At 45.5% G+C, this 72,089-nt stretch overlaps 1 protein-coding gene across 1 annotated transcript; it reads left to right on the top strand.

Moving 5' to 3' along the window:
- The first annotated feature begins 18,617 nt into the window (after positions 1 to 18,617).
- On the top strand, positions 18,618 to 37,162 carry LOC146855979 (ranaspumin-like). Its single transcript, XM_085653930.1, has 10 exons — positions 18,618 to 18,763; positions 21,787 to 21,836; positions 23,123 to 23,188; positions 23,890 to 23,964; positions 24,559 to 24,612; positions 26,378 to 26,443; positions 28,360 to 28,410; positions 32,637 to 32,660; positions 33,859 to 33,934; positions 36,947 to 37,162. The coding sequence occupies exons 1-9, from the start codon at positions 18,715 to 18,717 to the stop codon at positions 33,931 to 33,933; spliced, it is 510 nt and encodes a 169-aa protein (XP_085510056.1). The 5' UTR covers positions 18,618 to 18,714; the 3' UTR covers position 33,934; positions 36,947 to 37,162.
- The last annotated feature ends 34,927 nt before the right edge of the window (positions 37,163 to 72,089 follow it).

Raw genomic sequence — 72,089 nt, 5'->3', positions numbered from 1 at the left:
TCTACTGGGAGGGGTCACACTTTCCTCAGGCAATAAAAAAGCGGATACAACCAACCTTTTCATTCAGTCCTTGACAATTACTTTGTGAAAACAGAGAATCCCTGAAAGATGGTGCCTGACCTGATGCCAGTGGGGCAGAAATAAAAACCACAAGTCAGTGACCTTTTTGGAGTCCTTCATATACCTCACCTGACGACTCTGATGCTGGTGAGGGCACTAGTTCAACTTTAGACTCCAATAGACTTCCTCTCCAACCAGCCAGTTTTTAGGCAGAGCCTGCGGAAGGGGGAGAGGAAGGGAGAACTTCCAGTAGGACTACCCAGAAGAATGGCAAACTCACTGGAAATTCTAGCAATGGGGACATCCATAATAAACCCCACCAATAGGAACAAGAACAGAAACCATCCTGATTTTCATCCTATCGAACCATGTATTGTCATCCCATGAAATCAAACTCTTGAGTAAGGGTCTGTCTTTTCTCCCCGCAGAATACAGTGATTTCTTTGGCCTGCACAAAGACTTGCTCAAATTCTTCAGGCGCATCAGACTCTGGCAATATTTTTCTAATAGATCCAATGATCACAATACTAACCGATTATCCTTCCATCCTCCCTCAACCTTTCATCCACTATCCCCCCACCATGCCACCTGAAATCTTGGCTTTTGAGAAATTGATCCTACTAGAGTTGGTGCAAATGAAACAAGACTTTGAATATGTCCCATACAACTTACCCCTATGTGAAAAAAAGGACCCTTTTTGCAGGGCCATCCCTAAACTTTTTGCCTTCCCCCTGTATTTTTTCTGACCAGTTTGTGTTGGTTTTATGACTCTGGGCCCTTTACCACTGCTGATCAGTGCTAAAGTGCATATGCTCTCCCTTTGTAAATATGACTATGTGAATTGGTATATCCATGATTGGCTTATTTGTTTTACCTGTTAGTCCCTAGTAGCGTGGGCTGTGTGTGCCCAGGGCTGGTAAACCAAATGCTGCTGGTGGGCCTGCAGCGCTGGTTTGCGCCACCCACAGAAGCAGCTTGTAAAGTGTATCTCAGACCTGCCACTGCAGAGTCTGTGTGCAGTCCAGAACTGCCATCTTGGCTGTGAAGTGCACTCACTTCCCAGCCCCTGTACCTTCCCTTGGCATCATGTAAGTCACCCCTATGGTAGGGTGCATTGTATGTATAAGGTAGGACATGCCTTGGTGTGTGTAGCATGTCCTGGTAGTGAATTACACCCAATTTAGTTTTTCACTACTGCAAGGCTACCTGTTCCCCATAGGCCAGAATGGGCAGTTTTGAGTATTACATTCTATAATCCTAACTGACCCAAGGAACATGGTAGAAAAACGAATTTAGTATGCCTGAGCTCAAAATATTAAAATATATCTTTTAGTGAAGTTTATTTTTATATTCCGTGTTTGAAAATACCACTCTTAAAAAGTAGGTATTTTCTTGCCTAAGCCTTCCAGTGTGCTCTGCTGTTATGTGTATTAACTGTCTGGTTTTGGAGGGACAGGGCAGGCTGAATCAGACCTGGGTTGAATAGAGAGATCTGCATTTGGAGCATGGGGAGGGGTAGCTCCTTGACCTGAATAGTTCTATGCCTGGCAAGGTGAATGCTGGCTCCACCTCCTACTGTGCGTCTGATGCCAGACCCCCTCTTTCTGAAAGGAAGGATGCAGCCTGGTAAACAAAGTGCTCCAGGACTGAGCAGAACTGGTTCTGGCTGGGTTCAGTGACTTGTAGCTTTTGAGAACAAAGACTTTTGGGGTATAAATATCTGTGCTGAAACCCCTACAATTTGTATTGCTCTTGGACATCAAGATGAACCTCTGTCCGTGTAACTGAAGGAATCTGCAGGAGGTGACTATCCTTGTGTGCTGTTTCTTGGATTGGCCTGCAGTGGTTACCATTGGACTTGGAAGAAGAGGGAAAAGGACTTTGAGAGAACTTTTATTAATCTTGCTAAAGCAATCACCCAAGGGCTAGGAGAGAGCTAGCCTCCTGCCGAAGTCTCAGGCACATCAGACTTCCCCACCAGCCTCCTGATTTCTCCCAGCGAGGATTTCTAACTGCAGGTGAGGCTCCTGTGAGTTCCAGGGCCTCTAGTTCTACTACAGAGAAGAGACTGCTGAAATCGTTGCTAACGCACGTTTGCGAGCCGCCGCAGCTGTAAGAGCACCGGAAAAACATTGGGCTGCTGCCGCTGAGTGCTTGCAGCCAAAGATCATCGCATCGCATGTTTGCGGGCTGCCAAGTGCTCGCTAAATCCAAAGATCATCGCATCTCACGTTTGTGGGCTGCCAAGTGCTCGCTAGCCCCACAGATTATTGCATCGAGATCATCGCATCACGACATCGCAGCGCGGACGCCGGGCGCCATTTCTTCGCATTGCGACCCGATCGCACACGCAATAGGATCATCACCTCGTCTCCTCCCTCGTGGCAAGGAGTCATCGCATCAACGGCCTAGCGTGCAGAAGTTTGTCGCCTTGTCCCCACACGCATCAGCAGATCGGCGCATCGTCTCCTCCCTCGCAGTAAGGATTCATCGCATCGCCGGCCTCGTGTGCAGAAAATCGTTGCTACAGCTTCTTTGCGACCTTTTGGTGGTTTTGCTACGAAATCTAGGTACTTTGTAAGTAAAAGGGTCGCAGAGACCACTGCTTTCAACTGAACTCCTCTTTGCACACTTTGAACTATTTTTGCAGCATTCCAAGAGTAATCCTGTTTTACAGTATTGTGGCTTTTTATCGTTATTGGTCTTGTGTTAAGTCTATATATAAAGATACTTATTTTTTAAAACTACTTGTGTGGTGTCCCTTTGTAGTGTTCTTCACTGTGTTACTGTGTATGGTCATAAATGCTTTACACACTGCCTCTGAGATAAGCCTAGCTTCTCGTGCTACGTTACCACAGGGTTGAGCAGGGGTTATCAAAGGGTGTAGCCCTCTTACTCTGACTTAGGAAGAAGGGTCCCTACTTGGACATTGGCCAGCCATTGCCAACCAGAGACCACCATTTCTAACATCCCTTAAATCTAACCATGACCTGATCATCAGGTTCACTGATAAGGGAGGCTAAATTGTGATCCTGAACACTGACAAGTACAGCACAGTAATATTAAAACAACTAATCACTATTCTCCATTACCATCTGATCCCGTACCAGAAATCCAATCACAAATCATTAGGTTCACCAACATGGCCATGGAGCAGTGTATTATTACAACTAAGGAGCATCCCTTTCTTAATAATACCCACCCATGCACTCTGGTGATTTATTTCTTACTAAAAATACATAAAGACATGCTGAACCCCCCTGGATGGCCAATTGATTCCCAGTGTAGTTCGGTTCTTGAACCCTTGGGCAAATATATTGATTCCTTAATCAAGGAATCTGTTCATCTCACAAGTCCTTTCATCAGGGATAACAGGGACTTAATCTGTCAAGTAGAGGACAAAGACTTCAACCCCGATTCAGATTTTATTGTGAGACTGGATATTAAATCACTATACACCAGCATATCTCAGCTAGATATCCATCCATCTATCCATCTATCCATCTATCCATCTATCTATCCATCCGCCCACCCGTCCGTCTCTCTATCTATCTATCTATCTATCTATCTATCTATCTATCTATCTATCTATCTATCTATCTATCTATCTATCTATCTATCTATCTATCTATCTATCTATCTATCTATCTATCTATCTATCTATCTGTCTGTCTGTCTGTCTGTCTGTCTGTCTGTCTGTCTGTCTGTCTGTCTGTCTGTCTGTCTGTCTGTCTGGCGGTCTGGCGGTCTGGCGGTCTGGCAGTCTGTCCGTCTGCCTATCTATCAATCTATCTAGTCGTCTGTCCGTATATATGTATTTACTGAAAACAAAGGTTAAAGTGACATTATAGTTAGGAGAAAATGTAATTTAAAAGTTCAAATGTGAGCGATGTAATATGTGAGATCATATATGAGGTGGGAAGTAGTGCATGGCAAAAAGTAATTGGGTTTGAATTACAGCATCAAACATTAAAATTGCATAATCCAGGAGCTAAATTAAAATGACCATGAATGACATGCAAACAAAATACACAAATCCTAAAAAATAGTGAAGTACCTTTTTGGTAACTTAAAAATATGTTAAACAGGTTTGACACTGGATTACCTAGACATTCCTGCATATACTGTATGGTTAGCCGCAACAAATCAGTGTGCGTTTTATCTTGAACCAATAAACTAGATAATTACAACTTCCTCTAACTCAACCATAATTAATCTTTAATAAACGATATGAGCATATTCATACTTGTCTCTTAACATGGCTAAATTCGTTTTTCTTACTTTGCCTAATGCTTTTTCCAATCCTCACTTTGCCTGTATTTTAAATGGTTGATCACATTTTTAGAGATGTCCTTGGTTGCTTCAGAAGGTTTCTAACACACCTAAATACAGAGCGACATCTAAGTTCTTTGCACTTTGGTGGAAAACCAACCTAGTCCCAACCAATGGTCATCGAAAGGTGAGCAGGTTCATCTTCCTGTAAATGCCATACTGCTGTGACGAATCAGCAGCCTTTAATTAATTAAATGTCGATCTGAGGGTAGATGACTAACCCTAGACTAGTGGTGTATTTGATAATTTCCAATAATCTCCCATTGTGTAAGGACGAAAACAAACCAGCCTGCAGGGTGGTGGGAGGGTGGAGCACACATTATCTAGTATTTAACTAGCACAGGAGAAAAACGGACCCCGTCAGATAGTATTTCCCCATTTTACACTGTTTCCTAAAGATCTGTTTTTTAAGGCAAACAATCTGAATGCATTCAAATATGCTTGAGTTACATAACGTGTATGGGGAGTGTGAGCCACACCTTTCAATGGAGTTGTTTTAAGAGAAGACTAAACGTTCTCTCTAGAATATTATTTATTTTAAAACAATTTACTAGTTGGCTCATATTGAGGCATACACATTCCTAGCTTGTCTTTGACAAAGCTCAATTTTGAAAATGTAATATTTTTTAAGGCCATCTTCCAGAATTTATCAAAATGTTAAATGGTGCATTTACAGAAATACATTGAAAATACTACTTTCAACTTTGAAAGTAAGGTAAGGTTCTTATAGCAAAAACACAAAATGGGGCAAACCTTGTATTCCTTTTTCCTTGAAGAATTGTTATCCTTGTCATCAGTATGTGTTGATCGATAACAGTAGGAAGTGTTTTTTTTTTTGCCAGTAACTATGGCGCCGTTTGATTGGTCCTCATGAAATTTTAAAAATTAGTACAACACTCAGTTCAGCTGCTGTATTGAAAGTTTTGGGGTGAGCTATCAAGCGGGTGCCGATAAAAAGGGGGTCCCAAAATGCATTTTCCCTATGTAACTTCTCTTAGGGATTTTAGAGTTACAGCCCAAACCGCTGAACGAAATTACACCAAAGCATGCACAGCAACAGTTCCTCGCAGGGCTTGGCTTACGGCCAGGCCCTGAGCACCACCTTTACATGCGGCCAAATAAAGATGTGCTGCAGAAGTGACCCACCTACCACAAGTGGCTAATCCTCACTGTCCATGCTCCTAGGCCTTGTGCAGTGGGGATTGTCAGAAGAGTCTGGCCTTCTGTCAGGGGCTATGTCCCCCACCCCTGTATAAGCAGACAACCCCTTCTGCATACTGCTGTGTGCAGCAGGGATATGTTGCATGAGCAAACTATGCTCTACAGTTAGTCCACCCCCACTAAACAAGGCCTATAACTATGTGCATAGGGGTTGGTCACATGGTCTAGCCTCAATGGCTTTCCTATATTTGCAGTGAGAATCTGCTGATAACGAAACCCATCCTCCACAGACAGCATCCAACAAGGGTTGGCCCTAGAGCTTGGCCTACTGGCAGGCCCTGCAACCCATGCTCCTCTAGAAGAGATTCCAGTCTTCCCCTATCTCGACGACTGGCTGTTGAAGGTGGGCTCGCCCCGGACGGTCGTCTCCCACCTCCAGATTACGGCCGACCTCCTGCATTTGCTGGGGTTCTCCATCAATGTGCTGAAGTCGCATCTGATTCCCTCTCAGAAGCTCCTCTTCATCAGAGCAGTTCTGGCTACGACGCACTTTCGAGCCTATCCTCCCGAACGGCGAGTCCAGGATATTCAGGCTATGATTCCTATCTTTTAGCCTCTGTCCTGGGTTTCGGTCAGGATGACCCTGCGGCTGCTGGGCCTCATGGCCTCCTGCATCCTGCTGGTCACTCATGCCAGATGGCATATGCGGGCTCTGCAGTGAGACCTGAAGTTCCAGTGGGCGCAGCATCAAGGGAACCTGTCCGATTGCGTCCAGATCTCAGAGGGCACTGCACAACAGCTGCAGTGGTGGCTCATGAACCGGCATTGGGCCAATGGCAGATCCCTCTTCCTTCCCCAACAGGAGCACACAGTGGTGACGGATGCTTCCCTCCTGGGATGGGGGGGCTACATAGGAGAGATGGAGATTCGAGGCCTCTGGTCTCCGGCGGAGTCCAGGCTCCATATCAACTTTCTGGAGCTTCGGGCGATCCGACGTGCACTGAATGCATTCCTTCCCTCTGTGAAGGGGAGAGTAGTGTAGGTGTTCACAAACAATACCACCGCCATGTGGTACTGCAACAAGCAGGGCCGGGTGGGGTGGTGGACTCTATGTCAGGAGGCTCTGCGCCTCTGGACATGGCTGGAACGTCAGAGCATTTCCCTGGTGGTTCAACACCTCGCAGGTTCACTGAACGCCAGGGGAGACAAACTCAGCCGCAGGTGCATGATGGATCACGAATGGCGTCTACACTCGGACGTGGCACAAGGTCTCTTTCAACAGTGGGGAGAACCTTGGTTAGATGTATTCGCCACTGAAGAGAACGCGCAATATCAGCAGATCTGCGCGTTGGAATTTCCAAGGCGGCACTCGCTAGGCTACGCTTTTCATCGCGAGTAGAGTTGCAGTCTGTTGTACGCCTTTCTGCCTATACCACTTCTGCCCAGAGTGCTGAGGAAGATCAGGCACGACTGGGCCCAAGTCATTCCTCTAGAAGAGATTCCAGTCTTCCCCTATCTCGACGACTGGCTGTTGAAGGTGGGCTCGCCCCGGACGGTCGTCTCCCACCTCCAGATTACGGCCGACCTCCTGCATTTGCTGGGGTTCTCCATCAATGTGCTGAAGTCGCATCTGATTCCCTCTCAGAAGCTCCTCTTCATCAGAGCAGTTCTGGCTACGACGCACTTTCGAGCCTATCCTCCCGAACGGCGAGTCCAGGATATTCAGGCTATGATTCCTATCTTTTAGCCTCTATCCTGGGTTTCGGTCAGGATGACCCTGCGGCTGCTGGGCCTCATGGCCTCCTGCATCCTGCTGGTCACTCATGCCAGATGGCATATGCGGGCTCTGCAGTGAGACCTGAAGTTCCAGTGGGCGCAGCATCAAGGGAACCTGTCCGATTGCGTCCAGATCTCAGAGGGCACTGCACAACAGCTGCAGTGGTGGCTCATGAACCGGCATTGGGCCAATGGCAGATCCCTCTTCCTTCCCCAACAGGAGCACACAGTGGTGACGGATGCTTCCCTCCTGGGATGGGGGGGCTACATAGGAGAGATGGAGATTCGAGGCCTCTGGTCTCCGGCGGAGTCCAGGCTCCATATCAACTTTCTGGAGCTTCGGGCGATCCGACGTGCACTGAATGCATTCCTTCCCTCTGTGAAGGGGAGAGTAGTGTAGGTGTTCACAAACAATACCACCGCCATGTGGTACTGCAACAAGCAGGGCCGGGTGGGGTGGTGGACTCTATGTCAGGAGGCTCTGCGCCTCTGGACATGGCTGGAACGTCAGAGCATTTCCCTGGTGGTTCAACACCTCGCAGGTTCACTGAACGCCAGGGGAGACAAACTCAGCCGCAGGTGCATGATGGATCACGAATGGCGTCTACACTCGGACGTGGCACAAGGTCTCTTTCAACAGTGGGGAGAACCTTGGTTAGATGTATTCGCCACTGAAGAGAACGCGCAATATCAGCAGATCTGCGCGTTGGAATTTCCAAGGCGGCACTCGCTAGGCTACGCTTTTCATCGCGAGTAGAGTTGCAGTCTGTTGTACGCCTTTCTGCCTATACCACTTCTGCCCAGAGTGCTGAGGAAGATCAGGCACGACTGGGCCCAAGTCATTCTTGTGGCTCCGGACTTGGCTCAAAGAGTTTGGTATCCCGAGCTACTCAGTATGACCACCGATCCCCCATCCAACTGCCTCTTCGGGAGGATCTTCTGTCACAGCAGCAGGGGACGGTCCTCCACCTGAACCTGTCCAGTCTCCACCTCTTTGCATGGAGATTGAGTGGCGGCAGTTGATTCCTTTCGACTTGCCTCCTGAAGTCTGTGATGTCATTCTGGCAGCCAGGCGTCCCTCCACTAAGTTGGTATACGCCTGCAGGTGGAACAAATTTGTGGCATGGTGCACAGCAAAGGCTGTAGATACCCTTTCTGCCCCTCATTCAGAAGTCCTAATGTTCCTTCTTTCTTTGGCCCAGCAGGGCTCTACTCTGGGCACTTTCAAGGGCTACCTTTCTGCTATTCAGCCGTTCTCCGGCTGCCTTATCAGCCCTCTCTTTTCAAGTCCCCTGTTGTAAATAGATTCCTCATAGGCTTTGCTCATCTTTTCCCTCCTATTCCCTTCGTAATGTCACAGTGGGACTTGAACCTGGTTCTCACATATTTAATGTACGCTCCCTTTGAGCCTCTTCACAACTGTACTCTTCATCTATTAACTTTGAAGACTGCTTTCCTGGTTGCCATCACCTCTGCCAGGAGAGTGAGTGAGCTCCAGGCTCTTTCTTGTAAACCTTCTTTTCTGTCTGTCCATCCGGACAAGGTTGTGCTCAGAAAACATCCATCCTTTCTGCCAAAGGTTGTCACTGCCTTTCACATCGGGCAGACAATCACTTTGTCCACCTTCTTTCCGCCTCCGCATCCATCCAGAGAGGAAGAGAGGCCCCACCGTCTGGACCCAAAAAGTACGCTCTCATTTTACCTGAATCGCACACAACAGTTCCCGATGGATGACCAGCTCTTTGTTGGCTGCTGTTGGACTTGGCCCTTTTTGGCAGGTTCACCCCTACACTTTTTGCCTTAACTCTTGACATGGTGTTGGTGGTTTTAGGCCTCTGGGCACTTTAGCACTATGGTCCAGTGTAAAGTGCGTGCGCTCTCTGTGTTACATTTGTAAGGCTGGTTCCCCTGATCAGTGCGTGTCAGTGATAATTCCTGTTATGAGAGGAGCAGTGTGGTCAAGTCTGGTATGTACGAAATTGTGTGAATAAATGCTGCGCAATGGTGTGCGCAGATTTATTGTGGTTATTTTAGAAATGCCACTTTTAGAAGTTGCATTTCTGAGTGCTATGTGTCTGCCTGCCTGATGTGAATTGAATGTCTGGCTTGTGAGTGACAGGAGCTGAGAGGTGTGGGTGGCTCCAGGAGGGGCAGGATGAGTCAGCACTGGGCTGAATGGGACACCTGGACTAAGAGTAGTGGGAGGGGTAATCCCCTGACTCTGAATAGGATGGTGCCTGCCCTAGTGAATGCTGGTTCTGCCCCCTGTGGTGCGTCTGATCACCTAGCCCCCACCCGACAGAGGGGAAGAGGAGCTTGCCAAACAAAGTGCTCCAAATCCCCCCTGAACCAGTTGCATCTGGTTCCCCCATGCCCTGCACTCTACACAAAAGAAATGGGTGTATAAAAGTAGGGGCTGTGACCCCATGAAGATGTTCAGTTCTGCTTCTGTTCTGCGCTGGGGGCCTGCTGCTGCTGGGGACCAGGAGGATCCTCTGCAGGGGCTTACCTCCCTGCTGGAGGGCCCTGTGTGCTTGCCTCCCTGGGCTCAGCTATGCCCCATGCACCTAAAGGAATTGCTGGGACCCTTTGCGCCCTGTGAGCGCTTTGTTTTTAATATGCAAGGACCTTTTTACTGCATTTTTGCGCCCTGTGAGTGCTTTGTTTTAAATTCCCCTTGACAGGGAGCATGAGGGCTCCGCAGCGCTGAGCTGCCCCTGGAGGAGGGAATCCCTACGTGGCTGTGAGTAGTGGGTGCCCACCCCACATGGCCGCTTTTTGTTTGTTGTTAATGCGGGTGCCCACCCCGCGTTTATTGCCTTAGCGGGAGCCCACCCCGCATTCTACTGTCAGGAAATCACTGCCGCGGCCCGGTGCGACCAGGAAGACAGCCGCGGCCGCCTGACTGTGGGTGGGGCCTTGTGGGCGTCACTTCTGCCTTCCCCCGTCTGGGAGAAGGTGACCAGAAAGACCGTCGATTCCTCGTGGGGCTCCCGTGAGCAGAGGGAAGCCCCGCGCAGGCTCAGAGAAATCCCAGGAGGGGGCCCGGGTGAAGTGAGGAGAGGCCCGGTCCAAGGTCGGCAGGGCTCTCATGTCTGGAGAGAGCCCCGCATGCTGCAAAGAGGAGCACGAGAGGAGAAAGCCCGCGAGGAGTGGGGGCTCTCCCAAAGCACACCGCAGCCAGCCGCCTTTAAAGGAGAAGGCACCAGAGGAGGAGTTCCCCCCACAAACCGGGAGAGTGGGGGATTTTCCATTGTACCAGTGTTTGTGTCGATCGAGGCACACTGCCAGTCCTAGTTCCAGAGCAGCCCTGCCTGCTAGAGGGCCGCTCCAACGATGGGCACTTTATTTCCAGGCACAGTGACAGTACCGATTTGCTGAGCGGACCCGCCGTTGTGCCCGTGCCCCTACCAGTTTGGCCAGTTTCTATAGCTGCCCCGCTTGCTAGAGGGCAGCTGCAACATTTTGGGGGCAATTTGGTTTAGAGAGGCCCAGTGGGGCTGAAGAGGCACAGATGTGCCAGGCCCCTTTACTTGGCTAATTCACAGCTGCACCGCACCAGGGCAGGCAGCTGCAACGTTTTGTGCATATTAGTCAGAGGGCCATTTGTGTAGAGTCCAGTGGAGGACTTACGGCACAGTCGTGCCAGTGCCTTTCCCAGCTGCACGGCAATTAGCGTCAGCTGCAACGTTTGGGTCTGCGCACTTGCGCACTTTTGATTCTGCTGCCTTGGCAGCATGCACTGACTCTGGGACATAGGGCATTTGAGCCCCTTTGACATGGCCAGTTGGACAGGGGGACTGTTAGGTTTATAGGGCGCAAGGCCCTAAGGTGATTTATGTGGTGCTAGGAAATGTGATTCATTTACTATAATTTACGCACCCTGATTTAAGCCTCTAATTGTGGTTTTATGATTGTGAGGTTTTGCCTACTGTGTTTATGTTTGAGTTTATTCTCTACCGTGATGTATGCCTCTAACTGTGGTTTAGGTATGAGGTTATTTGCCTACTGTGGTTTATGCTAGTGAGATTATTCCCTAAGGTGATTTATGCTTAGGAGGTTATGGTCTAATGCGTTTAGGCTTATGAGAAGATTGCATAATGGGTTTATGCTGGAAAGGTTGGCGCAGAATGTATTTCATGCCTAAATGTGATACTTTGCATAATATGGTTTGTGTTACAGGAGGATGCTGAGTACATTGTTTGCCAGTAATTACTGGTTCTGTTCCACGTCTATTATATGTTCTATATTTACTATCTTTACTAAGTAATGGTTTTGACAGTGGCCCAAGTGGCCCTGTCATGTGTATATAATCCCCTGTAAATATTGCCCAGTGCCAGGTGGCACAGTGTATAGTGTTTGATTACTATTCGAATGTGTTTTATGATAATACAAAGGCTATTTTTGATATATCCTTGTGTGGTGCCCCTTTTGTGGTGTGCCTAGTATGTTGTTGCTGTGTGTGTGTTGCGCAAAACGCTTTACACATTGCCTCCGGGATAAGCCTGACTGCTCGTGGCATGCTACCAAGGGGGTGAACAGGGGTTATCTTTGGCGTGTAACTCCCTTGCCATGACTAGAGTGGTGGTCCCTGCCTGGCTTTGGTGCAAGCCTTAGCCAACCAGAGATCCCATTTCTAACAGATACATAGGCGAGAAGAAATGTTGGGCCATACACAAGCAGACTATCTCCCGATGGGTCATCTTGAATATAAAAGCTTGTTATTCTCTGGTGAAGAATAAGCCTCCGGTGGGGCTGCGCGCCCATTCCACCAGGGCGACGGCTGCCACTACGGCATTGGGACGTGGTGTCCCCTTACAAGACATCTGTCAGGCAGCTGCATGGGCCTCGATGCACACCTCTACTAAGCACTATTGCCTGGACAGGCAAGTCCGGAGAGACGGCTTCTTTGGCCGTTCTGTTCTCCGGGCCCACAACCAGGGTTGGTATTGCTGGGGTATCTATTCTAAGGTAAGGAATCTATCACTATGTGTTTCTTTCAGATGAACAAGTTACTTACCTTCAGTAACAATATATCTATAAGAAACATTAGTTAGGAATAGATTCCTTACCGCCCCACCCCTCTTCCCCGTTCTGCGAACTGATTTCTAGGGTTAAGGTCATCCCTTTCAGGGCCCTAGTTTCAATGCACCAGTGGTCAGTGTCTTGCATGGCTCTGCGTTCCTGGTGCGGAAAGTCGTGTACAGAACTGAGGTCAGTGCATGAGGGCTGCGTCTAAGTAGCTGCTGCGACATCATCTTGGCGACCACGACGCCAACGACGGACGCGGAGCCGCACGAGGCCACCTTCCGACACACAGGGGTACTGCTGATGAAAACGTTCCGGATCCAGTCTGACGCCTGAGGGTAATTCTAAGGTAAGGAATCTATCACTAACTAATGTTTCTTACAGATATATCGTTACCAAAGGTAAGTAACTTGTTATTAAAACTAGTCCAAACTTTTTTATGAAAATGTTTCTAAGTGTCAAATTTGTTGAATTTGCCAATTTTTGTTTGCGGTTGAGTGAAATACTTTGATTTAATAGACCTTGTAAATTCCATGTCTCCAGAACCCTCCAGTGGATCTTTTTTATTGTGGTGTCTATAAATATTTGAAAATAAAGTCTATGTTTATACATTGGTGTCTGATTTCCTTAGTGTCCCCTTGATTTATACTGCAATTGTTTTGTTGCTGTTTAAATGCTTAACACTTGTTACTTTGTGTATGCTTTGCTGCTCAGAACCACAGCTACCAAGGGCTGAGCTGAAGGTTTGACAAATTGTGCCTAAGGGTCGTAATGGAGTTGGTAAGTGTAAGTCATGGTGAGGTCACACCACCACCACACCATATAATACAACTCATTTCCCATTTCCTCACAAGATCTTTTTATATTTGTTAGAAATGTGTACATTCAGCTAAGTCAAAGTGTTTCTTTGAATGTTAGACATAAGGAACCTGATTTAGACTTTGGCTGGCAGATGGGATTTACTCTAACAGGGTGACAGAGTAAAGTACTCCGTCACGCTGATGGGGTACCTGCCTGCTAAATTTTAGAGATGTCCGCTGGCCCAGTGGCAATCTCTTGCATTGGCAGGATACGCCATCATGGCTGTTCTTGTGAATTCATTGAAAGTTTGAAGGATGGCCTTGTCAAGTGGATGGAGCCGTATAGCAAACTTTCAATATTTTTTTTATATTTTCAAAAACAAAATCCCAAAATGGGATTTTCGTTTTAGAAAATAAAAAAAAAAATGATCCCCTTGCCATGGGGGATTTTTCCTGTGGAGGTCATTTTGCAGTTTTCACTGCCCCTGACATGGACAGCCACACTTGCCATTTATTTGCCCACTGTAACTAAGACGGGCAAACAAATGGCCAACCCTCTGATGGCTCTTACTCTGTAGTACCGTCGGAGGTGCATGTTAGTGATGGAGACTTAGTAGTCTCCACTGTCGAAATACTGAAGTTCTGTCCAACTCTAAATGAGGCAGGTGGAGCTTCAGTTTGGTGGAGAGGGTAATGCGCTCCTTTGTGACAAAGACCCTCTCTGCCAAACTTTAAATTGGTCCAAAGTCTGTTCTCTTATGATTATTATGTAGTTTCGATTTTTACTTTGCAGCTGAGTTTTTATGCCTCTCCAAGCTTTGACAATGTTATTGATGAATCTCTTGTATAAAATAACCCTTTAGTGCACACGTTTGACTTCTTTAGAGTCTCTTCTCTCCAGATTTTTCCTGTATGAACAAAGTTATGGGCTGTGCATCAATACTGCTGGACTCGTAATTTTAACTTGGGCTCCTAATCATTTGCACAGAAATCTAAGTTCATGACCAATTCAAAATGAGGGCTTTATTGTTTTGTGATCACTTTGATTTGAATTATGTCATTTGAATGAAATAATTTGTAATATTCACTGTGTACCAAATATATCAGCCCCACATTCCTATCTTTGCTGGCTTGCAAAAGAAGGATAAAGTTAAAAAAAAAATTGGATTTAAAGGCTATCCACATACATTGTCATTTGGATGCTTTTAGGAGAGCATTAATGTTTCCCACCTGATAAATGTCTCAGATCACTTGCTGCCCTAAACCTAAAGCGTGCAACTACAGAGGGGATATATCATCCAAAGAAGTTCTTAATTCTGATTTTTCATTGTGCCACCTGTGCTCCCTCCCACACTCCTTTTCACCATAAAACGTTTTGGGGCACGTTCACTATTATTTCACTCAACGAGGCACAGCGATGGAACTTGCCGCTCTGCGTTGGAAGAAATTAAGCATTTCTGTGCTCTCCTTACACTGGAGCACAATGTGCTGCTTAGAGCCAATGCAGGCACCCTTGCAATCAATCAATCAATCATCGTATTTGTATAGCGCGCTACTCACCCGGAAGGGTCTCAAGGCGCTGGGGGAGAGGGGTCCGTTACTGCTCGAAGAGCCAGGTCTTGAGTTGCTTCCTGAAGGAGAGATGGCCCTGGGTCAGCCGAAGGTGGATGGGGAGGGAGTTCCAAGTCTTGGCTGCCAGGTAGGAGAAGGATCTTCCTCCGGCGGTGGCTCTGCGGCAGCGTGGTACGGCGGCGAGGGCGAGGCTGGACGAACGTAGCTGGCGGGTGGGCGTGTAGAAGGTCAGGCGGTTGTTGAGGTACTTGGGGCCCAGGTCGTGAAGAGGTGGCCGGAGATGTGGCTGTGTCGGGGGAGGTCCAGGACGCGTCGTGCGGAGGCGTTCTGGATGCGTTGGAGTCTTTTCTGAAGTTTGGCTGTGGTTCCGGCGTAGAGGGTGTTCCCGTAGTCCAGTCGGCTGGTGACGAGTGCCTGGGTGACCGTCTTCCTGGTTTCGGTGGGGATCCATCGGAAGATCTTACGGAGCATGCGCAGGGTGTTGAAGCATGATGATGAGACAGCATTGACTTGTCTGGTCATCGAGAGGGAGGAGTCCAGGATGGTGTAAGGGAGCCTGTGTTATGGGCAGGATTGTTTTTTGCAAGAAGGGCCACCTTCCTGCATAAAAACAATCCTTAGAGGCATTTTCTAATTTCTATGAACATTGCAGAAGGCAGCACACATGGAAATAGGAAGTAACGAGGAGAAATAAAGATATTTCGCCTTGTTACTCCTCTTTAGGGTATGGGCACCATTTGTTGCTCAAACCCAGGTTTACAAGCCTTCGTAAATCTGGGTTTGTATCAAAATACATGGCAATGACCATGCTCCACCCATGAAATGCCTTCCTGATTCAAATTAAAGCAAGGGAGCGCTATGCCATGCCTGGCAATTTGTTGCATTTACTAACCCATGCAAAACACCTTTTCACGGCTTAGTAAATGCCAAAAATTATTTTGCAACGGAGCTGCGCCACAAAAGTTACACAACCTTGATAATAAATCATAGTAAATGTGGGCCTTTGTGTTTTCTCTCCTGACCCTGGGATTCCCTCAGTAGAACAGGCTGTCTGATTTAAGGCAGGATCTGCTACCCTTGAAACGAACAATGAAAGCAGTGTCTGTCCTCTTATTGCTGTACATGCTGCCTTGAACCAGGGCCCGAACCAGTTCTGGATAAATAAATAAAAATCAAATATCCAAATGTGTGCTATTTGCAATAAATTGTCCATAGAACAAAGCATAAATTATCAATGAGAAAATCTTCTTCACGTAATCTAAGACGGTGGCACGAGACCAGATCCTTCCATATATTAAAATCTATTATACATATAATATGTGTATGCTCTTAATATGTGATAAACATATACATTAAAGTTACAATTATGATATGAATGAGAAATATTATAAATTTGAATACAACCAAATATGCAGATTGCAATATATTCTTTTTAAAGTTGTTGCTTTAGAAAGAGGTCTGCAAGACGTGTTATTATATTTATTTTGCTATTAATGTTAAACTTTGCCAACATTTTTGACTTTACAATACAGTTATAAAATACTCAAGGAGTGAGACATTTCCTCCTCTCTGATAAAACACTACTGAAAGCTCTGTAGACAAGTTGGTTTTTAAAGTCTTGTAATGCCTGGGATAAGTTTTGGGTTCATATCCAAGAATAAACTTTGTTATAAAACTTTCGATTAAAACATGTGGTTGAATTTAATATTAGTAACATTATTGGCTAGTTGTAATTCCTTCTTTTAAAGCGCTTGCACTATTGATAAAATGTAATGATAAAACCAGTGTATTTTCCAGTTATGCCCTTAAAATACAATACAATTGTTTGTTTAAATGTTTTTATATTAGAATTAAGAAATATTGGTATCAAATATTGTCTCTTGTACAATTGTTTGTTCATTACAATGATGTAGCCAGCATAGAACGTCGTACTCAATGGCTCTATTCCACGGTCCTTCAAATTGTAAAAAAGAAAAATATAAAAGTTTGAAACCTATAAGAAATATTTTTGTTTAGGAATTTCCTGTGGAGTCCAGGTACAATTGCTTATTCATGGTATATATTGACTGTAAATACTTAAGTTTTTATATTTTGATGATTGATCAAGGTCCAATGAACAATTACCTATCTTAATAGTCGTTTTTATAAATAATGAATGTTCGGACCGGTCTATCTAAGAGATGGCACATATCTGGCAATTTGTATTCAATTAGTAAAGAGCTAATCTTATGATTGACTAAATATTGCTACGTTTCAATTGAAGTGCTAACTTCTTTTTAAATTAGATTTTGTATTGGGTCCTCATCACAGGTCATGCTGTCACAATCATATTTGATAATATTAAGACTATTAAATGCAGTCAGTGAGAGCAGGACCAATTCAAGTCTTCAATGACACTGTGGCATAGAATATCTTAGGTTTAAGATACTGTGAAGATGCTTTTTAAACAATGTCTCAAGTTTAAGTGCAGTCTGTTGTTTAAAGGCCAGCGATCCTTATAAAATCAAATAAATTAGCTCTGCTTTTGCAGCTGTAATAGTTGGGTCGATGGCCCGACACATTTCTTGAAGAATCATTCAATTGCTATAGAAACCTTTGTCGATTTACTCAATAAACATGTTATGTGAAGATTAAAATTCAGTTTCTTGCCTACTTCAACTCCAAGTTTTTCGCATCCCATAACTTGTTCAATTATGTTGTTTTCCAATGCCCAACTAAACCTTGAGGTAGTACATCGAAAGTACATTTATTTTTCTGCGGTATATCTTAAAACTTTACAAATTATTAGAACATTTTAGCAGATTTAGCTGTTGTTGTAAACCAATTTGTGTGGAAGCTAGAATTAGAGATGTCGTCAGCATATGCTAAATGACTGGCAGGTGTACTTGCAAATTTGGCGGCATTGACGTCGTTATATTTCAATATATGCAACAAAATATAAAGTGAAAACAAAAGACATGCGGGGACAAGCCCCTGTTCTAGACTGTTGTCTTTTGGAATATTTGGTGGAAGTCGACTACTGTCTGAGAGTTTCACCTCGACCCAGGCGTCAGTGTGAAGTTCCACTAATAAGAAGCGAGCATGTTCGATTCCCCTTGACAGTAAATTAACCCATAGCTTATTACCGTCCACTCTGGAGGCAGTGGAGTAATGTTTGTAACACACGAACAGCTTCCTGTCTTTTATTGTTAGAGCCTTATTAGAATAAGTGAATATCACCAATATACCGTGGAAAGTTGAGTGAGCAATTGCCTCTGAAGCCCGTTTCATGACATTTTAAAAAGTTATTGTCCGAGGCTCACTTGGCCACAAACAGTTAAAAGATGTTTGGAAAATATGTTTCCATCAGGATCGAGAAGGGGAACTGGGCGCTAGCTCCTGGGCTTCGATGTTGGTCCGATGCATAATTCTTGTCACCCAGAGAACCTCTGTGCATAAAGCACCTGTTACCCCGAGAAGATGTGGGTATCGCTCATCTCACACTAATATCCTGTAAGCACAGCAGGCATAATGCACTGCGCCTCAGTCAGTAACATAGTTTATGCAAAATGACGGCATTTTTCTTAAAGAGTAATTAATACCCTTTCATCCGCTGACGTTCCTTTCATCTTTGTGAAGACGATTGTGGAACAGCATTAAAACATTAAAAGGAAGAGAATTCAAATGATTTTTTAATAGTACAGTGCCAGATGGAATGCCCACATCCCTGTGCCCACATTTATTTGAAAGGGAATATCAAACACAGAGATGCCAATCACTACTTTATGTCAAACGGAGAGGTTTGAAGAAAGAAAACACTTGAATGACCGTTTCGCAATCTGTGTGCCAAGAACTAAGTGAAGAAGGGCATTCCTGGTGTGGCTTGGCACTGGCGGCGGAGTCGAGAGGTCTCTTCGGGTATAAATGAAGGTGACCTCCAGGGAGGGGTCCATCAGCACTCGAACGGGGCCTGCAGCTGACGTCTTGAGAGAAGCCTCTCGCAGCCATGAAGTCCTCAGCCGTCTTCCTGCTCGTGGCCCTCGGCATCGCTGTCGGTGAGTATACCTGCTTCACCCCTGAGGAGCTCCAGAGTATATCATAACGTGTTTATAATATCTTTGTGCTCGCGCATGTTCATGTACTTTGACATCTCGTCGCGTTTTGTAAGACATGACATCGAATGTGAGCCTTTGTATAGAAGGGACCTAGCCAGGAAACAAGAGTGTGGAGCAAAGGGCGAGAGCCTAGGGGTAGGATTCAAGTCCATGGACAGAGACGTGTAATGGGTGTATTCCTACGGTGTGGGGGAATTGTGTTGCTTGAAGAGAGGGGGTTCAGTTTCTTTCTGACCCACATACTTAGTCTGTGCCCGGTTACTGTACCTGTTGCATAACTGTATTACTCAAATAACCACACACTTTCCACATTCTTGTGTGGGGCCATCTGCGGGCACCTCAGCTGCAGCAAACACTGTGTTGGGAGACAAATCCAAGGGAGACACTCTCTCGAGAGAGTGTCCAAGGCAGCACATGCCAGAGGATGACGTTCAAGAGTGAGTGGCCGAGCAATACGGGGCTGTGTGCTTAGACTGCCTCATATGATACCAGAGTGTTTTAGACATTGAGTGAGTTTGAAGCCCTTAGATATGATCATAAAGTTTTTATCCATGAACTGGTACCACTGGTACCTCGCATCAAGGTTCGAAATGTAACTCACATAGGGGACACCTTAATTTAACCTCAATGGCTAGTTTTTGTCACCTTGACTCCAGCAAAACTATGAATATATCCATTAAGGTTCATGCATGGATGTTTCTGAAGGACGTCAGTACAGATATGATCTTTGAAGCCATGGTCTCTCTGCAGGTGTAGCAAGTCAAGTTCGCTTCCTGCCACAGATGAGTCTTCTTGGGACAAAGAATAAGAAGAACACAATTGTAGGTTAATGTTCCGATATCTTCCACCCCATTCACATGGCTCAGCGCAAGCATTAAATGTCAGACCAGAAGTTGAAATGGTTAGTAACATCACATAGTTTTACAGTTTTGCACTACATCTATATGTTGGAAAAAACCAAGTTCTCGTTTGCTTTCCCACTGCTATCAGAGGGAGTGAGCTTCACTAGAACTCTCAACACATCCATCCAGTGTGCAAGATTTGAGAAAGATCTATAGAGTACAATAGGAAATGAACCCGGTTTATAAATGTGCATATCAGTCCTGCCTCCACGAGTGGGTACATTTCTACTCCCATGCTGACTCGTGGACTGTACATTACTGGATGTTGTGCACCGTAAGTGCCTCACGAGGCAATCCGTTGAGTGGTGAGTGGGCTTTGGAAGCAAACAATGGTCTGTTAACTGCCCACACAAAAGGGTCACAGCACTCTACGGATGAACTCACACCTGGGTACTGGTGAGCAAACCATGGTCTGTTAACTGCCCACACAACAGGGTCAGAGCACTCTACGGATGTACTCACACGTGGGTACTGGTGAGCGAGCCATGGTCTGTTAACTGCCCACACAACAGGGTCACAGCACTCTACGGATGTACTCACACCTGGGTACTGGTGAGAGAACCATGGTCTGTTAACTGCCCACACAACAGGGTCAGAGCACTCTACGGATGTACTCACACGTGGGAACTGGTGAGCGCGCCATGGTCTGTTAACTGCCCACACAACAGGGTCAGAGCACTCTATGGATGTACTCACATGGGGGTACCGGTGAGCGAACCATGGTATGTTAACTGCCCACACAACAGGGTCACAGCACTCTACGGATGTACTCACACCTGGGCACTGGTGAGCGAACCATGGTCTGTTAACTGCCCACACAACAGGGTCAGAGCACTCTACGGAGGTACTCACACCTGGGTACTGGTGGGCGAACCATGGTCTGTTAACTGCCCACACAACAGGGTCACAGCACTCTACGGATGTACTCACACGTGGGTACCGGTGAGCGAACCATGGTATGTTAACTGCCCACACAATAGGGTCACAGCACTCTACGGATGTACTCACACCTGGGCACTGGTGAGCGAACCATGGTCTGTTAACTGCCCACACAACAGGGTCAGAGCACTCTACAGATGTACTCACACCTGGGTACTGGTGGGCGAACCATGGTCTGTTAACTGCCCACACAACAGGGTCACAGCACTCTACGGATGTACTCACACCTGGGTACTGGTGAGCGAACCATGGTCTGTTAACTACCCACACAACAGGGTCACAGCACTCTACGGATGTACTCACACCTGGGTACTGGTGAGCGAACCATGGTCTGTTAACTACCCACACAACAGGGTCACAGCACTCTACAGATGTACTCACACGTGGGTACTGGAGAGAGAGCCATGGTCTGGTAACTGCCAACACAACAGGGTCAGAGCACTCTACGGATGTACTCACACCTGGGTACTGGTGAGCGAACCATGGTCTGTTAACTACCCACACAACAGGGTCACAGCACTCTACGGATGTACTCACACTTGGGTACTAGTGAGCGCTGTTCTAAATGTGGGTACATAAATTGTAGTCTTTAATGGGAGGTGCAATCTACATCCAGTGTTCACCACTTTGCGCACTTTCCTTTGCCACCGTCGGCCCTATGGCGTAGCTAGAAAGGTTGCCGCCCGTGGCGATTTGGGTGTGCAGGGTAGGCAGACGACAACGAGGGAGGGAAAACTTACCCCTCGCCCCCCCTCCCCTGCTCCCCCCCACCCCCCAGGTACACCACTGCCTCTATTTGCCGCACTCCCCGTTGCTCAGAAACATTTCTTTTTTCCTTTATTTTTGGTGAAAAAACGTTTGAACCGCTGTTTTTGGATCCACCATACTTACAATTTATATGCGATGACAGTATTATGTGTTTGTGGTACCGAAGTAAAATATAGTTTGTTTATAATTAAAGGTCATTCTGGAATAATCTATGATCTCTTCTTACAAGTTATTGACAATTGTCTATCAATGTTTTAATTGCAGCACATTTTTCTAGTGGAAACACTGCTTGTTTGGTAACCACATATATTAAAATATGTTCTTTAATCACTGGGCATGTTTATTTTTCTTCAGCTTCTGCCGCACCTGGCCTCCCTCTTTCTGAGTGTCTCAATAAGCTTCTGGTGAGTTTATCATTAAGGGGGAGAAAGCTGGAGTCTATTGAAGGGTTTTCCTACTTGTAGCCCAAACACCCATTATTGTTAAGGCATGTCCTGTACCCTACGGCCCTGATGGTGGTAGACTAGGGTGGGGTATTTCCACCAGATTAAGTAAATTACTTCTATTCCATGTTTTCACCCTAGAAATGAAACATTACATGAATGTTTGCGTTTTTTACCATACCAAACGCAATACAGTTTGGCCTTTTACCAGATCTTTTAATCCGGTAAATGCCATCAACAGTGGGGACTGATAACTATTGCATATGTTAGAATACCAACCCCGGAACTAATTCTGATTTGTGGATTTTAACCTTCACTCATAGCCAGGGCCTCTGCCTTAAAATTCCAGTCCCGCCTCTGCAGTGGAATATCACATCGCATAAGGTTCTCGTTTTTATATCTCATTCATTGGCAGGTATGTTCCACGAGCAAGAATCTTTGAGTTTCGGCTGGTACAGTCTTTTATTGTAAGGTAGCAACACTGTTGTGTCCTTCTCATTAGTGACGAGGTGTCCAAGCTGCATCCAACGGTGTCTTCCTCACGTCAGACTATAGGTCTAAACATATCAAACTTGCTTACATACAAAGAATTAAGATAATAAATCCATTACATTGTGGTTTCATGAAAATTGAGAATGGAATGAGCCCTCCAGAATCCACAATGGACACCCTTCACAGGGGCATCATAACATCTACGGGTGTTAGTAGAGACACACCATGGCCCGTGCAGCTTCGAAAGCCTCATCCTTACACTGATAAGTATTAGATACCCTATTGATCTCAGTGTCAGAGGGGCTCTCCTCGCGGTGCCACAGACCCACAGGCGGAGGCAAACAGATGTCCACTTGGGTAGAGTTCAATGTCTATTGAGAAGGTGTCGCTACTTCTGAGAACATTGGTAATGATTCTAAGTTCACTGCATCACCTTCCCTAGGGAGGTGGGAAGCCCATGAGATTACAGGTCAGTCTGTGACAGGTGAGTTAGTGCAGCTGAACATAAAACTGAGACTCAAGAACCGAGTAGGTAAGTCAGCTTTGATGATTGAGTGCTTCTAACCTACTCATGCCACAGTATTTCTCATCAGTAGGACTAGAGTCAGATGTATCTGTATGTATAAACATTCAAATGAATGGGTGGCAGCTAGGAGGTGAAGCCTGAGGGAGCAGCATGTATTGTCCTTTTAAGTTCTCACTATTGCCAGCACAGCAGTAACACACATGGCTCACTGTCTTTCTTTCTCTCACAGGAGAAAGATCTTGGAGAATTTCTGAGAAGCGTGCAAGCTCTTGTCTGCTCATATGACACCTGCCAGGTACTGCCAAAGTATTAGTCATGCTCTGAGTATTGTGTTAGCTGCAGCTTAGGATGACGTGATGCTGTCAGTCAGCCCACTCTGTCCTTGTTCAATTCTCACCTCAAGGTATGTGAATGTTGTTTCACCGTCCCCTCCCGGAGTTCCCCTCAGTATCCAGTAAGGGACGTGTCCCTCAGAACCTGTGAGCGATGTTGGTCTCCTCTCTCTAATTTCCCGGGTCCATCTCTCCCTGGCTACCATATTCCGCGAACAGCACATCAGGGTGGAATGAGAGCTTCCAAGTGTCCCATCAGTGGCGCTTTCCTGAGTGTCTCTGTGCACACCGGTGTCAGCAGGTATCAATGATCCACCAGGTATCTCTGCTGCCTCCTTGACTGCGTGCGCAGTCTCATACAAGAGTCCTGCATGAGCACCTGGCTCGCGTTGACAGTATTTCTGCATTAGCCATTACCGTAATACCTCATGCAAGCATCATTTCCTCTGCGACATTCTCCAATTCTGGCCCTCAAGGATTTCATTATTCAAAAAGTTCAAACTTTGTGACTGAAGCTAGCATATTCTTAGTAGAAAGAAATACAGTTTTTACTTCCAAAGAATGGTTTTTGTAGTCTTGCACTTATTGTCTCTCTGTGCCCTATTGATTTGTACCAAAAGCTCCATTTAGTTTTTCTCCATGATTCTTTTTTATTTTATCTCAGGACAAGAAGGGAACAGACAATGAGTGCAGTTTGCAGGAATGGGAAGATCTGGCACAGAAAGCAAAAGAAGTGCTGGTGAGTGTGTCCTACCTTGCTCGTCTTCTATGTTTGTCTTCAAACAACCTGTCCCTTTCCAAGAATCCGAACATTTTAATGAATTCCTTTAATGTGCCCCTACTAACCGTGGGTTTGCACAATGGTGTACAATGATGCTGTTGAATGTTCGCACATACATGTTTGGACTTTTACGGTTAATATGATCATAACACGTGGTTGATTTTTCAAAAACACTTTTTCTGAACATATCTTAGTGCCAGGCTAGCCTGTAGAAAACTGTCCCAAGTTGTGGTGAGGCAGAAGCAGAGATCTAGATTGGGGTGCCACCATGCCCACTGGTATCAGAGGTTGGTGCCTGAGTGTCCCCAGCTGTTACTGGGGTTAAATACAGACTCAAGGGAGAGTCTGGCGGACAGAGTCCAAGAGTTGCACTCAGCTAACAGTGCATTCTACGCTCTGTGCACGATTAAAAATCGTATTGATCTGTAATAAACGAATGCTATTTAAAAAATTGACTTAGTAGGGAATCCTCGTAGCCTTTAGCATCTTTATTTATTTAAATTGTCTTGTGTATACTATATTTATATTGTACGTTTTTCCTTTACCTTTTAGGAAAGAGCTGGCTGCACAGTTGATGAAATTCTGCTCGGTGGGAAAAAAACTGTGGTAAGCAGTAGCAGTTTGTTTGTTTTCCCTCTTTTGCTCTCGGTAAATATGTGATGCAGAGACTTGTGAAAGTCTGTCCCAGACATTCACTCTGCATGCAAGTGTCATGTTATTGTCCCACCCAGGCACACTCTTTCACCACATGAATGATGTTAGTGTCTGGTTAACTCAGACACTGTGAGGACACTTGTGTGACAGGTTAGGCATCTCTAAGCTGATTCAAACTAAACACCTTTCAAACCAAGCTTTCTTAATCAATAGTTAACCGCAGGTGAAGTCAGATTTCGGGGACTACAGAATATAATTATCCCAGTGGTGCAAACAACGAGGCAAACCCATATTTTCACACGGTTGCTGCTTGCATCATTGTGACGTGATCAAAGTTCTAGGGAGTCCTTTTCTTTTCACAGTTTTCTTTCCGGTATCACGAGAGGACTCAGACGCAACATTGTGTGATTTGCATACAGGCATTATGCACATTTACCAGCAATTTAGATACTCATTCTTGGTGCTGAAGCCTACACAACTACATGTCTGAGAGTATTTAATACTGTGGGGGATGGTTATGTGCATTCAATGTATGAAGATGCACATGGAAGCAATAGTATAAATCAGGGCTCAAATTACGTACCAAAGATGGGTTTTCCCATGTTATAAAAATTATCTTCAGTGCTAATGAAGCCGCTAGCAACTGTACCTGTAGGATAGGATGAATATTTATATAGGATAGGATGAATATATATAAAACGCACTAAAACCAGGTGGTGTCAAGGCGCTGTAGATTGGACTCAGCTCTTCAACACAGTCCAACACCGTATCCTCGCAGGTCATGCCATGCGTCACCCCAGATGACTGACTGCTCCTTGGAGCCGGACACCATATCACAGTACGCCTTACCACACTTCACAATTAAATGTGTAATCAATCAATCAGAACTTGTAAAGTGCACTAATCACCCCAAGGGGTATCCAGGTGCTTGCGTGAGGTGGAGTTACTTGAACAACCAGGTCTTGAGTTTACTCCTGAAGTCAGAGAGGGAGGTAGAGGTTTGGAGGTGGATGGGGAGTTCGTTCCAGGTTTTGGCTGCGAGGTGGGAGAAGGAGTGTCCTCCGGCTCGGGTATTATGGATGAGGGCGATGGTGGAGAGGGCCAGGGTGGCAGACTGCAGGTGTCTGATGGGCTGGTGGAAGGTCAGGTGGTCGTTCAGGTACTCTGGTCTAGTGCTGGGAAGGGCATGTAAGCGTGTGGGAGCAGCTTGAAGTGGCATCTCTTCCTGACAGGGAGCCACCGCAGGCTACGGTTACGGAGTCTGCATCCCCATTTTGCCATGGCGTCACACCCCATATGGTGTTGTGCTGTCCTCATACCTTGACGTCTCACAGCGTGCAGAAGGAAAGCAGAAAGAATGATAGCAGATCCATACATTGCTACGGCCCTGTGTCAAACAGGCCCAAGGTTACATAGATAAATTGTTCTATGTGGTAAGTGAGCAAACACTTCTATAAGATGTTTAACCAATGCCATGTGCAAGAGAAACATAAACACTTTAGTACTTGAGTTTTCGCTTTGCAGCACAGAACAGATTAATGGACAGGAAACATTTTTGAATAATAATGGGTGAGAACTGCACATCTAATAGGATTGTACATCTTCAACTAAGCAGCAGCTATAGTTGCAAGTAAAGTATTAGTTAATATTTCCATGTGGTTTTGTGTAGATGCTTGTTATGTAAAGTCTTTCTAATATATTATAAATTCCCTTCCAGGAAGAAATAACTGCACAAGTTGGAGACCTGATTAAACAACTGCAGGGTCCTGTCAGAGACATCCTGGTAAGATCAGCTGTTTAGAATCAATGACTGTTTTGGAATGTATTTTCTCCTTATAAATACTTGAGACTATATACTGCATCTTATTGTCAACCGGTAAGCCAAGGACAGTACCATGTGAAAGTCTAGAACCAGGGAGTCTTTCTCGTGGCTCAATGGACATTCTCCATGAAGTGGCAACAACCTATAATGACTTAATGGTATTCTTTTGATTAAATCGTTATCGGTGCCTCACTCCCCCTCCCCACTTTGCATAACCAGCATTGATATTAAAATGTGACATACTGCAGTTTTGTGAGCGTAAACCAAAGTGCTCCCTACAGACCATTATGATCCCTGTGAAAGAGAGCTGTCAGGGACCCAGCCCCACCAGCGCTTGCCAGCATCTGCTACAGGAGGACAGCTGTGCCTAGCAGGCTAAGGCTTGGCAGCCAGGGAGCCATTCCTTGCACCCAGTGCCCCTGCTTCACAAGAAAGAAAACACTTTAGATCCAAAAGGTGAATGTTATCAGGCACAATGTAGATTCTCGAAGGACCTTCATTCGGGGTTTAAAAAAAACATCTGCACATTAGTATTTTACAGCATCAGCTGGGATTATTATGTATACACGTATGTATGTGTGTTGTATTTGTATAGCACATATCATATGTGTGCGTGCAATCCTACAGCTCATCTCAGTAAAATTCTGTTGACAAGTGTCTAATATTACAGTGATTTAAAAGGTAAAATGATAGTTTAAAGCGTAGAACAACCAACACAGGTCCTTGCACAGAGCTTTTCCTGTGAGTGGAAGCGTTTTACTCGAGGCCTTGGTGTGGCACACACTTCCATTTCCAGCAATAACACACAGATACAAACAGTTTTGGGAGTCAGGCTTCTGTTCGTGCTCTGGCAACAAATGAAGGGGACATGAACTATTGTTTGAAAAGGGAAAAACACCCTGGTGTAGCCTCTTCTGGCATCTAGAGTCACGGGTTCAAATGCAAGAACTCTTTCCAAGGAAATGAACTCCTCTGAGACTGTAACGGCGCCAGATTAAGAACTAATACATAAGGATCCGTAGAACAAGCGGCTGAGTGCACATCTCTAATGCACACATCGTGCAGCACAAATGTTGTCCAAGACTGCGGAACGCACAGGCCCCGCACTGACTAACGGGCTGCATGTGTCGCAGGACGGCAGAGTGGGCAGCACAGGGGCTGCATAGCACTCCCTGCATGCGTAAGTCTCACACGTGCACCTGGGAGGAGAGGGTGTTTATTGGGCCGTTCCCTGTAAGACTATCTAAAATGACGCGTTTATATCTTTAACAAATGGTCTGGAATATCACAGATTACACCAGCACTCACGCAGTGCAAGTGTATTATTGCTGTGCATGGCAGCATCAAGGTAGGGAGGATTCATGCGGGACGCATGTCTGCTTTAGGCCCCTCCCTATGGCTGCTGCTGTCAGGCCAGGAGTAGATCCTGCCTCTTTGTGAGTCTTGGATATGTTCACGCTCCTGGGAGGTACAGTGGCTCTTACCTTTCTGCACACGTGCATGTGCTCTGGGTGTGCACACAAACATGCACTGATGCCTATTTGAAATTCAACAATTGTCAGTTGCAAATGCGAAATGTAAAATGAGGATAATATTGATAACATTGTTGTTAAAGACTTTGAAAATAAAGCTGTATTAAAATATCTTTTTAATCTGTGAACCAGTAATATTTCTTACCAAGCTAAAATGGCAAAGATAAAGAGAGTACACCTTTTTCATTTCAGTTTGGTAATCTGCTTCTAATATAAGAAGTCACATATGATGAAATTAACTATTGCAAATTCTAATCGCGTGTGACATTTGTCTGCTGCTTGTTCATCTTCTCCTTGCAGTTTATTATAAAAGTATATTTCACTAGTTTTTCAATTGTCTTTTAGGTGAAACTTGGTCTTGAAGAACCGGCATTTAAATTAGTGTGCGGTCTTCTGGTGAGTGATTCGTTTTTAAGTAGCCCAAGGGTGCGTTCTGGTATTTCAGAGCCTTTTGTTATGTTGTGTTATGTTATTCAGATTTAAATAGCGCGCAGTTACCCAAAGGTGTCCTGGTGCTGGCGCTGTCCTGGTGCTGGCGCTGGCTCTGCCTTGGCGCTGGCACAGTCCTGGTGCTGGCACTGGCGCTGTCCTGGCTCATTCAACCTCTTTGCAAGAGCAGAGACCCACTAGTTCTCTCCTCTGAGCATGTGGCTTCAGATTGTATTCTAGTAGCCTGTAACACAACAGCTTGCACTCAAACCACATTTTTAATCTTAAATCTTGTTCTTTGCTTGCCAATAAAGCTAAAAAGCAAAACAGCAGTGCACAACGTCCTGTGGAATCTGTGCATGATGCATTACACGCAAAATAGTTTGTTTTAGTACCTGTAGGCATCATGCACATTTTTCTTAAAAATAAACATTTACATATGCACTGTGCGCAAGTCGTAAATTCCAGACCTTAGAATAATGTATAGGGCTCTGATGTCACGTTTTTCTCTTGATGATGAGCAAACTAGCATGGTGGAGTGTTCTGCCATGCAATTCATGCCAGGTTTTACGTGGCAATCATTGTGCTGGCAAACACAGTGTGTGTTAGACCTGACAGCGTTAGGGTGGTCTTCCCACCAACGTTTTGCTTACCCCTTCGATTTTTCTGATCTCATATTGCTGGCTTTAGGACTCAGTGCACCTTACCACTGCTAACCTGCGCTAATGTGCTTGTGCTCTCTCTCCTAAACATAGCAATATTTGCTCATCTCCAATGACACATTTAATTTACTCATAAGTCCCTGGTAAATGCCACTAAATGTGCCCATGACCTGTAAATTAGATGTTACTAGTGGGCCTGCAGGATTCATTGTGCCAACCACTTAAGTAGCCCTCTAACCATAGCTCAGGCCTGACATTACAGAGCCTGCCTGTTCAGTTTACACTGCTATTGCGACCTGGCAAGATAAACCTCTTGCCAGGCCTAAACCTTCTCTTTTTATACATATAAGTCCCCCTTAAGGTAGCCCCTGGACAATCTAGAGGACAGGGTGCAATGTATTTAAAAGGTTGGACATGCACTTTTAAGTCTTACATGCCCTGCTAGTGAAAAACTACAAAATCTGTTTTTCACTACTGCAAGGCCTATCTCTCCCATAGAATAACATTGGAATTACCTTATTACATTTTTTAAGTGTAATTAACAATTGTGAAGAGATATACGTTTCAAGTTTGGTGTCTCTGGACTCACAATTTAAAATCACAACTTATGGTAGAGTCGGATTTTAAATTGCAAGTCTGAAAATGCCACTTTTAGAAAGTTGTAATTTTCTTACTTTAGCCATTCTGTGTCTGCTGCGCCTGTCTCCGAATCAACGTCTGGGGCGGGTGACAGCTGGGCTTTGTGCATTCCCTAAAGACAGCCACACGTAAAGGGAGCTTAGGTGTGACTTGATGGGCCATCCACATTCTGATGGGCCATCCAGGGGCAGAATGGGAGGGAGGAGCTGGGCACAGCCTCACACTTACACCCGAAAAGGTTGTGTCCTGTCCCCACACGAAGGACTGTTTAACACCCTGTAGTGTATCTGGAGCCAGGGCAGAAAAGGAGGCCCTCTGTGCACTTAAAAGCCATGTCTTTGAAATCTCCCCCACTTTAAAGACTCTCCAGTACTGTTTTAAATGTTGCACCAATACTGTACACATTGTCTCTTAAGCTAAGCCTGACTGCTGCGTGCCAAGCTACCAGAGGGTGATCACAGGTTAATTTAGGGTGTGTTTGTGACTTACCCTGACTAAGATTGTGGTTACTGCTTGGACAGGGTGTTTACCTGTGCCAATGAGAAACCCAATTTCAAATAGTGTTTACAATTAGAGTGATGTTATTATCCTGATTAGGGCGTAAATGGGAGTTGTAGCTAAAATGGGATTTGCATGGGAGTGGAACGAGCACCCTCTCTTCTATCCCGAATGCCTCCCTTCGTTGCTGCACCACTGCTTCATTGAATTGATTTTGAGTGGCTCACAGTCATCTGCAACAATGTAGCGTTTGAATTACCTTGGTCATTACAGGGATCACAATAATTAGTGGCTGCCATCTCTGGAATGAAATTGTGAGTGTGTGCAGTAGCAACTTTAAGCAGATGCATTAGAATTTAGATGATACTTTGGGAGTCATAACTTGTTATCAATTTCACTGCTAACATTCTACGAGTAGGCTGCAGGAGTTTAAAAACAAAGGCCCCAGTTCTTAAAATAATCGATAATTCTGGCCTCGTCAGACATTGAACACCAAGCACGCCCATCAACAGTAATAGTGATGACTCAATAGAATGTTCAGACAGACCATCCTCTCTCACATCATATTTAATAGCAAATGTGAAAAAATTATTGTATTTCAAAACCCTTTGAAACACAAATAATGTAAACCATGATTGCGCTATTAAAAAAAAAACACAGTAAGCGGTGGCAGTAGGTCAAAACACCTTCCACATTGTCTCAGTTTCACTGACAATCATCTGCTCTGCTTTTTAGAGAATTAATTTAAAATGCCTCCTGGTTGTTGTTCTCTGACCATTTAGAGACTGTTGTTTATTGTTGACCTCTCTTGTAGGTTTTCTGAAGTGGGAACTGGCCATTTTGACAATTGATGGAAGCAGCCATACCACTTTCTGCTACAGTACAGTCCTGTAATAATGACCAACAACAACACATTTGCTGCTAGAGCTTTATGCTGTGGTTTACTTTCTTCGGCTGGCCATTAGAAGCACACTACTTGTTCTTATGAACTGTAGTTGTGGCCGCTCCTTGTTTGCCTGTTATTACAGTGGTACACTGAGGAGTAGCACTGTAGTGAGTTTTTCCTTTTCTTCATCGCTCCTCATGCATGAAAAAGCGAAGTTTCTGCCAGTTTGGAATAGCATTAGAAGAGACCCTATTGAGTAAAAAATGGAAAAGCAAGTCCGGAGATTTACTCCTTCACCTGAATGCACTTTTCCATTTTTTTCCTAATTCACAAACATTCCAAGAAGTGCACCAAGCACAGGTTTCCAGTCGCACTTCAGAGAATGCCATGCAACTTTTTAAAAAGACTCCTCTTCCCACTTTGTAGAGGTCTCTATAATGGAGACGTCTGCAATGGTTTAATGTGGTCCTCTGTGCTAATGCACCCTTTGGTGCGCGTTTCAAAAAATTGATGCAACCCTGACGCAAAAGTCTTTTTGGTGTTTACAAATTCAGGCTAGTGACGATTTGTGTGGCCTTGTTGTGAAAAATTATTGCAACACATTTCACTGCCTTGTGTTACTTTGTGTCACGGAGGCATTCTATAGGCGTTCCCGTGTATCCACCTTTGGATTTTGCCGCAAACTCATATTCACAAAGAGATGTAGACATGGGTTTGCATCAAAATGGTGCTAATACCTGATGCTGGCTTAACAAGCGGAAATATCTTTATTTCTCTATGTTACTTGCTCTAAGCCTGTGTTTTTCATTCTGCAGGACACATATGAAGTGAACGTAGTCTCAAAAAATATTTTTTTTGTGTAGGAAGGAACAAGTACAAATTCTATCCTGACCACAAAGCAGTTACCCTTGCACTATGGCGCACTGGTGTCTGCATTGTCTATATGCAGCATAAAGTGCCCTAACGCATGGGGAGAGCAGAACTGCAGCATTTCTGTGAAGATATGGCAAGGTTCTGCCCTCTACAGGTGACGCAATGCAGCGCATCACATTTGCTTGCTGCACTGCGCCACTTCTTTGTAAATATGCTCCCTGGCTTTCTCCATGGGGAAATCATATATCCGTAAGGAGAAATCACTTCCCCAAGACCCACGCCAATTCCACTTCTCATCCTAGAAGTGGGGCTTTGCCAGCCCTGTGATGAAGCAAATCTCTGACCATTTCCGTGTTGGAAACAGGTGGGACTTCCAAGTCAAACAAGGCATTGGAATGCCACTTTCCCATCCATTGAGTGGGAATTACGAGCACAGACCATTTAAGGGTGCCAGGCATCGCTCGCGAATTCCTGGCAGGCATAAAAAAAAGGATTTTTTTTGTAAATTTACATTCACAACCGAATATACCGATGTTTAATTGTCTCCAGGATTTGTTTTTGTATTCTTGATGTTGCTCGTTTTTTTGTCTTTGAAAGACTTACTCTAAAGTCACATCTATGTTTTCTTCCCCCAGGGTGATGCTCTGCTGAAAGTAGCGGTAAGTTCAAACCAACTTTTGTCAGTATCACCCACTGTAAGGTCAGAGACTATACACAGCTATTTAATAGTGTCATTTCTTTATTTCGGAAGTGAGCAGAGTGAATAACCTCTCGCTCTTAGAACATTGTTAGGTGTGTTATGCTAAGCAGAGGGATGCCGCCCTTTCTCGAGGGGATTCATGGTATTTTGAAAAACATTCATCATTTATGTGTTGAGTTCAATGTCACTGCCACACATCCCAGGGTCAGTCTTCTGGTGCTGTTTTTCTATCAATAACTTGTGATTTAAATGAAGAATGAGGAATTCCTCCTGCATTCAGCTTTCAGGCAGCTATTAAAATGTCTAGATAACTCTTGTGATCAATGTTCCCTCTAGAGAGAGAGGCCAGAGTTTTGTCTAGTGGCAATTTTGACTCATCATAAAGTAGCACAGAGGGTTAATATGCCTGCTGCCAAGAACAGATCTGTATTTTATGTGTAGCTAAGTGGTTTAGTAAAGCCAGCTTTTACCAGCGCTTTAAAATAAAAAAAATGTATGTGAAAGAGGGGCTATAGAGTGATGAGGGTCACTTTTGCTGGGTGGTAGTGAGGGAATCCGAAGAGGAGGTTCTGGATGCCCAAAAAGATTGTCGCACCAGGCGCCACCAGCAATGAAGTCGACCCTGTACACACTTAAAGTCATACAATGGACAGAGCAGTCCCTCGTGCTGGTAGTGTCTGGAGAATCGGCTGTAGTAGGCAGGGCGCAGGTCTAGTACTGGAATGAATAAACTCTTAGGGAGAATTAGCTCTATGGAGGAATTCCATGGTACTTCTGACCAAAGCATTGCAGCATCGTTCAGTATTGAGTGCACCCCAGTCGTATAGGATTCTTCACTCAGCTATGTCTATATTTACACCTTTTTAAACTACAGAGCCGTGTTCGTAACGGTTGATACTAAATCGGGGACTTTTTTTCAGCGAGGGCATCCCTTTTCTCCTATTCATCAGTTACTGTATGTAATGTCCTAATGATTCCAGAGTTGCTGACAACAAATAGGACAGCTATAAATGACATTATTTTTTTTATCCTAAACAAGGTTAGCAATGTGTCTATGATGGACTATAATAGTTTGGCATTCTTACATTTGTGTATCTCAATTTGTTTTAATTACACATTTTTCTTTGAAATATTCACTCCCTTTCTTTCTTTACAAGGATGCGCTTAAAAACTTGCCTGGCCTTTTAGGAGGACTTACTGGCGGCGGTGGCGGTGGTTTACTTGGAAAATAAGGTAAATATATATTTTTCTATCTAAGCTTCACGACAGATCGTGAATACGTTCGAAACAATATATTTTTGGCTAAAAAGAAATCAATGTTATAGCGAACACAGCATTGACACAGCAGGAGGTGATTCTGGCTCACAGGCCAAATGGATATTAAACTTTTACTCTACTACTGTAAACGTTTTGTGTTGCAATTTTTTTCAGGATTTCGAAATTGTAAATGCAGGCATGTGCATCAGGAATGCCTGTGAATGTATATGGAAAGTGACGCCGCCCTTCCATGTTAGATTGAATCCCTGACTGCTTTAATTCATCATTCCCTGTAATTCTCCATAGACGTGTTTAATACTAGTGAATAGTCTTTCCCTTAAACTGGGGCACATTACCCCTTTATGACATGCAACCAGTATCCTTAGGCTTTGTGTAATAGGCTGCCGAGGGGATTTAGCAACCATATTGTCGCATCAGAAATGTTCTTTAAAACTTATGGATTAGAACTGAAAGGTCAACGTGAAAAACCTCCTTCATATCATATCTTGGGCCTCTAAAGTGCAGCCCTTTCTAAAGAGAAGTGGGCACTGGTGTTACCTACGTGAGACTGCCATTTTTACCAGCGCTTCACAGCGATATGAATATTCTGCTGCTGCACAATACAGTGCTGTGCACCCCTCCAGGGAGCACTAGTTGGCCTCACTGCTCTTTGAAGCTCAGCTTGTTGACTCCCTCCTTTGGTTAGGTAAACTTAATCAACCCACCAGGCTGGGTGATGGTTCAAATTGCACTCAAGATATAGAACCCTGTCAAAGAGGGGTTGCATAGTTTGTGTTGCAGCGTCAAGTTGCTTGCATCAAAGGTTCAGCCCAACTAAGGATGGATGCCATGGGACCATCACTGGGAGTCTATCATTGAACTGCACCCTGGGAGAGGGTACTCTAGATGGATCTTGCCTCCTCTCAAACTGCACACTTGGATAGAGCCACAAAATGTAGAACGATTCCCGGGTGGGCATTTTCAAACTCCCTTATCTGGCAGCTTGACTGAACTGAGTTCCATGGTGGGAACACAAAATACATGCTATAAATTAGAGAATGGTAATGGAAGAGCCTAAACATTCTCGATGAAGTGCTAAATCCAGAAGATAATACATCAGTGGAATTTCCATGACAATATTAGCTCTAGGTCGAGGAAATGTTATGTTTTTATTCTCCTCTGGATGTAGCACTTCTAGCAGAAGCTGTAGATGTTTTCATTGCCACTCAGATCTAAATCAGGCCCTACTTATATTGAGGTCAAGGCTAATTTATAGTAATTAGGTGTCTGAACAGGCATTAAATAGCCAGCTGTAGTTGCTCCATTGGAGCGGAGGAACGTCCCCCCCACCACCGACTGACAGTGCAGCAGGCATGACAGATTTAATTTCTTTACCTTTTTATTCTTCAGTTCAGCCCACCAGAGGTGCAGCACTGGGGGGGAGGAATTGCTGCTGATTGGCAGCAGGAGGCCGTGGTAGTTGCTGCTCCAATTTAAAATGCGCATGTCACTTTGGCTGACTGTCTTGTGACGGCCAGTCTGACATGCACATTTTAAACCTCTCTAACCTGAGCTTTCTTGGACAGCTGGCTGGAGAACAGGCACCCAATGCCTCAGGGAGCGTAGAGGCAGGCCGCTACAGCTAATCGTGGTCCTTCTTTCATGCAGGGCAATATTAGCAGCAGCACGAGAGGAGCATCAGGATTGGAGCCTTTCCACCTCTAGTAACAAGTTCTCGTTCCCTCTTGAGTCTTGGCAGCAAATTAGCCGAGCCACAGGCGCTGCTGTTAATGACTTCAAATGCCGGCCTGAAGTCGTGAAGGGAGCAGGAGCAAACGGCCTCTGGCCCATACTGTCAGTGAAGGAGTCTTTCAAGAAAAAACGCAGGTTTGAGTAATTGAGTCTATGTGTACAGTAAGTGGGTCAAACATTTGCACCACCATTTTAGAAAGCAAGCGTCCGCTACTGAGAATGTTCCGAATTGTTGGCTAGCTTAAAGTTTCCAAAGACAAGTTCTGAATACATAAGTGATACCATATGTGATTCCACCAATCACCAGGCATAGTCTCTGATACGGCCGATTTTGTAAATCAGAGGGCAGTCTGAGGGTGCAAATCTGCAGATATTTATGTGGAAACTCTTGGGACAATGTCATCTGGTCGTAATAATAATATGAAACCTTTCCTTACCTTTCTCTAATACGCAAAACATGATTTATCATATCAGACATTAAAGGGTAACCACAACTGAAATCCACTAGGCAAAAACAGCAAGAAATCAAAAGGTTCTCTTATCAGGTTTTTTAGAATTATTGTAAATGGTTGTAGGAGTGAGTTTGGATGAGAAACATATTCATATTCAAAAGCAGGAATAAATGTTAGTGGAACAAGTAGCTGTAATAAAATATACATTTTGCATGAACACTGTGGTCATATTTTTATTCCATTCGTAATGTTCTCAGTCATACTGGAAAATATCACTGAAGCTTATCCCTAATGCCCATCAACTGTATCGCAGAGTCCAATTTCTATTTACTTGCACGATTCGTTCGCACGCCATGTTGGTAAACAACAGGAAATTAAGTCCATTGAGATTTATTTGTCCTCTTTAAAGGTGTTCGAACATTTATTTGAGTGATATTTAATTTTGGATCATTTTCTAAGTTTGATCAATGTTGCTGCTCAAAAGGATTTTGTTCATAATCAACACTGTGTATGTTTCTAGAGCATTCACGTTAATTTCTTCAAAAAGGCGCTTCATTCACAAACCATTCAACTCTCCACTGCTCAGTGCTGAAGAAGGCTACAGCTTTACAGTTTGAGATGATCAGTGTTGACATACACAATCAGAATTTATATTATACATGTGTGCAGAATAACAAGATACAGTGAGCTTGATCATTGCTTAACAGTTCTCTTCAGGCCATGTTGATCAGGTTTTCTCCTCGGAGATGTCTTAATAATTATTCGCTTTTTGTCTCTCTTTTAGGGGATCACAGGATCTGATCTAGGTTCCTGCAGAATGATTCTACAGACATGCTAATTTCTGGTTCCTCTAAACTCCTATCCTTTCATCTGTTAAAATGCAATTGATCCCCTAAGATTTCAACTCACCAAGAAACAATGCTGACAATTCTCCTCTTATACTCTTGTGTCCATTCTATGATTGATTCCAATAAAACAACCAAAGATTGCATAATCTGTACATGTTTTTGTGTGATTTACTGTGTACAGTGTACAGTTTGGTTCTCCTTGTATACAATGTTGACGTTTTTAACAAAGGGGAATCAATCAATCATTGACACTTATAAAGCGCGCTACATACCTGTAGGGTCTCAAGGCGCTGGGGGGGGGGGGGGTGCCGCTACTGCTCGAACAGCCAGGTCTTCAGCTTCTTCCTGAAGGAGAGGTGGTCTTGGGTCAGGCGAAGGTCGGTCGGGAGGGAGTTCCAGGTCTTGGCGGCCAGGTAGGAGAAGGACCTTCCTCCTGTAGTCGCTCTTCGGATGCGGGGCACGGTGGCGAGGGCGTGGTTGGCTGATCGGAGGTGGCGTTTGGGAGCGTAGAAGTTGACTCGGCTGTTGAGGTAGCTCGGGCCTTGGTCGTGTAGGGCTTTGTGTGCGTGGGTTAGGAGGCGGAAGGTGATTCTTTTGTTGACGGGGAGCCAGTGAAGGTCTTTCAGATGTCCGGAGATGTGACTGGTTCGTGGGATGTCGAGGATGAGTCTGGCTGAGGCGTTCTGGATCCGCTGGAGTCTCTTCTGGAGCTTGGCGGTGGTACCGGCGTAGAGGGCGTTGCCGTAGTCCAGTCGGCTGGTGACGAGGGCCTGGGTGACGGTCTTCCTGGTCTCGGTGGGGATCCACCAGAAGATCTTCCGTAGCATGCGAAGGATGTTGAAGCACGCCGAGGAGACGTTGTTGACTTGCCTGGTCATGGAGAGGGAGGAGTCCAGGATGACGCCCAGGTTTCGTGCATGGTCTGTCGGTTTGGGTGCGGTGCCCAGGGCGGGAGGCCACCAGGAGTCGTCCCAGGCGGAGGGTGAGGAGCCCAGGATGAGGACCTCCGTCTTGTCCGAGTTCAGTTTCAGGCGGCTGGTCGTCATCCACTCGGCTACCTCTTTCATCCCTTCGTGCAGGTTGGCTCTGGCGGCGGCGGGGTCGTTGGTCAGGGAGAGGATCAGCTGGGTGTCGTCGGCGTAGGAGATTATGCTGAGGTTGTGTTTGCGTACGATGGCCGCGAGGGGGCTCATGTAGACGTTGAAGAGGGTGGGGCTCAGAGATGATCCTTGGGGGACGCCGCAGATGACTTCGGAGGCCTCTGACTTGTACGGTGGTAGGCGGACTCTCTGTGTTCTTCCGTCGAGGAAGGAGATGATCCATTCCAGCGCCTTGTCCTGGATGCCGATGTTGCTGAGGCGCCGTACTAGGGTGCGGTGGCAGACCGTGTCGAATGCCGCGGAGAGGTCTAGGAGGATGAGGGCCGCTGTTTCTCCATTGTCCATCAGGGCTGGGATGTCATCGGTGGCGGCGATGAGGGCGGTCTCGGTGCTGTGGTTGGCTCGGAAGCCGGACTGTGAGGGGTCGAGGGATCCGTTCGTCTCGAGGAATGCGGCCATCTGCTTGTTGACGGTCTTCTCGATGACTTTGGCTGGAAACGGGAGGAGCGAGATGGGGCGGTAATTCTTGAGTTCGGTGGGGTCCGCTGTGGGTTTCTTGAGAAGAGCGCTGAGTTCGGCGTGCTTCCAGCTCTCGGGGAAGGTGGCGGTGTCGAAGGATGTGTTGATGATGTCTCGCAGGTGGGGTGCGATGACAGCGTCGGCCTTGTTGAAGACGTGGGGAAGATGAAGAGCGGAAATGGAAAACATACCAATGCCAAAATCCACTCACGAAAAAGTGAGATATTATTCATAAATTTCAGGGTAAATGCCCATTGTTAGAAATAGGGGTCTCAAGTGGCAGAGGTAGGTACTTTGTCCAAATAGGGACCCTTGCTTTTAGTCAGGATAGGGGGATACACTTCTAAAATAACCGCTGCTCACCCTCTTGGTAGCTTGGGATGAGCAGTCAGGCTTATCTGAGATGCAGTGTGTAAAGCATTTGTGAACACATACAGTAATACAGTGAAAACACTACAAATGGACACCACACCAGTTTAGAAAAATAGGTAATCCTATCTAAACCAAAACAAGACCAAACAACAAAAATCCACAGTACAGTAATAACAATATAACTTTCAGATGGTAGAAATAGTTCATGTTCAAAGTAAATTGCAGATATGAGACTTTGCTCACAAAGTACCTTGGATGTGTCACGCAAGCAAACAAAACAGGCCACAGGGAAGGTGATGCGTTGATTCCTTACACTCAGGGAAACTGATGCGTTGGTTCCTTGCTTGGGGGAAGGTGATGCGTCGGTTCCTTACCGTAGAGGAGTTGATGCGTCGGTTTCTTAAAGCGTGGGGAGGTGATGCGTCGGTTTCTTACTGCTTCCCCAACGATGCGGCAAACTTGGCACCTCGATGTGACGATCCGAACAATACGTGAACTCTTGCAGCCGCACAACAGGCCTTGAGTCGAAATCGGTGCGGTGATCTTGGACTTCGGAGATCTGTGCACTCGATGCGGCGTGCAGAGATTTCTCAAGCCAAGGGTAGGCACTGTGACGATTTCCTCAGTGATGTGTCAGAAACAGGTGCGGATGCGTCTTGCTTCTTGAAGTTGTGTTACTTTTCCAGCTCCCAGAAGAAAGCAGTCTCTAGAGGTCCAAAACAACAGCAGGCACCTCTTTGCAGGTCAGAACTCCCAGAAAGGAAGTTCAGAGAAGCTGGGGTGAAATCTTTGTGTACCTGAGACTTCAGAACAGGAGGCAAGTTCAATTCAAGACCTTGGAGATCTTCTTTCAAGCAGGGGACACAGCAAACTGCAAAGTCCCTTTTTCCTTTCCTTGGCAGCAAGTAGCCACTGCAGGCCAACCCCAGACAGCAAACAGCACAGAGGCAGTATTCCTCCTCAGCTTCTCCGGCTCTTCTCCTTAGCAAAGGTTCCTCTAGGTACCCATAAATGATCTAAAGTTCTGGGGTCTGGGCTCCAATGTTTATACTTCTAATTCCTTTGTTCTCTGGTGGCAGAGGAGCCCTGTGCTTGGTCAAAACCGGTTCTGTACTCTCTGGTGCAGCTTCCTAGCAGGAGGTGGAGACAGCATTGTGGAAGGCAGGCCAGGCCCATTCAGGTGAAAGGAAATCTCCTCCCCCTACTCTAAATGCAGCCAAGGTCTATGCAGCCTAGCCCTGACTCATCAGGCTCTCTGGAGCCACTGCTCCTCCCCAGCCCCTGTCATCCAAAAATCCAGACATGCAATACACAAACCTAGCAGAGACACAGGATGGCTAAGCATGAAAATACCAACTTTCTAAAAGTGGTATTTTCAAACACAGAACGTAAAAATCACCCTCACTAAAAGACACATTTTAACATTCTGAGTTCAGGCATACTAAACTTTATTTTCTCACCTCGTTCCCAGGGGTAGTTATGTTTATATGATGTTATAAGCAAACTCTCTATTCTGTCCTATGGGAACAGGTAGCCTGGCAATAGTGAAAAACAAAATTGGTAGTAATTCACTATCAGGACATGCAACACACATCAGGGCATGTCCGACCTCTCACAGATACTGCAACTTACCCACAGGAGTACCTTGGGCCTACCTAAGGGGTGACTGATATGTAAGAAAAGGGAAGCTTAGGGACTGGCAAGCGGGTGCACTTTCCAGGTCAACATGGCAGTACCAGACTGCACACAGGCTCTGCAATGGCAGGCCAGAGTTACATTTACAGGTTGCTTATATGGGTGGCGCAGTCAGTGCTGCAGCCCACCAGCAGCATTTGATTTACAGGCCCAAGCACACATGGTGCACTGTACTTGGGACTGACTAATAAATCAAATAGGAAATTATGGAAACACCAATCCATAACAACAATTTACAAAAGGAGCACTTGCACTTGGCACTGAACAGCAGTGGCAAAGTGCCCAAAGCATCTAGACCAGCAAAACGGAGTCCAACACACAGCAAAAACACAGGAGGAAAAGGCAAAAATGCAGGGGAGACCCACGACAATGGTGCCAGGTCTAACATGTGTCCCCTCCAGCTGAACGTGGGGTGAACTACCCACCCTCCTGGGAGTTCTCATCACTAAGGTGGAGAAATATGGACAGACCATCAGCATTGGCGTGTTCTGTACCAGTGCGGTGTTCCACCTTGAAATCCATCCCCTATAGGGAAATGGACCAACTCAACAGCTTTGGATTCTTACCCCTCATTTGCATCAACCATCTCAGGTGGTTGGTCTGAACCCGAAGTGAGTCCCAAACAAGTAGGGCCTCAGCTTCTTCAGCGCCCAGCAAATGCCTCACGCTCAATCGCACTCCACCTCTGTTCCCGTGGAAGTAACCTCCTACTAATGAAGGCTACCGGTTTGTCTTGGCCCTCCTCATTTAGCTTTGAGAGCACAGCCCCCAAACCATGCTCTGAAGCATCTGTCTGGAAAATGAATTCCCTTGAAAAGCTGGGCACCTGAGCACGGGCGCCGTGCACATGACAGATTACAGAGCATCAAAAGCATTCTGGCAGGTGTCAGTCCAGTTCACCTTCCTGAGCTGCTTCCTGGAAGTCAGCTCTTTCAAGGGGGCAACACTGGTGCTATACACCTTGACAAATCTCCTGTAATACCCAGTGAGTCCTAAGAAGTCTCTCAACTCTGGCTGGGTCTCGGAGGGTTTCCAAGCATGAATGGTATCAATCTTTGGCTGTAGAGGCTCCACTTGGCTGCTCCCTACCTGGTGTTCAAAGTACACCACAGTACCCTGCCCGATCTGGCACTTACTTGCCTTGATCGTGAGGCCTATCCTCTGCAGAGCCTTCAACACTTCCCAGAGGTGGTGCAGATGTTCCTCCCTAATGGCAATGAATACTGCTATATCAGCTAGGTAGATGGCGCTGAAATTATCCAGTACAGCAAACACCTGGTTGAGCAACCTCTGAAAGGTGGGAGGGGTATTCTTCAACCCAATGGGAATCACCTGGAATTGGTAGTGCCCCTCTGGCGTTGAGAATGCTGACCTCTCCTTTGCCCCATCAGTTAAGCAATCTGCCAGTACCCAGACGTTAAGTCAAATGAACTGAGGTACCGGGCAACTCCCAACTGATCTATGACCTCATCAGCTCCGGGGATGGGGTGCAAGTCAGTCCTGGTGACCAAATTGAACACTCGGTAGTCCACACAGAACCGGAGTTCTGGCGTGGCACCGGGTGCAGCAGCCTTTGGGACCAAGACCACTGGGATGGCCCAAAGGCTGTTTGAGGGCTCAATCACCCCTAGCGCTAACATCTTGGAGACCTCCTTCTTGATGGAAACCTTGACCCTGTCAGTCACTCAGGAGGACTGACCGCATGGACACACCACTGAGTGACACCAGGGGTCCAGGAAAACAGAGCAGCAAACTGTCCCAACAGTTGGGGGCAGTCGCTCCGCTGTTCAGGAGTCAGGGCAGGGGAGAGTGTTAGACTGTCCACTGACCCATCGTGTTCCTTCTCAGACAGGAGGTCAGGAAGAGTCTCAGTCTTCTCCACCATTCCAGCATCTGTTGCCAGTAGCATGCCCACTTCGGACCTCTCCAAGTGGGTCTTAAGGCAGTTCACATGAAGGACCCGCAAAGGGTTCCTAGGAGACTACAAGTCCACCAAGTAGGTGACTGTACTCTTGTGTTCCACCACCTCAAATGGTCCGGTCCACTTATCCTGGAGCGCACAAGGCTCCACTGGGGCCATGACCCATACTTTCTGTCCAGGCTGAAACTCGATCAGAGTGGCATTCTGATCATACCAACATTTCATCTCCTCCTGGCTGGCTTCTAGAGGCGCCTGAGTGAGATGTCTGAAGCGCTTAGTCGGGTTCCTGAAGACTAGCATGTAGCTATATACATCCTGGGGAGGTTTACTGGGAGCTTTCTCCCAGCCTTCTTTGACCAGACTTAGAGGTCCTCTAACAGGATGCCCATACAGGAGCTCCAAGGGACTGAACCCTGAGGACTCCTGCAGTACCTCTCTGTTAGCAAACAAAAGGCACAGTAAGAGGACATCCCCCTTATGCCTCATGGGCTCACCAAGACCCATAATCATGCCCTTTATGGTTTGGTTGAAGCTCTCAACCAGCCAATTACCTAGGGGGTGGTAAGCAGTGGTGAACTTGTAGATAACACCGCACTCCTGCCACAGGGACTTCATATACTTAGATATGAAGTTGATATCACTGTCGGACACCACCTCTCAGGGGAACCCCACTCGGGAGAAAATCCCCATCAATGCACGACCCACCACCACCACTGGGGCAGTCACAGCCCGGAGAGGGATGACTTGCGGGTGGCATAGTCGACTAAGACCAGGATAAACCTGTTGCCCATGGCTGTCTTGGGATCCAGAGGCCCCACAATGTCAATACCCACCCTCTCAAAGGGGGTGCTGACCACAGGGAAAGGTTTGAGAGGAGCCTTACACTTCCTCCCACTCTTACCACTTGCCTGGCAAGTCTCGCAAGACCTACAATGAGTGTCAGAACTCGTACGCATTTGGGGCCAGTATAAGCAGGTGGCAAGCCTTTCAAAGGTCTTGTCTTGCCCCAAATGTCCTGCCAAAGGCACATCATGAGCCAGACCCAATAGGAAGGCTTTGAAGCGCTGAGGTACCACCAGCACAAAGGCTGACCCAGGCTCAGCAACCTTAGGCTCGCTATACAGGATACCACTCTCCCAGTAAATCCAATGTGATCCATACTGATCACCTGCTGCCTGGTTTGCAGTCTGTTGCCTCAAATCAACAAGAGACGGGCACTTCTGCTACTCCTGGCTGAATTCCTCCCTGGTTGGGCTTCCTTCTTGCTGTCATTGGGTCAGCTCGGGCAGGTCCCCCAGTTCAGCCCCTTGTTCCCCTGTAGGCTCCAGGGCATCTCCCTCAAGATTTGCCTCCTCCTGGACCGTGGGATCTTTGGGGGCTGGTTTCTCACTTCGCCTACCTCTTCTCTTCCTGGCAGCCACCTGGGCCACTCTTTCAGGCTCCAGGTCATCTTGAATTCCCTTACCAGCTGCCATTGACTGAGTGGTCACACACACCCACTCAGGCAGAACCAACATCTCTAAATGAGACCTCCGCTCCACCTTCGCCAAACGGGAGCTCCCCAAATCATTGCCTAGCAGACAGTCAACAGGCATGGCTGGCCTCACAGCTACTTTCAAGGTACCTGAGACCTCCCCTCACTCAACTGGAACCTGTGCCACTTTGCAGAGGCACTCTTGAGTTATCAGCAGCAACTACTGGGTAGAATGTGTTGGGGACCACCTGCTCTTCAGACACCAGCCAACAACTGACAGCTGTCACACTGGCGCCGGTGTCTCTCAGAGCCTCCACAATATGTCCATTGATGGTAACCCACTGCCTGTACCTCTTAATGTTATCAGGCAGATGAGCTCTTGGGACCATCTCACTGTCTCCTAAAGAGACCAGTCACATTTCTGCAGGACCCAACCCCACTTGGGCACTCGTCTTCTCCTCCACGGCTACACTAGCCATTTCACGGGGCGGTGCACCAGTGGGTGCGGTGGTAAGCTTCTTGGGACACCTAGGATCCCCTTGGAAGTGGCCCACCTGACAACAACCAAAACATGCCTTGGAACCCCCATGAACAGGCTTACCTGTCGGGACCCATGGCTTCTTTTCAGTGGGAGGCTGGGAACCCTTCCTTGGTTCCCTTGGGGATTACTTTTGGGACTTTTTGGAACTCCTTCTGTTTACCTTGTCCCCCCACTCTTCTGCTGGGGAACCTGCCCACCTTTGGCGGAGTCTCCCACATGGCCTCTTTGGACCCTGGTACTGACCCAGCGGTCTGCATCCACAGCAAGCATCCTGGGGTCAATCAGTTTACTGTCAATCAAGTGCTGACGTAGCTCTGGAAAACAATTATCTGACAAGTACTCCCATGCAACCAAATCATGGAGCCCCTGCAAATCATTCACTCCAGCTTCTTGCAGTTTCTAAATATCTGCCATGGCCAATTTCTTACTCTGCAACTCCAATTTCTTATTCTTGATGTTACACTCCTTCCCCAGCCTGAGCTTTGTGAGATCCAACTCATGCATTCTGCATCTCTTCCGGTCCTCCAACTCCTCTGGAGACAGACCCTTTGAATTTAAACTGCTGCCCCCCTGGAAGGCAACTTTCCTCCTTTCAGGCCCAATAGCCCCTCCTGCTACCCATAAAGTTCTCTCCGTCCACCATAGGCTCCTCAGTATGCTCACTGGCATTCCTTGAGTGCAACCAGGCCCTCAGCGCCTTCTGGTATTCCTCCTTTCTGGTTAGGCCTCTCACAGAGATTTTAAATTTTCTGCAGACAGCTTTAAGTTATGCTACAGTGTAGGTATCAACCCTTTCTTCTTCAAATTAGATATCCACAGATGCAAGTGATGCTGGTTTACTCATGGTAAAAAATTGGCAGTTCTCAGGATGCAAATATTTTTAAAAAGAAAAAATTCTACCAAATGTATGTGATCGCGTAATGGCCTGCACTATACTAGTAGTGCACACCAATCACTGTATGTAAGACACAAATGCAAGTCCAGATCTTTACAGCTGACCACCAATGTCAGAAATGGGGGTCTCTAGTTGGCAGAGGTAGGTACCTTTGTCCAAATAGGGACCCGTGCTTTGAGTCAGGGTAAGGGGAATACACTTCTAAAACAAACCCTGCTCACCCCCTTGGTCGCTTGGCACAAGAAGACTGGCTTATCTCAGAGGCAGTGTGTAAAGCATTTGTGAACACATACAGTAATACAGTGAAAACACTACAAATGAACACCACGCCAGTTTAGAAAAATAAGTAATCTTTATCTAAACCAAAACAAGACCAAACAACAAAAATCCACAGTACAGTAATAAAAATATGACTTTCAGATGGTAGAAATAATTCAGTTCAAAGCAAATTGAAGATGCAACACTTTTCTCACAAAGTACCTTGGGTGCGTCATGCAAGCAAACAAAAAGGGCCGCAGGGAAGGTGGTGCGTTGGTTCCTTACACTCAGGGAAGGTGATGGGTCGGTTCCTTGCTCCAGGGGAGGTGATGCGTCAGTTCCTTACAGCCATTATAAACAATGAGGTATTCCCAAATAGTCCCTGGACATGGGTATCAGTTCTTATAAAGAAAGAAAGGTCCTGGGCCAGTTATTCAAGGAAGAGTTAGTTTAGCAGAATTATCAACTTATTTGAGCTTACATTAATCAGCTCACAAAAACGGCTGTAAATCGTGAAAATAATTAAAACAAACAAATGTGCAGAAAAACCACTAGGTATTATTACAATATATTTACTTAGTCATTTAAAGGAACAATCACTAGAGGGTCAAGAAGGTAGGAGAATATCCTAGGGAACGTGTAAGAAAGAGTGCTCAAGTGTATATAAAGGAGTCAAGAGAGCTCAAAGTGTGTAGAAAAGTAAAGGGCATATATTTACAAGACTGTACAGAACTGATATCCAATAAACAGTTAGATGCAACCTAGTCACATGCAAATTATTCATTTGAATTATATTTTCTAAAGTTGTAAGGAGAGTTTCCTTAAGGCTGTAAACAGGGTTAATGGGGAAGGGGAAATTGGTCCAGGTGCCGTGCGGGATAGCATCGATGTTTCGATCTGGCTTTTCGGCAACCGAGGGACTTTAATACCTCAGCCATGTGGATCTTCCTCAGGACAAGGGGACAGGTGAAGTGACCCTACAGAGTAAAAACAAGGAACTTAGAACCGGGACCTAATAGGTTACCCAGGCGTGATGTCTGCACATCAAATGGCGGAAGTAATGTATTAAACCCACCTCATCAATCTTGCAATGCTTTATAGGAGTCCAAAACCTGGTTACACCAATGCCTGCAATTCAATAATAATAACAACAGTTGTTGTCAAGGGTCCATAAGGATTGTACACTAAAGGTACACAAAGACTGGCTGTAGTAACTCACCCATAAAGTGGCAAGGGCCAACTAAGGACAAATGCCGTTATTCAGTAGGTGTAAACCATGACGGTGGTGCCCAGACCATCCATGGAACGTAATATTCAGGCCCATATGCATGGCAAGAGTTGGCTGAATGAATCAGGCAATCCGGGGCACAGCATAATTTATACAACTAGAAAAAAGGGAGGAAGGGAATTCTAATTAAAATACTATCTAAGGAGCAAAAGGCCTTCATAGGTGATTGTCGGTTGTGAAAGAGAATTACCTGGAGACTATCTGACCGACGTCCTTACTCCATCGCGGTAGCAGCCAACTGAGCAGCAAACCGCAGGAGCATTTACACTAAGAAAAGGGGGCGGTGGCCTTGAAAAGGGGCGGAGTCAACCAGACACTATTAAAAAGGGCCAAAAGACTCAATAAGCTCACAGTTTCTACAGCATTACAGAAGGCATCAAAGTGCTATGTCACAGTTCTAATATTTGTAGATAGATACAATCGTTCAATGTATATTAAAACTGTCAATGTACAATTAAACAAAAAGCCAGCTCCTCTTTCTATAGCGTCTTCAATGTAATTACAAAACGCCTCAAGGTGCGATGTCACCATTCTAATATTTAAGATAGACTCAATCGTTCAATGAGTATTTAAAACTGACAGTGTAAAATTAAACAAAAGGTGCAGTCTCACAATTCAGATTTAAGAATCAGTGTGTATAGGCAATTAGCGACCAGTGCTGAAGCTTGGATATATTCACAAATTAAGTACCAACCTAGTGGTACGCAATTATTCAGATATGACATCACAATTGCACTTCACATTGAACATAAATACAGGCATTTAAAAAAGAAAAGAAAAGAAACAGTAATTTATCACATCTAAAGGCATAGGATGCCAATTTTCAGTAGGAGCAAACAGGATTGGGTTAAAAAACAACATTTACATATGTGTTACACAGGAGATTGCCATGAAAGGACCTATTGGCAACAAATATTGTGGACACCTGTCTGGTGATCTCCTCGTATTAATTTAATCCTCTCACTACAGTATCAAAGCGATGTAGCCATCTACACTCGCGTAGGCTCAAAATTCTACCAAAATCCCTTCCCTGGGGGTTTTGGTGTACCTTCTCTATCACACACCAACGTAGCCTCTCCGGTGTGTGCCCAAATGATGTAAAATGTTCCACGAGGGGTGCTCCCTGTACCTGGCACCGTATACAACTGCAGTGTTGCAGGATATGGGACTTTATACTTTTTGTATAGTTTGTCCTATATATACAAAAGCACATGGACAGGAAATGGCGTAGATTACCCCGCTGGAGTTACAGTTAGTGTGAGCTTGAAGTGTGTATTTGTAGTTGTGTGTGAAAGTTTTCAATTCATTGACCATGGGACACGCCCTACATTGCCCACATTTATAATGTCCCTACATGGGCGGGATGTTCCATAGCGTCATCTTTGAAGTTCTCGATTCTATGGGTAAAACGGATTTGACAACATGTTGCCTTACATTCATGCCTTTGTGGAACGCATGCATGGGTGGTGGTAGTCCACCAAGTTCATCTGTCACCAGGTTCTAGTGGTTGTTTATAATTTTATTGATGGTATTGCTCTTTGTACAGAATGCAGTCACACAGACTAACCTGTCTTGATCATTAGTCCCTCCCTCTTTGGGTTCCAGAAGGGGATCTCTATTGTTGAACCATGCACGTTTACGCACCTTTTTTAATAGTCTGAGCAGGTAGCCTCTGTCGGTCAGACGGGACATAAGTTCAGCTGACTCTAGGAAATAGTCATTCTTTCTGGAGCAGTTCCTCCGCAACCTTAGGAATTGCCCAAAGAGCAAATTGTCCCTAAGGTTGCGTGGATGGTGACTCGAGTAACGCAGGAGAGTGTTGCGTTCACTCACCTTTCTGTAAAGGCTGGTGTAAAGTTTGCCTTCTGCTTTTATATAACCCTGGGCGTAGGACTACGCTACGCTCGCGTAGTTTGCGCAACTACGCGCTACGCGAATTGCACGTACCACAGTGTAAAAACACGTAGCGGGCATTTTTTGCTTGGTCGCGGTACTCAATGTCAAGTTGGCGACCGCGAGCGAGCAAAATAACATCCTGGTGAGACTTTTTCCTCGTTCGCGATCAGCAACATCAAGTTGCTGATCGCGAGCATGGAAAATAAACATCCCGGCGAGATTCTTTACGCGGGGAGGTCAGGTTTCTCATTGCGAGTGGTCGTGTATGCTCGCGATGAGAAACTACCAGTTCGCGTTGAGAAAGCTGCCGCTCGAGTACAAATCTACTTGAGCGGCAGAAAACAACCGCTTGCACTGTGCAAGATGCGGTTTGCAATGATTGCACAGTGCGGACATGCATCCGGCACTGTGCAATCAGTGTGAACAGCATTTTGCACAGTGCACTACGCAGTTTGCGTAGCTACGCATAGCTCGCGTAGTGCGAAGTGCACTTCGCGTAGCTAAGCGTAGCGCTACTACGCAAACTACATCCAGGGTTACTTTTATAGCTAGATCCAAAAACATTGACTGTGGAATTGCTGTAGTCTAAATAGAATTGTATATCATTGGAGCAGTTGTTCAACCAAGAGTGAAATTCCTTAAGTAGGTTTTCACTCCCTTGCCAGATCAGTAATATGTCGTCAATGTACGACGCCATAGCTCCATACACTGACTGTAGGGGTTTTGTTTGCTCAGAATGTAGTTGTGTTCGTATACATCCATGAAGATAATTGCTAGGTTGTGCGCTAAGCTAGTCCCCATAGTAACTCCTTTCTTTTCTATGTAGAAATCACCCTGAAAACTAAAGAAGTTTTTAGTCATGGCTACATCAAGGGGTTTGATGATAAATTTAGTTGGGACTCTGTGTGGCCTGAGACGTTTGTTCAGAACTTCTCTCATCACTCTCAGTGCCTCACCCTGGGGACTGTTCGTATAAAGGGATGTAATATCCATGGTGACCAGGACGTTGCAATTCATATCAAATGGGCGATCGTCCACAAGTTGAATTGTTTGCATGGTATCCTCACAGCAGCGCTGGGGAGGTGATGCATTGGTACCATACCAGAGAGGAGGGGATGTGTCGGTTTCTTACTGCGTGGGGAGGTGATGTGTTGGTTTCTTACGGCGTCCCCCAATGTTGCGACAAACTTGGTGCCTCGATGGGATGCGACGATCTGGAACAATGCATGAACTCATGCAGTCGCACAGCAGGCCTTGTGTCGAAATAGGGGCTGTGATCTCGGACTTCAGAGATCGGTGCACTTGAGCCGCATGCAGGCATAGTGATGCGTCGGAAACAGGTGCAGATTCTCGAAGTTGCGTTACTTTTCCAGTTCCCAGCGGAAAACAGTCTCTAGAGGTCAAAAACAACAGCAGGCACCTGTTATAAATGGGATTTCTGGTTGTTTAGGGCATGCACCTAAGCCAGGCAAAAACCACCACTCTAGTCAGGACAATGGAGTTACACGCTGAATATAACTCTTGCTCACCCCCTTGGTAGCTTGGCACGAGCAGTCAGGCTTATCCCAGTGGCAATGTGTAAAGCGTTCGCGCTACACACACATACACATCGGCGACACACTAGGCACACTACAAAAGAAACTCCACACAAGGTTATGTAAAAATAGTGTTTGTATTACTCATAAACACATTAGATCATAATCACACATATACACTTGCCACCGGGCATTAGGCAATACTTCACAGGGGATTATATGCATGACAGGGCCAATCGGGCCACTGTCAGAACCATTAGAACAGGTAAGTAATGACACAACCAGTGACTACTGGTAAAATACTGTACTGAGCAGAACATATTATGCAGATACTCATTAGGCATAAATCACATTTAGAAGTGTACCGTGGTAACACTCCCTAGGTGTATACATCATCTCAGGCATAAACACATTATGCACACTCTCAGGGCCTTGCGCCCTCCCAGCAGCTCAGGTGCTCACAGGCCCACTGGCCTTCCTCTGGTGGCCCATCTGGGCTGTCCCCAAATGACCTCTGCCCCAAAAGTGAAAGCTCGATCACCATAGGGCCTTCCACCAGGCCCTCCGGCTGCCGATGCAGCAGAGAAATGTGCGCGATGCACAGGAGGGCGGGGGTGCATCTCACCCCTTCCTCATTATCAAAATAAGAATGCCCCCGTCATTGCAGCTGTCCGCGCTCTCGCAGAACAGCTGGGAAAATCAGCCTTGGCACCACAGTGCCTCTCAAGTTCCACTCTAGGACACTAAAACAAGGTGCCTCTTCGTTGCAGCTGCCCGCGCTCTGGCGGTGCAGCTGTGCTCCTCGAGCGGCATCCAAGTGCCTCCTCAGTCCCCCTCACTGGGGCTTCTAGAGTGGGCCCAAAAAGGAATTGGCACTTGCACCAACAGTGCCGGAGGAGCCCCGTTCACCGGGCTCCTCCTGGTGCAACCACTTGGTCCCATCTGGGGCTCGTCTCCTCTTGCTGTGGTCTGGCCAACTCATGGCTGGTCGGAGCTCCCCGCTCCTTCTAGTAGCCTCTGATAGTCACCTGCAGTGTCCGGCACAGGCCCCACTCATCGGGGTCATCTTAGCCTCCCTCTGGGACACTGCAGAACTTTGGCAGGGAGACCGCGAGGCTCCCGTCCGCCTTCGCCCTGCTTCGATCATCGTCACCACCCGCGGGGCTCTACTCGATCACACAAGAGCCCCGCCCTTAAACAGGCTGACGCTGCCTGACTTCCTCTCCGGCCGCGCTTCTTCCGGCCGGGCCTGCCCATGTATCTGGAGCGAAGTCTCCTTCTTGCTTAGGCGTTTACCAGCATGGGGTAGGCTCCCGCCTGTAACTCCGGCTTGGCGATGTTTTCTCCGCAGAGTGCGGGCCACGCCCACAACCAGGCGCTCGTCGCCCGGCTTCCCCTTGCTGCTACGGCCCTTTACTCTCGGCCATGCCCCGGGTCAGGCGCTCCTCGCGTGACTTCCAGTTCGCGTTGGCGGCTTCTCGAGCCACGGAAATGTGGGGTAGGCCCCTGTTCCACTTTCCTGCAGCACAGGGGGGAGGCCCTAGGCCGGGATTCCCTGGGAATGCTTCTGCAGCACAGCGCTGCCGGCCTCAAGATCCCTGGGGCACTCCTCATGTCTTCTCCGGTCTTGGGAGTGCCCTCTTCATGCCGAGTGCGGTCCTCAGGACACGTAGTCCAAGGTCATCAGGGGCAGAGCTGGGCCCAGGCAGGCCAGGTCACACAGCCCTCAGCAGAGGGGCAATCCCTTGTCGCAGTTCCTCCTGGGGCCTATCAGTCCAAGCAGGCACAAGGAGGCACCCAAAACAGCACACTTACATTGGCTCACATCTCCAATATTTATACTGGGTTTGTCTTTGTTTTGCCCTGGCACATGGCTTGGGGAACCTGTCCCAACTAGTTTTGGGGGGTACTGAAGCACTTTGTTTACAGTGCTTCCACCCTCCTTTGTGAGGTTGGGCTCTATCCTCAGACACACCACAGGGGGCGGAGCCAGCATTGAACCAGGCGGGCACAGACCCATTCAGGGTCAGGGGCTCTCCTCCCAATACTCCAAATGTAGATCTGCACATTCCGCCTAGCGCTGACTCACCCTGCCCCTCTGGAGCCACACAGCATTCCAGCCACTGTCACTCCAGAGCCAGACATGCAATACAAATCAGGCAGGCAAAGACACATAGCACACAGAAATGCCAACTTCTAAAAGTGGCATTTCTAAAATAGTGATCATAAATCTGCGCACAGCATTATGCAGCATTTATTATCACTATTCCAAACATACCAAACTTGACCACGCTGCTCCTCTCATTTCAGTAATTACCACTGAAACACTTATCACAGAATGCCCAATGGATTCCTATTAGAGGGCAGCCTCACAGCAGTGAGAAACCAAAATGGCAATTTGACGCTTCCAGGACATGTCACACACTTAAGGTACATTTCCTACCTTTTGTCTACAATGCACCCTGGCCACAGGGCTAGCTAGGGCCTACCTTAGGGGTGACTGGCATGCAGTAAAAGGGGGGTCACAGACGTGGCAACCACTTTGCGTGCCACGTCACAGCGGCAGTAAACTGCTCGCACAGGCCCTGCAATGGCAAAGGCCTGGGACAGGTTTGAAAAGCTACTTTTGGGGGTGGCGCAGGCAGCGCTGCAACCCCACCAGTAGCATTTAATTTACTGACCCCGGGTATCTGAGATACCACTTTACAAGAAACTGACAGGTAAATTAAATAAGCCAAACAGGTGTAGACCAATCTTACCATGTTTACCACAGAGAGCACACACACTTTACACTGGACAGCAGTGCTAAAGTGCCCAGAGGCCTAAAACCACCAATATCAGGTCAGAAAAAAGACTAGGAGGAAGGCAAAAAGGTCAGGGATGACCCTGCAAAAAGGGCCACTTCCAACAGCATCTCTTTGCAGGTCAGAGCTCCCAGAAAGGAAGCTCTGGGGAGCTGGGGTGTAGTCTTTGTATCCCTGAGACTTCTGAACAGGAGGCAAGCTCAATTCAAGGTCTTGGAAATCTTCTTTCAAACAGGGGACGCAGCAAACAGCAGTTCTCTGGTGGCAGAAAAGCCTCCTGCTTGGTCAAATCCTGTTCCGTCCTCTCTGGTACAGCTTCTTGGCAGGAGGTGGAGACAGCATTGTGGAAGGCAGACCAAGCCCATTCAGGTCAAAGGAAATCTCCTCCCCTACTCGAAATGCAGCCCAGGTCTATTCAGCCCAGCTCTGACTCATCAGGCTCTCTAGTGCCACTGCTCCTCCTCAGCCCCTGTCATCCAAAAGTCAGACATGCAATACACAAACCTAGCAGAGGCACACTGGATGACTAAGCAAGAAAGTACCTACTTGATTAAAGTGGTATTTCCAAACACAGAACGTAAAAATCACCCTCACTGAAAGATGCATTTTAACATTCTGAGTTCAGGCATACTAAGCTTTATTTTCTTACCTTATTCCCAGGGGCAGTCATGTTTATAAGATGTTGTAAGCAAACTCCCCATTCTGTCCTATGGAAACAGGTACCTTGCAATAGTGCAAAACTAAATTGGCAGTAATTCACTATCGGGACATGCCACACATCAGTGCATGTCCAACCTTTCACATACACTGCACCCTGCCCACAGGGATACCTTGGGCCTAGCTTAGGGGGTGACTGATATGTAAGAAAAGGGAAGGTTAGGGCCTGGCAAGTGGGTGCACTTGTCAGGTCGATATGGCAGCACCAGTCTGCACACAGGCTCTGCAATGGCAGACCAGAGTTACATTTACAGTCTGCTTATGTGAGTGGCACAATCAGTGCTGCAGCCCACCAGCAGCATTTGATTTTCAAGCCCCGGGCATACACGATGCGCTGTGCTAGGGACTGACTAGTAAATCAAAAAGCCAATTATGGAAACCCCAATCCATAACAACAATTTACAAAGGGAGCACTCACACTTTGGCACTGAACAGCAGTGGCAAAGTGCCCAAAGCATCTAGACCAGAAAAACGAGTCCAACACACAGCTAAAACACAGGAGGAAAAGGAAAAAAATGCAGGGGAGACCCACACCAATGGTGCCAGGTCTAACACCCATAATGTAATTGAAGTATTTTCTTTTGCCTGAAGTTTGAAATAAATGTTCTCCCAGTAGGCCTGCGAAGTAATTTCATTGAGCCAGTAGTCGATCTGATTGGTGTATTTATCATTTAGCTTTAGATGTGTTAAGTCATTCAGGATCAAACAACTTGTGACCCAGCACTGTTGTCTTTAGTAAATTAATTCTATTCTGGCTTGTGTTTCACTCCAACAAACACTCATCATTGGACTTTGAGCCAACATGTCTCAACAGATATGTGAGCACACTTACAGTGTCTGGTATATTCGCCCCTGTTTCAGAACTCGCCAGCCTTCGGATCACACTTTGTGTGAGTAGGCAATGATTGCAGGCAATTATACTATATCCCCTACACACACCCCATCCAGCTACCAACTGGATGTTGCCAAGGCTGCATGCTCAAAGCCGCATTGGAGCAGAAGAATATGCACACTCCTCTTCGGGGCCTTGGAAAACCTCACTTCATTACTTCTCTGATTCTAGGCTGTGATTGCTGTTGCTCTAGTGGTTTGCACTCTTCTTGCCTGCTGCTGCTGCTGCCACCGTCAGTGCCATCTCACGCCTCGTTTGCAGTGTGGGTCACAACCTCAGCTGTCATTTGCCTCTGCATTAGGAGAACTCCGTTTTTTGTGATTTTTGTGGGTTACTGTTATGGACAGACCGAGTGGATAAGTGTATATATTTGCCACTACCAGGGATATACTAAAATATTTGCTAATTGTTTTTAGAGATTATCCGATATATTGAATTGTTTTTAGAGATTATCTGATATATTGAGCTCTTTGTCCTGTGTATCACAGATTCTAGCAGACATAGCACAAAGGCATATTAAGGGAAAATATGACTTTACAATGGAAAAACACGAACTGGAGGAGTTTGGGGGGTTAATGGGCGATATTTCTCTGCTAAGAAGGCCAAATACTAGCTATACAGATTTTACCAATTAAAACCTTCCGAAGAAGCTAGTCAAAAAGACTGATTTCGTTACGCATGCTCACAGAGATGAAGTCAGATGGAAATATATCTTACTGGTTGCTTCCCTTTCTAATTGAAAATTGCCTAGATAGTCCATCAAATTTAACATGCTACTTGTCTATTCTGTACCTTACTGGACATTCCAATACCCCTCTGCAAGGCTCCACACCAACCACTGACCATCTCCACTAGAGAGTTCACTCCTTACACAAGAATATCACTCATGAGGACTCTAGTCTGTCGAGTAATAGTCGTAAAATAACGTTTATTTTGGCCATAGTCTATTAAACAACTGAAACACATATTTCAATAAAACCAGTTTAAAAATGGGTACAGACCATACCGTTTAAAATAGTTACAATCAATACATGATTTGCTTAATCAAATACCACTGTAGATTGTTTTTTAAAGTCTTGCAATGCCTAGGATACGTTTTTGGTTCATATCTAAGAACAAACTTTGCTATAAAACTTTCTATTGAAACATGTGGTTGAATTTATTATTATTAACATTATCGACTATTTGCAATTCCGTATTTTAAAGCGCTTGTAATATAGCTTAAATGTAATTTTGAAACAAGTGTATTTTTCAGTTATGCACTTAAAATACATTACAATTGTTTTTTAAAATGTTTTTACAGTAGGATTAAGAAATATTGGTATCAAATATTGTCTTTTGTTCAATTGTTTGTTCATTAGAATGAGGTACCCAGCACAGAACGTCATACTTAATGGCTCTATTCCATGGCCCTTTAAATTGTAAAAAAGACAAATATAAAAGCTTGAATCTTCTAAGAAATATTTTTGTTCAGGAATTTCCTGTGGAGTCCAGGTACAATTGCTTATTCATGGTATATGTTGACTGTAAATAACTTACTTGACTTTGTTAGGTAGGTCGCTCCCCCTCCGCACTGCACCGCCTGTGCGTCCTGTCCCTGCCCCAGCTGCCACTGCTGAGGAAAGTTGAGGCCCTCCTCCACCCGCAGGCTACCACCTGCACCTCATCCCTGGTGGCCAGTGGTAGGCCTTAGGTCTGTCCTACTGTTCATTTTACTGCCCTTATTGTTTCCTTTTCGCTGTCTGTGACTGCTGCTGTCTGTCTTCCCCCTGTGCCTGTATTTTCTCCTGTACCCTTCTTTCCTTCTGTTCCCATCGTCACCCCCGTGATTCTGTGCCCGTTTTCCTTCTGTGACCCCTGTGATTCTGTGCCTGTTTTCCTTCTGTGACCCCTGTGATTCTGTGCCCGTTTTCCTTCTGTGACCCCCGTGATTCTGTGCCCATTTTCCTTCTGTGACCCCCGTGATTCTGTGCCTGTTTTCCTTCTGTGACCCCCGTGAATCTGTGCCTGTTTTCCTTCTGTGACCTGACATCGTCATAGCCATCCCGGAAGGCTATAAAATCGCCCGCAGGGACCGCACCAATGGAGTAGGAGGAGGAATCGCCATCGTCCACAGGAACACTCTCAACGTCTCAACCAACACCGACGACACCCTCAGCACCACCGAACACCTGCACTTCCAGATCTACACCGACCCGAACACCACCCTCAGAGGAACCCTCATCTACAGACCCCCTGGACCATGAGCACAGTTCAGCGACTCCATCACCGACCTCGTCAGCACACACGCCCTCACCTTCACGGACTACATCCTCCTCGGGGACCTGAACTTCCACCTCAAGAACAACAACGACACCAACTCCTCCACCCTGATCGCTGACCTCGCCAACCTCGCCAACCTCGGACTCAGACAACTCGTCACTACACCCACCCACTACGCCGGCCACACGCTTGACCCCATCTTCTCTGCAAGCTCCCATGTCTCCTTCAACCACGCCACCGAGCTCCAATGGACCGATCACCGCTGCATCCACTTCACCTTCTGGAAACCCACCACGCACCACCGCACCCAACAGGTGCTGCACCGCTGCTGGAGCAAAGTCAACGAAGACCAACTTTCCACCGCCCTCCCCCGGAGCCCACCCGCAGATCCGACCGACCGCGACGCCATTGCTCGCAACCATAGACAGTGGATCAAAGACTGCACCAACACCCTCGCCCCGCTCAAGAAGCCCTCCAACACCCACACCAGCAAGAAAACCAGCTGGTTCACCTAAGACCTCCAGGCCTCCAAGCGAACCTGCTGAAAACTCAAAAAAAACTGGAACCGTGAACGAACAACCGCCTGGACGAACATCAACGACGACGACACCATCAAGATCATGAACATTGTCCACTCCGGATCCCCGGAAGACTCCTGCCCACACCACATCTTCAACAAAGCCAGCAGCACCATCGCACCCCATCTCCGGAAAACCATCAACATCTCCTTAGAGACAGCGACCTTCCCGGAGAACTGAAAGCACGCAGAGATCAACGCCTTACTCAAGAAACCCAAGGCAGACCCCAAGGGCCTCAAGAACTTCCGACCCATGTCCCTGCTCTCGTTCCCGGCGAAGATCATCAAAAAGGCCGTCAACAAACAACTGACCAGCTTCCTCGTGGAGAACAGCATCCTGGACCCGTCCCAGTCCGGGTTCCGCAGCAACCACAGCACCGAAACTGCCCTCATCGCTGCCACCGATGACATCAGGACCCTGCTAGACAACGGGGAAACCACGTTCATCATCCTCCTGGACCGGTCAGCCGCCTTCGACACGGTCTGCCACCGCACACTATGAACACGCCTCTACGATGCAGGAATCTAAGAGAAGGCCCTGGACTGGACTTCTTCCTTCCTCTCCAGCAGAACACAGAGCGTCCGCCTCCCCCTTCTGCTCTGAAGCCACCGGGGTCATCTGCGGCATACCCCAAGGCTCATCTCTCAGCCCAATGTTCTTCAACGTCTACATGGCCCCGGCCACCCACATCGCACGACGGCATGAACTCAACATCATCTCCTACGCTGACGAAACCCAGCTGATCCTCTCCCTCACCAAGGACCCCCACACCGCCAAAACGAACCTCCACGAAGGAATGAAGGCCGTCGCTGACTGGATGAGGAACAGCCGACTGAAGCTAAACTCGGACAAGACGGAGGTCCTCATCCTCGGACCCACCCCCTCGGCCTGGGACGACTCCTGGTGGCCGACTGTGCTAGGAACACCCCCAACTCCCACCGACCACGCACGCAACCTAGGGGTCATCCTCGACTCTACCCTCTCCATGACGAAGCAGGTAAACGCCGTCTCCTCCTCCTGCTTCAACACCCTCCGCAAGCTTCGCAGGATCTTCAAGTGGATCCCCACCGAAACAAGAAGGACGGTCACCCAGGCCCTCGTCAGCAGTAGACTGGACTAAGGAAACAAACTCTACGCAGAAGCCCCGGCCAAACTCATGAAACAGCTTCAACGCATCCAGAACTCCCCTGCACGCCTGATCCTCGACATCCCTCGCCGCAGCTGATGGAGCGGATAGTACAAAATTTTGTATACCCCCCATTCTGCATGTTTATATTAATCCGAAAATTCTATTAATTGTAATATTATTAATCCGTTTGAAGTGATAACTCACCAATTATATTAACGAAAGAATTACACGTGGGATTTGCATTTTGCATGGCTAAACTAATTGTATACTAATATATGTATGCATACTAATGGTAGAAAATTAGAATATTGCATGATATATGTTGCTTTTGTGACGTAATTGTAAGTTGCACCAGATGACATCACTGGGTGAATATAAACGCATTAAATGTTGCTATTATGATAGGTAATTACATACACATAGGGGAATTAGTGAGGGTTTAACATTTTATTAGCCATTTCTATGTTTTAATAATGTTTTGTGTTTGTTTTGCTTAAGTTGACCGTTTGGGCCTTCGTAAAGATGGCTGACTGAGACACACGACGTGACTGCTACTGTTTCACGAGATTTTGGGTGAAGTGCGCCTGCGCCACCGCCAGCAACAGTGGCCTCGTCCTGACCCCAGGCAAGATGTACCAACCAAGGTCGTACTGGGAGAGTTGCCAGGACCACAAAACAAAGGACTGTCTTTAAAACCGGAACCAGCAAGTGTGATGACTTAATCGAATAGACTATGTGAGAACTTCACCGAATGACCCCAAACCCACCAATCAGGACCTTCTAAAACTCATTTTTGATACATTTTGACATTAAAATCATTATAAAAGTCGGTAGAATAGGGAGTCGAAAAAAGGTTTGCTCGATTTGTCTTGCTGCGAATTTCCTGACGTTATGCTGACGGAGAGGACGGTGACACTGCTGGACAGCTGTTTCCATGAATTTTGACAGATTGAATTGCGGCCTGACTTTGATGAATTTAAGATTTTTCCACGACTTGATTGACTTAGAGGACGACTAATAGCCAGATTAGGTAAATATGATGTTCTGCGGTTTGGTCGATGATTTTCTAAATTTTGCAATTAATTAGATAAACGATGCTTTGATTAATAGACAAATGTGTTGAGTTGTTTTTTTGAAGAAATTAGATTAAGAGAAAAGTATAAATGAAATAATTGAATTACCAAATACCCAAATTCAACTAACTGATTCATCGCCAAATGAGGGGAATATCACGAGGATTGAAATTAATAAAGGTATTCAATGTATATTAGGGTTTAGGTGAAAAGATATTCCTTTCATGTCAGCGTATGGAAACGTATCCCTCCCGTGAGAGCAGATCAATGAAGTGTGAGTGTTGGTGTTATGAGCCCCACCAATGAAATTATTGAGTTAAATGTGTTATTGCGATGTTTGGTCTGTGACGAAGGGAGGATTTGACATTCCACGCTGTTTGTTTTGGTTTGGTGAATATAGCTTGTAATTTGCTTATTGATTATTGGTTATTGATTGATATTAGTTTATGTATTAACACTCTATGTTGAGTCGCGTTGAGTTTTATGTTGTTTGCAAGGGTTCTGGGATGTAGGAAGTCGGAAGTTAGTAACGGTTCCGTAGCAGAGCAGAGGTAAGCGCTCCTCTCGGGAAAGACGGAATTGTTGTTTTGCCTGTAGGTACACAGGGAGAAACGTGTAACGATTGAAGTTGCACGACGCATTGTCTGGGTCCGATTCGGTGACATCGTCGTGTGTTGCCATTAGAGACATTTTCTGTGTGAGAGAAGTGTGTATGATAGCGAAGGTCACCTGTGAAGTTTTGCTCTTAGGTACAAGGAGTCCAAATGGCATTCCGATAACGCTTATCACTAGAAAGGTAATAGGTGTTCCCTAAGCTTGCTAGAAGGGTAAAGTAGAGGGAAGTGCTACTTTATTAACATGTGTCATAATTCTGTAGTAGGACATACTGTTCGCTGTTCTCGGGAAAGACAGGATTCTGCGTGAATGTACTACATTTTCTCGTGTGAAAGTGCGTGAACGTGAAGGCATTCGGGTTAATTGTGAAACTCTAGTTTTATTTCTCAGGAGCATTGGGTCTCCAACCAAGTGTTTTAATTCTGGAGAAACGGTTAGTTAATGCTTGTTAGAAGGGTAAGGTAGAGGGATGTGCTACTTTATCAACGGAAGTAACGATTCCGTAGTAGGGCAGAGGTAAGCGCTACTCTCTGGAAAGACGGAATTCTGGTGAGAAAGGTCTATTGCTATTCCTTGGTTAGCGAAGCAGACAATGGTGGTGTATTTATGTTGTTACTAACAGAATTGTAAATTTGAAACAAACCTTACCGAGTGGATTTTGTAAAGGAGGGGTAGACAGGAGCAGGAGCTGCGGCAGCGGCTGCTGACATCAGAACGACCGCGCTGGGATTGGCCAGTCAGTTGGAAACGTAGAACGCTCCGGATTGGTGCGTTAGTGTACGCTGCGCTAGGAGTGGAGAAGCACAGGGTGACGTAGATGCCTCTGAGTGGTGCATTAGTGTGAGCCATGCTTGGATTGGAGAATTGCAAAAGTGAAGTAGACGCTCCGGATTGGTGCGTTAGTGTGAGTTGCGCTACGATTGGACAGAATAGCGGTACAGTTGTAAGGAGAGACTAGCGATACACGGAAGACAGGAAAATGTATTACGATCCACCAGAAAAGGAGAAAAAGTCCTGGTTTGGAAAAATGAAGAAGTGGTTTAAAAAGGACAAACCGATTGTGACAAGGGAAGGACAGTTACTTCCTCCACCGAAAACCCCTGCATCCTTTATGGTTGTGAAATATGGATATCACACCTGTATTTGGTTAGACAATTGGGTCAAGTATACTGAGAAACACTGAGTTTTGGCTTTTCCAGAACATGGTCATTTAATTTGGCAGTTCTGAGAAATTTAAGAGAGAAAATGATGAATTTAGAACCAAGACCTAGACCGACACAATTTGAAGCATTGACAGAATGGGAAGATGAGATGCATGACTGAGAAAGACAGAGAAGTGGCGGAAGGTATAGATACATGTTTGGTAGGTCGTATGGACATGAGAATCATGATGATCGAATGAGAAGATGGCGGAATGCGAGTATGACTGAGGGTTTGTTTCCCGTAAGAACTGCAGGAGAAAATGAAGGAAGAAAATGCACAGAAAAGAGACATAATGTGGAAACGAGAGGGTATGAAGTGAATGAATCAGAGGACGATGTTCTTGATGACATGTTCTATAAAAATCCACCCCCATATCGGCCAGAACCAGAAATATTATCCCAAGTGCCCCAATGAAAGAAACTTTACGAATCATAAAATCGGAACCAGAGTTCCAAGATTCAGGAAAAAACAATTCCATTAGAGAGGTAGAAAAGAAGTCAGGGGGTAGAATAAATGGTGAAAATTCAGCGAAACTAGCAAAGACAACATTAGAATTAACAGAGAAAATAAGAGAATTGACCAAAAATCTCTAAGCTTGTAACAGTTCCAGTGACGACAGGTCCAGTAATGCCTATTTTCGATAAACAAAAAGATGTTGAACATTGTTTAACGGTCCCTTATAAAAGCAATAAACAGGTTGAACAACCAAAACTGAGTCAAAATGATAATCCATGGAGACAGACAATAAGTATGATTGAACCAAATGTTTCAAATAATCCGTTTGTACAAGAACAAGTGAATAATATAGGATCAAGACAAAAATTTAGTCCTGGGAAAGGTAAAGGAAATATAGAGGAAGCTAAGAAGAAATTTCTGTGTCATAATTGCGGTAGGATAGGGCATTGGAAATCCGAGTGTAAATTTCCCCCAAGTACTAACGATGAAAATCCATAATTGAATCCACAGGTGCAGAATGAGGTGAGTGGTCAACCGCAGCGACAGCAGCAGGTAGTAACACAACAGAATCAGGTGCCAAAACCACCTTTTCCACAGAGCAAAAATTCCCAGAAGTATAGTAAGGAAACGGGATTCTACAACAGAGAACAGGTAAATAAACTGCCGCACTAGCGCTGCTTCGCAGTATTGGCTGCAACACGATGAGAGTGATTCAGAAGAAAGTTATTGATGGTGCCGAAGGGAGGAAGAAGAGTGAGTACTTGGCGCAACTCTAGAAGTAGACCAGACAGGCCCATTTGTAGATGGAAAGGTTAATACTGAAAATATTACTTTCCTAGTTGATACTGGTGCTACTCGATCTACTGTTAGATCAGCTGATGTTAAGAATCTTCCTCTCTCGGATGAAACGATCCAAGTAGTTGGTGTATCCAAGAGGCAGATTAAAACTTACCTTACAGAACTGGTGAAAGTGAGCATAGGAAAAGGTTCTGAAATGCACCGCTTTGTCGTGTACGATACCAGTCCTGTAAATTTATTGGGTAGGGATTTGTCGTGCAAAATGAACTGCACTATCAGGCACATGCATCTAGCACAAAACCGGTCGCAAACGGGCAGGAATCCCTAATTGCAATGCATTACAGTTTAAAAAATAGCGATTTCGCTATTAGCGGGAGCAAATTACCATGAAGCTGGACTTCATGGTAATTTGCTAAAACTTAGAAAAATGCGCTTATTTGCATTTTTCCAAGTTTCATGTTGGCACACACATGCCCTTAGAGCATGTGTGTATGCAACATTTGTGCAGAGTTAACATACATGGGTGCAATAGGGTGTCATTTTGACACCCTTGCACCATCGATATTGCGGGAGCAATTTGCGAGTACCTACTGGTACTCGCAAATTGCTCCCGCAATCTCCAATGCATTCCTATGGGCCTGGAGGCCCATAGGAATGAATGGGAAGACATTCCTTAATTGCGTCTCGCAATTTGCGAGTCGCAATTAAGGAATTTGTGGGAATCGCTATTTCTTTAGCGATTCCTACATGCATAGGGTTTTGCTATTCCTTAATTGCGATTCCTTAATAATCGCAATTAAGGAATCGCAAAACCCTATGATGATGCATGTGCCTGTATATTTTGTACCCCGGATGGAATAGCATTTGAAACCCTAGATGATGATGTGTTGTATAAAATGACAATGGCAAACAAGGAGAAGGAGGTTACTGAAACCTATGCTGTATTTACCCTGATGAATTACCTAAAGAATTAAAACAATCTGTTAAGGCAGAAGTTTGGGATTTCACGGGAGAAGATGTGGGATTAATGAGAAATGTAGATCCAGTAAAAATAACAGTAAAAGAAGGAGTAAGTTATCCAAATGTCCCTCAATATAAATTGACACTTGAAATAATTGAAGGAGTAACTCCTGTGATTGAGAAAATGATAAAACAAGGAATTTTGAGAGAAATAATGAGTAGTCCATGTAATTCACCAATAATGGGACTGAAAAAGCCTAATGGGAAGTTCAGGATAGTACAAGATCTGAGAAAGATAAACAAAATTGTTGTGTCATGCTGTCCCATTGTACCGAATCCATCTGTGATTTTATATCAGATTCCCCATGATGCAGAATGGTATACAATGATTGATCTATGCCATGCTTTCTTTTCCATCCCATTGCACTATGACAGTCAGCAAATTTTTGCATTTTGTTTCGGCAAGCGTATTTTGCCTTGGTGCCGAATTCTACAGAGGTATACAGAAAGCCCCTCAATATTTAATCAGCTATTGAAGAAGTCCTTGGAAAGTCTAGAAATGCCCGAAAATTCAGTGCTAGTTCAATACATCGATGACCTTCTTGTGGCATCAAAAACCTGTGAAGCTTGTGAGGTAGACACGATAGCCTTGCTAAATCATTTGGCAGATGGAGGACTAAAGGTGTCACCATCAAAATTACAATTTTATAAGAAGAAGTACAATATTTAGGACATAACATTGAAAAAGGACTGAGAAAAATAACAATAGACAGAACCAGGATCATAAAAGGAATGAGAACACCCATGACCCAAAGAGAAGTGAGAATGTTTTTGGGAATGGTTGGATATTGCCGTGTATGGATCAGCAATTTTTCGTTGATCGCAAAACCTTTGGTAAGACTGACAAGAAGCGATGTGAAAGATCACATTGATTTGAACAAAGAAGAATTGGCAGCATTTAAAAGATTGAGAGATGGGTTGTGTGAAGCACCTGCATTAGGTATGCCTGATTATGAGAAAGAGTTTGAGTTGTATTGCAGTGAGAGAAATGGATGTGCACTCTCTGTTCTAATACAGAAGCATGGAAAACTGAGGAGACCAATTGCATATTTTTCATCAATGTTGGACCCAGTAGCTGTAGCCCTACCTGGGTGTTTGAAAGCAGTAGCTGCTAGATGTCGGAGTTTGGAACAGAGTGAGGGAATTGTGATGGGATATCCTGTGAAAGTGTTTGTACCTCATGATGTGGTGATCCTTTTAACAAGGAGTCGTACTCAGTATATGACACATAGTCGGCTGACTGAGTATGAAAAGGTAATATTAGGTGCAACAAATGTAAGTCTTGTGAGATGCTTGAATGTGAATCCTTCAACATTGCTGCCTGATGCTGAGAATGTAGAAGTAAGAGATGAAGCAGATCATGACTGTCTGGATGTACTTGATTTCTGTACAAAACCACGACCTGACATAAAAGATGAACCCTTACCAGAAAGTGATTTTGTTATGTTTGTTGATGGGTCTTGTTTGAGGACAGATGAAGGAGTGTTAAGTGCAGCATATGCAATATGTACAGTTGCAGCAGTGATGAAGCATCATTTCTGAAAGGAGTAAAATCAGCACAAGTAGCTGAACTTGTCGCTTTGACTAGAGCATGTAAGATTGGAAAGAGTGTGAGAGTGACTGTGATGACTGACAGCCAGTATGGATTCGGAGTCCTACACGACTTCGGTCAAATATGGCTGCAGAGAGGCTTTTTGACATCAAGTGGAACTCCCATTAAGAATGCTGAAGTGGTTGGAAAGTTGCTTGAGGCGATACAGCTGCCTAGGCAATTGGCTGTTGTAAAGTGTGCTGCCCACAGTCACAGTGGTGATTATATCGCCACTGGAAATAAATTTGCGAATGGCATGGCACAATACTGTGCACGAAATCAGAATTCCATTAATCGGGCTAAGGAAAGAGAAGTGATTTCTTGCTCCTTGATGTTTACTAACATTGTGGGAACATGGGAAGAAGTGAGACAATTACAGGAAGAAGCAGGAGAAGAGGAAATGAAGCAGTGGGTAAAAGCAGGATGTGCACCAAGAGAGAAAGATCAGGTGTGGGTTTATCGAGATGGAAGACCAGTCATGCCTGATAGCATGATGTCTGCCATGGCACGGATGTATCATGGTCAGGGACACATAGAGAGAGATGCCATGATCAGGTCATTTAATCAAACCTGGTACAATGCAAAGTTCAGACTTGTAGCAGAAAGTCTTTGTCAGAGATGCCTAATATGTCAGCAATACAATCCAGGAAGAAAGACAGTAGTGAGTCTAGGAACAATAGGTCGAGAAGGAGGGCCTTTTACCAGAATGCAAGTGGATTTCATTGAGATGCCTCCCTGTAACAGGTTGAGGTATGTTTTGGTTATGGTCTGTCTATTTTCCAGATGGGTAGAGGCATTTCTAACAAGAAGAAATGATGGGTTGACAGTGGTAAAATTACTTTTGAGGGAATGTATGCCTAGATTTGGGTTCCCAGTGACAATTGAATCAGACCGAGGGGGACATTTCCATAATGAGATCATAAAACTGATTTGTGAAGCATTGAATGTACGACAAAAACGACATTGTGCTTACCGACCAGAGGCTTCTGGTGTGGTGGAACAGATGAATGGTACTATCAAAAACAGGATAGGGAAAATGTGTTTAGCCACAGGTATGAAATGGCCTGATGTCTTGCCTCTGGTACTCATGACTATTAGATCAGTTCCAGACAGAACTACAGGGCTAAGCCCCCATGAAATCATCATGGGACGAGCCATGCGCCACGTGTTTATACCAGTCAACAAGCTGATGACTATAACTGATGACATGGTGTTGGAATACTGTAAAAGCCTGGTTGACGCAGTTCATTCTGTGTTTCATCAGGTTGGAGCGGATGCCACCACCCTTGAAAAGAAGCCAGCCCATGATCTAAGCCCAGGGGACTGGGTAAGGATCAAAGTACACAGAAGAAGAAACTGTTTGGTTCCAAGGTGGGGAAAACAGCTGTGAAGTGTGCTGGATTGAAAAACTGGATCCATGCAAGCCATTCTTTGAGAATTCCAAATCCAGTGGACAGCACAGAAAAATAGTATTTTGATGAATCAGAATCTAGTACTGAGTCAGATGACGGAGAGCCAAAAGCCAAAGAAAACCCTGAAAGGGGGGAAACAGAACCAAGTTTAACTTTTGTCCCCAGAAGTAGTTCCCTGAGGAGAAGGTTACAGATTTCTGATACCAGTTCAGACTCAGAAACCGAACAAGGAGCACAATGTTCCAGGAAAGAACAAGGAAAGAACAAAGAAAAAGACAGTGAAGAGACGATAAAACAAATTAATGAAAAGGAAGTGCCAAATGAAAGATTAAGAGAAATTCCACCCGAAACAACACATTTAGATGGACAGGTGCCAGATATAGAGAGAGAGGGAAAGATTACTGCGGAAGACCCCCGAGGAGGTGTAGGGAACTCCAACATCCAGTTAGAAGCAGGGACAAGTAGTAAGCAGGAAGATTGCGTGTCGAAGATTCGAGGAGGGACAGAAGTAGGGAAAACAAAACAAGTGGTGGAAAAATAAACTGTTGAGAGAAAAAAGCAAGTTGAAACAGAGTCAGAGGAAAGCGAAGATGAAATACCTGAAGGTCGAGTTCTAAGAAAGAGAGCTTGGAGAACTGAAAAGAACGATAAAGGGAGTAAATTGAAAAGAACTGCAAAAGACGACGTTTGGCCGAATAAAATAAAAAGATTGAGATATCGACTGACATGAGTAAATTCACCAAGGGCTGAACAGGTGAATGAAGTGACGAGTCAGGAGAAATCAAAAGAAGAAGAAACAATTGTAGTTAAATAAAGCAAAGAACAAGGAAACCTAACCAGAAGTATAAATCACCAGAATGGACGTATGTGGCCCTGCCTGAAGTAAAAGAAGAGGCGGATAGCTAAGGAAATCCAGAGGTAGTTGAGGAAGACAAAGAATCGGAAATCCTGAGAGTTATCTTGTCCGATATTGGAGAAGAAGCGGATGTTCAGGACATTCTGTATACAGATCATGAAAGAAAAGTGAAAGATGATGAAATGCCAAACTGAATGAGATAAGAAAACTATTGATGGAAAGACAATAAAATACAGAAAAGACAAAAACTGGTAGAACCAAGTAGGTGCTTAGAGCCTTGGGTTAGGAAAACTAGTTGTGAAGTAGAAGAGGTTAAGTCAAAAGACACGGTCCATTTTTGCAAAAATGGCAAACATAGATAGTAGCAAAGGTAGATGTACATTTTTGAGGAGATGGTGTCAAATGTGTTGTTGTTGTACAGGATTACTATTGCTTCTATGGAGCATACTTGCTCTCCTGATCTCATTCAAAGTTACTATAGATACACTAGAAGGGCATAGTGAGAATAAAACTAATATAGAAAACATTCAAAAGGTAGTACCGACTAGAATAGATAAACATTATTTACATAAAGACAGGTCTATAACTGATTTTTCTAATAATGTGTTTTCAAAATTGTTGTATGAATATGTAAAGACAATGGTCGTAAGGGACTGCTACGTTTGTATGCAGTTACATGCTTCTGTATCGGAGGGAGTGACTTATCACCACCTTTAAGAACAATTTGACATGCAGTTTAAAGAAGGAGGAAAAGACATTTTTAGATATGGTTGAAGAAAGGAGACTGAAAATGCGAAGAAAAGCATCTGAAGGAAAAGTGGAGAAGACAGTCTGGGATGTAGAAATGGAAAAACATCTGAAAGGTGAAGTTAGTCCAACTATGGCTTTAGATTGGCCTCAGACAGGGAAATTGTGTATTAGAAGGAATCAAACTGCATATGATAATTATTTTGTAGGTAATAGTGAATGCCATGATACATACCGAATCATGGGTGGATGGGGATTTAAAGGTGGAAAAGATCCAGTTTTTCCTGGGTTATATTTCATATGTGGGAATAGGGCATATTATCGTTTGCCAGACCATTGGTATGGCACATGTTATGTAGGCCTGGTTTTTCTAAAGATTTTTCATATGGATAGAGGAGAAGATGGAGTACATAGTTTAGGTAGTTATTTAGCACGTAGTAAGAGAGAATCTTGGACAGAAATTGTGGGTGACATTTTTGGAGCATTGATACCAGCAGTGGGAATATCTCTGAATGCAAACAAAATTAGAAGACTTTCAACAGTAGTGGATCGCTTGTCCACAAGCACCGCTGGAGGATTTTTATTAGTAAATACTGAAATGGTTGCCATGCGTGCTATGGTAATGCAAAATCGACTTGCCCTTGATATATTATTGGCAAAAGAGGGTGGAGTCTGTGGAATGCTGAAAGTTCAACACTGTTGTACTTACATTCCTGACGAAAGTAAAGATTTGAAAATTTATATTAAAAATATTACAGAATTGCATGACGAAATTGCACCACTGGAGGTTGAAGGTGTTTGGGAAAAGATTGGAAAGAAATTATCAGCTATTAAAGATTTCATAGTAAAACTAGGTAGTACGTTTTTAGGCAAGATATTATTTCCATTAACATGTGTGATTTTCATAGTATTAATAATTAAATTAGGGTGTATTTGTCATAAAAAGGATAAAAATCAGAAAAAGTTAAGAAGAGAAAATTCAAGGAGAAGAGATAAGAAACAAGAAAGAGAATTTGAAGAGATAGAATTGGAGGAGTTTAAGGAAAGCATGTATAAATCAGCAAAAAGAGAAAAAACAGGGGAAACTGAAATATGAATAAAAACAAGAAATCACTTTGAAATTCCGTAAAAGGGATACAAAATTTTGTTGGTGTGGTGATATAATCACCAAAGGGGGGATTGATGGAGCGGGTAATACAAAATTTTGTATACCCCCCATTCTGCATGTTTATATTAATCCAAATAATCTATTAATTGTAATATTATTAATCCGTTTGAAGTGATAACTCACCAATTATATTAACAAAAGAATTACACATGGGATTTGCATTTTGCATGGCTAAACTAATTGTATACTAATATGTGTACGCATACTAATGATAGAAAATTAGAATATTGCATGATATATGTTGCTTTTGTGACGTAATTGTAAGTTGCACCAGATGACATCACCGGGTGAATATAAACACTTTAAATGTTGCTATTATGCTAGGTAATTACATACACATAGGGGAATTAGTGAGGGTTTAACATTTTATTAGCCATTTCTATGTTTTAATTATGTTTTGTGATTGTTTTGCTTAAGTTGACCGTTTGGCCCTTCGTAAAGATGGCTGACTGAGAGACACGACCTGACTGCTACCGTTTCATGAGGCTTTGGGTGAAGTGCGCCTGCGCCATCGCCAGCAACAGTGGCCTCGTCCTGACCCCAGGCAAGATGTACCAACCAAGGTCGTACTGGGAGAGTTGCCAGGACCACAAAACAAAGGACTGTCTTTAAAACCGGAACCAGCAAGTGTGATGACTTAATCGAATAGACTATGTGAGAACTTCACCGAATGACCCCAAACCCACCAATCAGGACCTTCTAAAACTAATTTTTGATACATTTTGACATTAAAATCATTATAAAAGTCGGTGGAACAGGGAGTTGAAAAAAGGTTTGTTCAATTTGTCTTGCTGCGAATTTCCTGACGTTATGCTGACGGAGAGGACGGTGACTCTGCTGGACAGCTGTTTCCATGAATCTTTGACAGACTGAATTGCGGCCTGACTTTGATAAATGTAAGATTTTTCCATGACTTGATTGACTTAGAGGACGACTAATAGCCAGATTAGGTAAATATGATGTTCTGTGGTTTGGTCGATGATTTTCTAAATTTTGCAATTAATTAGATAAACGATGCTTTGATTATTAGACAAATGTGTTGGGTTGTTTTTTTGAAGAAATAAGATTAAGAGAAGAGTATGAATGAAATAATTGAATTACCAAATACCCAAATTCAACTAACTGATTCATCGCCAAATGAGGGGAATATCACGAGGTTTGAAATTAATAAAGGTATTCAATGTATATTAGGGTTTAGGTGAAAAGATATTCCTTTCATGTCAGCGTATGGAAACTTATCCCTCCCGTGAGAGCAGATCAATGAAGTGTGAGTGTTGGTGTTATGGGCCCCACCAATGAATGTATTGAGTTAAATATGTTATTGCGATGTTTGGTCTGTGACGAAGGGAGGATTTGACATTCCACGCTGCATCACAGCCACATCACACCCCACCTGAGAGACCTGCACTGGCTGCCCGTCAACAAGAGGATAACCTTCAAACTCCTCACCCACGCACACAAGGCACTCCACAACACCGAACAAACGTACCTCAAAAGCCGATTCAGCCTCTACACCCCCACCCGCCAGCTCCGCTCTGCAGACCGCGCCCTTGCCACCGTCCCCCGTATCCAAAGAGTGACCGCCGGCGGCAGATCATTCTCCCACCTTGCCGCCAAGACATGGAACACCCTCCCCATCCGCCTACGGCAGACCGAAGGCCGGGGGCTGTGAGTGTGTAGACGCTTGATTTTATTTTATTAGCGCTGTGCGCTGTGTTACTCTTAGCCCTGCATTAATTTGTGCTCAGCTTCATCCCTCGCTAGGCAGATCTGGTGCTGGGTCGAGCCGAGGGTGGACGCCATTTTGGGAGAGGGCAGGGGTAGCGCTCTAGTCGCGGCTGCCTCCCGCCCTTCTCTCCTCCTATAAAATGAATACTGCTCCCTGATGGCGCAGCGGGCGGGCGCAGCGGGCGCGCTGGCGGCGAGCCAAAGGCGCGCCAAAGGAAAGCCTGTCTGTGCCCGTCCGCGACCGGTCGGGACCCGGGGCCACAAACCCTGCCTCTGTTTTAAGGTACACCTCCGGGCAGCTCCTCACATATCAAGGTACTTGGCCCCTCAGCCCTTTCACGCTTAAACGCATTCATGCCCTGAACATTGCTGCCCCTTCCCTCCCCTCCCCCGCCGTTTCCTCGTCTAGTCAGCAGCTTACCGTTCCTCCCGTGTACTCTCCCCTTTCCCCCCCTGTCCTCCGTTGGTGGCCTCTGCCTACCTTCTTAATACCCGCTCAGCGGGCAGGCATCAGTTGGAACTTTACAACCTCCTCG

This window comes from Triturus cristatus, chromosome 4_1, assembly GCF_964204655.1.
Source record: "Triturus cristatus chromosome 4_1, aTriCri1.1, whole genome shotgun sequence".
Classification (NCBI taxonomy): domain Eukaryota; kingdom Metazoa; phylum Chordata; class Amphibia; order Caudata; family Salamandridae; genus Triturus; species Triturus cristatus.
The sequence above is the reverse complement of the archived record's forward strand: the minus strand, read 5'-3'. Positions and strand labels throughout refer to the sequence as shown.

Excerpts from the sequence above, each read along its gene's own strand:
- LOC146855979 (XM_085653930.1), top strand. The coding sequence starts at position 18,715 with ATGAAGTCCTCAGCCGTCTTCCTGCTCGTGGCCCTCGGCATCGCTGTC. Across the intron at positions 23,965-24,558 it reads AGAAAGCAAAAGAAGTGCTG|GAAAGAGCTGGCTGCACAGT; the intron begins GTGAGTGTGTCC and ends TTTACCTTTTAG. Across the intron at positions 32,661-33,858 it reads ATGCTCTGCTGAAAGTAGCG|GATGCGCTTAAAAACTTGCC; the intron begins GTAAGTTCAAAC and ends TTTCTTTACAAG.